The 72,089-nt window shown below is 36.1% G+C and overlaps 2 protein-coding genes across 5 annotated transcripts; one reads left to right on the top strand and one right to left on the bottom strand.

Annotated features, from left to right (window-relative positions):
- Positions 1-6,247: 6,247 nt before the first annotated feature.
- LOC131079462 (small ribosomal subunit protein eS8) lies at positions 6,248-20,665 on the bottom strand. 4 transcript variants are annotated; one of them, XR_009113979.2, is made up of 7 exons: positions 20,437-20,608; positions 18,455-18,508; positions 18,243-18,315; positions 7,374-7,707; positions 7,060-7,229; positions 6,776-6,945; positions 6,248-6,623 (listed from the first exon to the last, which is right to left on the bottom strand). XR_009113979.2 is itself a non-coding variant. In XM_058017424.1 (6 exons), the coding sequence occupies exons 2-6, from the start codon at positions 18,456-18,458 to the stop codon at positions 6,861-6,863; spliced, it is 666 nt and encodes a 221-aa protein (XP_057873407.1). In that variant the 5' UTR covers positions 18,459-18,508; positions 20,437-20,665; the 3' UTR covers positions 6,627-6,860. The 4 variants fall into 4 exon arrangements, 3 of the variants coding, with proteins under 3 accessions (XP_057873407.1, XP_057873409.1, XP_057873408.1); XM_058017424.1 differs by lacking the exon at positions 6,248-6,623 and having other exon boundaries at positions 6,627-6,945; positions 20,437-20,665; XM_058017426.2 differs by lacking the exon at positions 6,248-6,623 and having other exon boundaries at positions 6,627-6,945; positions 18,455-18,521; positions 20,437-20,607.
- A 7,644-nt stretch (positions 20,666-28,309) lies between these two features.
- On the top strand, positions 28,310-56,904 carry LOC131079463 (uncharacterized). Its single transcript, XM_058017427.2, has 4 exons — positions 28,310-29,423; positions 44,467-44,613; positions 44,869-44,949; positions 56,089-56,904. The coding sequence occupies exons 1-4, from the start codon at positions 28,464-28,466 to the stop codon at positions 56,545-56,547; spliced, it is 1,647 nt and encodes a 548-aa protein (XP_057873410.2). The 5' UTR covers positions 28,310-28,463; the 3' UTR covers positions 56,548-56,904.
- Positions 56,905-72,089: the final 15,185 nt, after the last annotated feature.

A 72,089-nucleotide genomic window follows, 5' to 3' on the forward strand; every position in this document is an offset into this window, starting at 1 on the left:
TTAAAAGGATTAAGCATCCATATCCTTATAAGATATCATTGTTACAAAAAGAACATCAATTGTTAGTAAATGAGCAGGCCTATGTTGATTTTCATATTGGAAGTTATAAGGATAATGTATTATGTGATATAATACCCATGGGTGTTTCCCATGTATTACTTGGAAGACCATGACAATTTGATAGGAAAGTGGTGCATAATGGAAGGGAGAAGACCTATACAATTGAGAAAGATGGAGTGAAACATACTTTGAAGCTTATGAAGGAACAAGAAGTGGACAGCAGCAGCAGTAGCAATAGTAAGGTAATAATGGTAAGTGGTAAGGAATTTTTACATGATTTAAAAGGTGAGGAAGTAGGATTTGCATTGGTACTTAAACCTAGAGGTGTAATGACTTCTTTAAAACTTGATGATTTGCCTATTGAGGTGCAAGATATATTAAATGAGCATTTGGATATTAGAGCATCTGATTTGCCAAGTGAATTGCCTCCTATGAGAAGCATTAGCCACCATATGGATTTAATTCCTAGGGATAGCCTTCCCAACAAGGCAGCCTATAGGTTGACACCTATGGAAAACGAAGAAATAAGGAAGCAAGTGGAGGACCTTTTGAAGAAGGGTTTAATAAGGGAAAGCCTAAGTCCTTGTGTTGTTCCCACAGTACTTGTGCCAAAAAAAGGAGGAGAGTGGTGTATGTGTACTAATTCAAGGGCTATTAATAAGATTACCATAAGATATAGGTTTCCTATTCCTAGAATAGAAGATCTAATGGATTGTTTGAGTGGTTCTATGTATTTCCAAGGTAGATTTGAAGAATGTCTTCCACCAAATAAGAATCAGACCAGGTGATGAATAGTAGACAACCTTTAAAACTAGTGATGGTTTGTATGAATAGTTGGATATGCCTTTTGGATTGTCTAATGCCCCCAACACTTTTATGAGACTAATGAATGAGGTTTTGAAACCATTCCTTGGGAAATTTGTGATTGTATATTTGGATAACATTTTGGTGTTTAACAAGTCCAAAGAGGAGCATATAGACAATTTGAGACAAGTTTTGAGGAGGCTACATGAAGAGAAATTGCAAATTAATTTGAAAAAGTGTGTTTATGCAAACCGAGCTGATCTACCTGGGTTTTGTGGTGTCCAAAGATGGGCTAAAGATGGATAAGGAGAAGGTTCGGGCCATCCTTGATTGGCCAACACCAAAAAGTGTAATGGAGGTAGGAAGCTTTCATTGTATTTCTAGTTTTTATAGAAAATTTATAAGAAATTGCATTCATGTAGTGGCACCTATTCTTGAGACTATTAAGGGAAATAAAAGACCATTTGTTTGGACTAAAGAGGTTGAAGATAATTTCAAATTTCTTAAGAAAAAGGTAAGTGAGCAGTCCATCCTTGCTTTGCCTAATTTTGACAAAGTGTTTCAAGTGGAGTGTGATGCTAGTGGGTTGGCTATTGGGCAGTCGTAAGTCGAGAGGGTAAACCAATAGCATACTTTAGTGAGAAAATGAACGATACAAAAAGGAAGTATTCTTCATATGATTTGGAAATCTATGCCTTGGTTCAATCTCTTAAAATATGGAGACATTGTTTGTTGCCTAAAGAGTTCATTGCATGTAGAGATAATCATGCCTTACAGTTCATAAACATCCAACACAAGCTAAACCAAAGAAATGCAAAGTGGGTGGAGTATCTTCAAAGTTTTAATTTTGTTTTGAAACATAAAAGTGGCCAAATGAATAGAGTTGTCGATGATTTGAGTAGGAAGAATTTGTTGTTATAAGAAATACAAACTAATAGTGTGGGCTTTGATAGTTTGAAAGAATTATATGTAGAAGATGCAGATTTCAAGGAAGCATTTGAAGCCTATAACAATCAGATTTGCAAGAATAAAGATCCATGCGCAGATTTTATGATTCAAGAAGGATTGTTATCAAAGGGAACAAATTGTGCATTCCTAAGGGGTCGATGAGGGACAATTTGCTAAAGGAAAAACATAGTGGTAGTCTTGTTGGTCACTTTGGTCACAATAAGACTTATCTGTAACTGACTACTTGTTATTTTTGGCCCAAGATGCAAGCGGATGTGAAGAGGTATGTGGAAAGATGCAGCATATAATGCTAAAGGTAGAAGCCAAAATGCAAGCCTATATCAGCCACTTACTGTACCAACTAGACCTTGGGATTTAGTGGGTATGGACTTCGTATTGGGTTTGCCTTGTACCCAAAGGGGCAATGATTCAATTTTTGTTGTTGTAGATAGATTTTCAAAGATGGTGTTTTTTATACCTTGCAAGAAAACTAGTGATACCACTCACATTGCAAATTTATTTTTCAAAGAAGTTGTGAGGTTGCACGAGATTCCTAAGAGTATAATCTTTGACTGGGATACTAAATTTGTGGGCCATTTTTGGAGGACCCTATGAAAGAAGTTGGGCACTAATTTGAATTTTGATTATGCTCATCACCCCCAAATGGATGGGCAAACCGAAGTTGTTAACCGAAGCCTTGGAAACATGTTAAGATGCATTGCTAGAAAGACACCTGGTAATTGAGATTTGGCATTGGCTCAAGCAGAGTTTGCACTCAATGATTCTCCAAATCAGAGTACTGGATTTAGTCTTTTTTATGTGGTTTATGGAATGCATCCAAGGGGGGTGTATGAGTTAAGAGATCTTGGTGCTATGGAGAGACGAAGTATAGCAAGTGAAGATTTTGCTCAGCTTATCCATGATCTCCATGACGAGGTCAAAACAAGTATTGAAGGACACAATCATCAGTATAAACAATATGGTGATCGAAAGAGGAGAGAGATGCATTTTCAGATTGGGGACCTTGTATTGGCTCACCTTCGAAAGGAAAGATTTCCTAAGGGGAAGTCAAACAAGATGAAAATGAAAAAGGTTGAACCTTATTAAATTCTTAGGAAATTTTCAGACAATGCCTATGAAATATATCTCTTCCATCAAACCTTAGTATTTCTCCTATTTTCAATGTAGCAGACCTATTTTCCATATAAGGGAGATGTTGAGGATTGTACGATAGTGGAAGAGTCTACAACTGCTAAGAATAAAAAGGGTACTTCATTCTCTCTTCAACAGAAATAGAATGCATTCTGGATACTCAATTGTGGAAGAAGACCCAAAGACATGAATACTTCCAGTATTTCGTGAAGTGGACTAGTCATCCTCTCGAAGATGCTTCATGGCTCACTGAATCTGAGATCAACAATCTAGGTTATTCCATTGCAGATATCATGAGCACAAACTCGTGATTTCTTTCAGCCTAGAGAATCTGATGCAAGGGCATCTCCCTTCTTCAATTTTGGTTTTTTGTCTTGTTTGGTTTTTTTGCTTCTATTTTTTGTGTTGTTTTGGTTTGTGGTGTTTGGGTTGGGTATGTGTAGCAACTTCTTGTCATTGTTGTTCATTTAGTGTTTCAGAACAAACTACCTGTCGATGCTCTTTTTTTAATTCCCGTCGCCATGTAAAGCAACAATAAAGTGAGAACTTCCTGTCACCCGTGGGACAAAAACCCAAAGAAATGAAGGGTGGGAAGGCCAACTGTCTTCTTCTTAGCAGTTACTTTCCCAAGCCGACAGTACATGTATCGGCCTTGGCTACTCGTATGTACGTTCAATTGTTGGGGAGTTTTGTTGTTAGTTGAGACCATTGATAAATACCTAAAGGATGTCGACGACATCGAAAGGGGGGACGGTTGGATAGTTTAAGGAAGGCAATTGGAAGTGAGGAGGCGGTTCTAGTTCGGTAGAAAAGGAAGCGACTCGAGGAGAGAAGCGTTGGCTAGGAGGACGGTGAGAAGAAGCTAGTCGACAGGGGAGGCTAAAGCGAACCTGGTCTAGTTTATAAGACAACACAGAAAGTGTTTTGATGTATGTAAGAAGAGGTCGATGGTGTGGGTTGAATGTTTAATGCATTGAAAGACTATGATGCATATATAACATTATCAAAGTGGATATCCAATTAATTGTTTACCTATTTAGAACCATTGTTGTTCAAGTTTGCATTTATACTTCCTATCTTTAATTGTGTGTGTGTGTCAAAAGGCTGCTACGGATTTAACTTGTGTTTTTGTTGTACCTGATGGAATTCTTTTGATTCTGATTTACTATGAAGTTGTTTGTATTTGTAACCAATAAGGCTTGCCATCACAACTGCAGAAATAAATGAGTGTTCAATTGTACAAACAAATAAGCAAATGAATAAGACCAAAATGAAAGTAGATAAGCAATGCAAAGTAATGAAAGTCAAAAGGATGAAAAAGTTCTTTGGATCAAAGGCAAAGATAGTTTTTGAGCCCCAAGATTCTCCAAGTGTTTAAAGCATTTAACTTATAGAACATCTCTTTCTACCTAGTGAGTCTCATGCAGGAGCATCACCAATAATGGATTGCATTGTTGGAATTGACGACTTGTGGGATGTCAAATGGGTATTACATGTGGCAATGCCTATTTTTAAAACTTTATTTTTAGCACTGTTGACTAGTGTAAGGATAGGGACATTTAATTTGTTTTCAAAGGTGTTTCAACCTAATTTGGTAAAAAAGTAGAGGGATGCAAATATTAAAAAGAGGATGCTATGAAATTTTCTGAAAATAGATTTTAGAATCATAGTTTTGGTGACTGAAAAGGAGTTTGGCATTGCAAGAAGATATAATTTGTATTAAGGTTTGATTGTCAATTCATCGAAAAATATTAGAATTGTTAGTAAATCTTTCTAGCAAATTTTTGTCTTGTTTTGAGTAAGTGAAAAGTCATTTGTCTAATCATATGAGGAGATATAGTTGATGCATGTCTTATTAGTTCAATAAAACATCATGAAAATTTTAAGGTGCAAATGTGTTTTTGTTTAAATTGTGTGTTTGGCTGCAAGGATTTTTTGCCTTTCATTGGGTACCTAGTTGTTGACTAGGTCAAAAGGAGTCCTTGTTGGAATTGATGATGTACCACCCAACTCTAAAAAATCACCTACAAACAAAATACTTAAATACTTATATACTTATCACTAAAACATATCAAAGCAAGATAGATTTGCTCAACAACTTCAGAATTATATAGATAAAATAAACTGAATTAATGATTATAATCAATGATGATCCTTATGAAAAAAAAAACATAGCTCAAAAACTAGGTGATGATATTAAATTGTGACAAGTCTTCAATATGAAACATGACCTGAAACTAAATCAATCTAACAATAGTGTAATGGTGGTGAAGTTAAGGTTTCACCAATTAAGATAATAAAAAGGCTGAGATATCAACTAAATTTACTTGTAAGTTGTCTCCCCTTTTAGCGTTGAAATTGAATTTGTATTGTAAAGTTAAAGGTAAAACAATGAATCAATGAAGCAAAACAGCAATAACAGAGTGCTACAGTTGTCTGATATTCCTATCAAAAGTATTGCCTGGACAGTCGTTTGTCGGACACGAAGGGGTAATTCTTCCACCTGCCACCCCACCCCCCCCCCCCCCAAAAAAAAAAACTCTTCCTTGAGTTGTGGGTGAAATTTCTTCTCTCTTGAGTTGGGTTCCTAACTGTTCTGCTAGTGTGTTGTTAAAAATCTGTTTGGCCTTTGTTTTGCTTACAGTGGTCTTGTGACCTACTATTAATGGCCTGTTCTTTTTTAAAGATACCTGCAAGATGTTTGCATACAAAGTCAGCACCCTTGTTTTGCTGTTTTAATTATCAAAAACAATTGCCTTACGTCTGAATAATAGCAGCCTACAGGCTGTTTGTATACAGAGTCAACACCCTTGTTTTGCTGCTTTAATTATCAAAATCAATTGCCTTACGTTAAAATTATTGTTTAGATAGATTGAAGTAAATGATTCCTTGCACTAATGGCTTATGATTGACTATTTGCTCCTCTTCTAAAGAAGTGTTGCTTTCGGTTCAAAGAATTGTTTAGTTTAGACTAATATATGTTGTTATGGAAACATTTAAATGGAATTTGGGCCCAGCTTGAATTTGCTTATTTCTATGCCTCAAAAATATAAATTTTACAATATTAAGAAAGAAGATGGGGGAAAGGAGTCAATAGCCACCATAGCTAACTTCCGACATCTTAAGCTCCTAAACCGTTCATCCGATTTCAACGATTTTTTTTTTTTTTTCTCTGTGTATGCGACTTAACTGCTTAAAGGTATTGTTTTGGCTTGTGGGTAGTAACGATGCACGTTGTGGAATTCATTATGTGCACAAAGGTCAAAAAGTACACATTTCAAAGTGTGGTCCAATACATGTTCACCTTTGCGCCAATAGTAGATAACTCAAAATAGCCAATAGTAGTGGACAAATGCCCTAGTAGTAGTAGTGCACAAATGTCCCAGTAATGAGCTAATTTTGGTCAAAAAGCTAAAAAATACAACACTATTATTACATGTGATATTTATTAATGAACCTTCCATTACCATTTTTTTTTGCTTCTACTATGTCTACAAATGAAGTGAGGGTGACAAAAACTTATCATGTGGGCCCAGATTTGACTTGCTTATTACTATGCCTAGAGAAATGAAGTTTCCAGGAGTCAGAAAAATGATACGGGCACAACATTCTAGCCACGAAAATTCGCATCTCCAGAGACAGATTTGAAGTACGGACATCTGTGCAAATAAATAATAAGGCCAAATCTGTTAAACCCTACTGAGAGAGCACATAAAATAGCATGGTCTTTGACAGTGACATTTTATTTCTAATCCAAGAAATAAAAGGAATTAATAGTAAAAACAAAAGCAAATTCCTCCGTGGCCATTACCAGAGTTTTTTACCCTAAGTATGACTCAAAATTGTTCACCAGAAAAAATAATGTTAACAAGTGCCTCAAGAATCTAAAACGATTCTTAAGCAGCACCAGCAGCACCCTTTCCTTTCTTCTTCTGCAACTTTTTCATGTAAAATTCAAGCTCTTTGCCTTCAAGAATGTATCTGGAGAAAATCAAATAGCTCAATCATATTATTAGAAGAAAAACAAACATCTAGCTGAAGTTCAGAATCAGCACAAGTCTTAAGTTTTAACAGAATCGAAAAATGTGTCCATACCCATCAGCACGCCCACACTGTCCAGGGCGAGAGGAAATACATGCCATGAGCTTGCCACCAGCAAACTGCTCTTCCATGTGTTGGTCAAGTTTGTGACCCTCACAACGTTTCTCTACCTTTCTTATTACATGTTTGCTTCTACTCTTCTCTTCTGAGGCAGCTTCTCCCTCCTATGTATGCACAAGAAAGGTACAAACAAATTAACGGCAGCTCAAAAAGAATAAATGTAATTCTTGAAGTAAGCTGACAGTCGAGGAGTATTTCTTTTTTCTATCAAACAAATTTAGTCAAATAACAGATTGTTGCCTACATACCTCAGTTTCCTTCTTTGAAACAGCAGGCGCCTTCTTCTTCCTGCCAATATCCTGGCCATAGTGCTGCTGATACCAAATACGGAAAGGGGCAGCATCAACCTGAACAATAGCACTCTTAACCAAAGTCTGTGTCCTCACAAGCTCATTATTGGATGCATTGTACACCACATCCAATAAACGTGTTTTCCTAGTCACAGCCTCAGAACCCCAGGAATAATTACCAGAATCCAACCTTAGAGCTCTCCATTTCAAATTTGCTCCCCTCACACGTACCCTTCTAACTGTCTTGTTGCTTGAGAGCTTTGTCATTGCAGGCTGTCTTCCCAGCTCGTACCTAGATCGCCCAAACAAACAAAAGGTTTAAAACTAACTAAAAAATACAAATATATTGAGACATCTGACATTTCCACATGTAAACACTTGGGTAAATACAGCTCTGCAAATGCCTGTGTTTGAAATTAACTGAGTGATACATTAGAGTTGTTTCAAGATAAGACAACCCAAATCCAACTATATTCGCCTGTTGAAATCAATGATTAACTTTTTTAGTTCTAGTTCCTCCATTGTAATTTCAACCACTAAATTCACACCCATGCCATTGTGGATACAAACCCTAAACCTTTCAGCAAACGATAAATTGATTAGATTTAAACTTCCAAACATTTGAAGCATACTAACGCCCAGGCCCCAAACCAACACCGAACACTCAAGATGTAAATTTACAGATCTTAAACCCCATTAAAAGTAAAACTTTTGAAAACGCTCTAAATCAAGAAATTGTGACTCTCATCAATGACCCCCAAGTTTCCAGGATGGGGATGGCAAGGGATAGAGGTACACGTCTTTTTTAAAGTCATTTCTTAGGGGACGGCAGGGACGGGCTGTTTTTTGGATATTAAAAAACAGGGAAAATTTTAAAATACAAAGAAATTTCATATATTCACTATACATATGACAACATTGATAATACATTCATCATCAACATCATAAAATCTTTGTGAGGATGGGTAATTGGAGAGCATATTCAGGTGAGGAATTTATTATTGAAGTTTTTCTGAAGCCTTCAAGACTGCATGATCTGTTGTCAAACTCGTTAACAACAAGGAACATAAGTAAAAAAAAATAACTGGTTACGTTCCAGTCTGACGTCAGCCGGGATACTAATAGATGGGATTGTTCTATGATTTGTCTGTTCAGTGTATAATGACAGTCGCATGCCATCTTTGTCTATGGCAGTGCTTGTATGAAACAAGATCAGCTATAACTGTGACTTCAATTGTGAAGATGCGAAGACCTACAACAGGGGACATGTATTTTGAACATTTTGCGATCATGATTAATAATTGTTGTTTGGTGAGGGTTCAGAATTATAGTTTGGCGAGGGTTTGGGAGCAACACTACCAACAAGGTTAGGGGTAGCACCCCTCGTGGGGATATGAGGGTAGCACCCCTTGCAAGGGTCTGGGGGTGTAGCTCCCAGCAGGATCAAGGGACCAGGCCCTAATAAAGACCTTCAAAATCACAGAGACCTACAAGGTGCACGGTATTTCAATATCTTTTTATAATTCTTGGATGGGCATTGTCATAAACCAAATAAGGATTGAAAGGTTGTAAGCTTTTTAAAAAAAGCTAAAACTAACTGATGTGCCTCAGTCTGTGGGAGGACAGCTAACCGCCCCTGTGACAGATGGGGGACGTCTGGATGTCCCCCAATGTACCCAGCAATTATTTTTTACATCCCAGAGACATTTCCAAAATTTAACTGATGTGCCTCGGACTATGGGAGGACAGCTAGCCGCCCCTGTGACAGATGGAGGACGTCTGGATGTCCCCCAATGTACCCAGCAAATTTTTTTTCGACCCAGAGACATTTCCAAAATTTAGGAAAAAAAAAAAAGGACGAGGTGGGGATGTTTCCAGCCCATCTCCGCAGGAGATAAGGTCATTTTGGGCAGGGGCCATGTCACCGGGGATCATAGAGGTAAGTCTTGTAATGAATGAAAGCCCTTTTGACAATATACATCACAGCTTTTATCTTATCAACATATTTTAAAATTCGCTGATACCTAAATGATATCATATACGCACAATTTAAACTTTCAAAGGAAGAAGCAAAAACCTATGTTACCCCGAGTTTTCGGGACAGGGACAGGCAGGGGACGGTGGGATGAGTTTCTGGGATAGTAAATTTTTTTGTCAATTTTAGGGACGGTGGGGGATAGCAAAGGGGACGGCCATATAAAATATAGGGAAAATTTAAAATATATAGAGAAATTTAAATTTTCATACGAAAAAATAGATAAAGCATGTATATATACATTATATGAAAACATGGATAAAGCAGCTATATTGTCATGTCCCCACTCTAGCTCAGTCTAGCAGAGACATGTGAGTCAGCTTATTATGGGGTCTTGTAGGCTGACAGGGTTGGACAGAGACCCGGTATGGTTATTCAGTGTTGGAGACTTGGTGTTCTAGCAGTTATTGATCAGTTGGGAGACATTCCTTGTTTTTAGGAGGCAGTTCCTACTTTTTAGGGGGTTTGATCATGCCCAAGGTTGGGTCTCCATGAGATGCCTCTTTGGGTTCAGTTTCAGAGAGATTGGGCTTGTTTCTTAAATTTTAGGAGCATCCCTAGATTTTAGGGATGAGACTACCAGTGAATCCTTGATTTCCGACTTCAGTCACAGACAGGTGACAGGATGATTTTAGGGTTTGTAATGTCAGTTGGGCATTTTGTGGCTATTTGGATTATATTTTTAATATTTCCTAAGTTAGCGTTTAATAATTAAATAAGGCAAGTTGTTAGCCATTTTGGAGTAATAAGGGGATTTTTGGCCTCATCTGGATGCGCATCCTATTGTGTGATAGCTCGTTGGAAAGATCTTGAAATTCTTTAAATCTTTGAACTTTCTCTTTGGTCTCAGGGCAATTCAGTGAGCGGATTTCTGTCTATGAGGAAAAAGGTCATTTTCTAGTAACATGACCACTTTAAAATAAGAAATTATAACATTTCCACTAGACCACGCCACTTGGAGACAATTAGGGTTCGATTTGCAATTGAGAGGGGTTATAAGGGGATAGGAGCTTCATTCTATCATCATCTTTTGCATATTTGACAACTTGTATGAATTTGCTCTGGAGAGCGATTTCTAGACTGGGACGCAAACCCCAGGATTAGGATTGGCTGGGACGTAGCCCTCAGCAATCTTTGGCACCGGACTTATAAGGCATTGTGCGTGGTGATTAAGGACAGAGGCATCAATTCTCAATAGGGTTTCAGCGTAGCCTACCATCTTTCCAGTGGAGACGTGGTTCATTGCAGCTGGAGGAATGCCATTTGCAGCAAATACACCACGTGGTGTATAGGGTATTGCTTGTATTCACTTCCAGTGTATGTGGGGTTGGAGAACATTCTTCATCTTCCAGTTTGACTTCGAATTTGTATGAGAGCTTGGGAAATACATTGGATTCATTGTTTGGCTTTGTAATTCAGACAAATCTGCCTGGTACGATTTGCAATAATTCTGACTTTTGCTGTATACCTCATTTATTTCAGTATTGCTTCATATTTGCTGTTATCTATTCCTTCCTATGCTATAAAACAATCAAAAACACAAAAACAAACAACCCTTTCTGCACTTCTGTCTAGTTCTGTAAGAAAAACTTAAATAAACAGGAAAACAAAATTAAAAATAAAAAAATTACAGCAGGTTAACAGCAAAGATCTATCAGGGATCTTTCAGTGGTATCAGAGCCATGTATTCTGCCAGCCTGTGGGGTTAATCAAACTTTATTTCTATGCATTCGGGTAGAGCGGATATAAATAGGTATTACACACGCAGAAGAGCTCAGTACGAGCGTGAGTTTGGGATAGAACAGAATCCAGTCATGGCTGAGGAACAGGTGGACGGCAGAAGAAATCAGGATGAGGAAGAGAGAGAGATGATGAGGACTCTTATCACTACTCAGCCCAGGATCGCCCAGGCATTAGATAGGTTACAAGATACCTTGGATCGTTTGGATATGGATGGACACAGAGGTAGGCATGGTAGGTCACCTTCAGTGGCTGGTAGTCACCGCAGCCATCAGTCCCAATCTTCAGTTGGGAGTTCCCATCATTCCAGCAGGAGGCACCGCCATCGTACACCTACTACGAATAGGCCATTGCTTCCTCAGTTCATACCAGGTGAACAACCAGCACAAGTGGAACCACCGGAGGTTGAGTTCCAGGAGTCAATTTTAGCAGCCACAGCTGAGTGGAGAGCTCTACCCCCTGAGGTTAGGGACATTTTCCCTCTTCCCCAGTATTGTGCACAGCGTAGAGATACAACCAGGTTCAGGGGAGATCGTGGTAATAGACCACACCAGCAGCAGCAGAATTATGATTTGAATAGAGCTACTGGGAAGATTACATTGGCCCCATATAATGGCACAGGAGACACTAGCGCACGAGCGTGGATCCACAAGCTGGACATATATCTTTCATTGAGGCCCATGCCTGAGCGTGAGGCTATTCAGATTGCTGTATTGCATTTAGAGGGGATTGCCTATGATTGGTGGCACCATGGATTGGTCACCCAAGATCACACCTTAGTTCACTCCTATACTGAGTTCACTGAGCGTCTCATTGCACGGTTTGACCGTAAGGATACAGAACTTTATTATAGGGAGTTGGCTCACCTTAGACAAACCGGTCATGCAGAAGCCTATATTAATGAGTTCCAACGTATTGCAGTGATGGTACCAGATATGCCCCAGAGACGTAGTGTGATGTTGTTCATTGAGGGCTTGCAGGATAGGCTAAAGGGACTAGTGCGTGCTTTCCAACCAGCAACTCTTAAGGAGGCTATTGAGGTGACATTGAGATTAGATACTGTTCCCACTTCTTATCAGGCAGATAAGAAACCATTTAGAGATTCACGGCCTGCACAAAAGGCCAATACATCCCAGAACAAAGAAGGGACTTCAGCGAAAACCCCTTGGATGAATCAGGAAACGAGGAATGAATTGAGGAGGAAAAAGTTATGTTTTTCCTGCAAGGAACCTTGGGAACCAGGACACCGTTGCATGGGTAAAGGAAAGGTTCATTTGATTGAGGTGACTTCTGAGTTAGGAGATGAGGAGGTTCTTGATACTGATATTGAGGATGATACAAAGGATGTTGAGCAGGTTCAGACACAATTGGAGCTAGACATCCCTGAGCCGTTGGGGTCAGCCAAAGTAGCTATGGCTACTCTCTCCAGTTATCCTAAGTTTCATGCCTTCCGGTTGAAAGGTACACTTAAGGGTAAGCGGGTCACCAGCTTGGTTGACACAGGTGCTACGCATTACTTTATTGATCAGAAATTAGTTGAGAGGCGTGGCTTGCAGTATGAGGAGTTTGGTGGTTTTGGAGTGAAGGTGGCAGATGGTGCAGTTTTGGGTTGCACCAAACGGATTCCACAGCTTAGTATTCAGATGGGGAATTATACTTTGACTGATGATTTTTATGTGCTTCCTATAGAGGATTATGATGTGGTTTTGGGCATGCAGTGGTTACAGGGTATTGGGCGTTACATTATTGATCACCACCGTATGCAGTTGGAGTTTCTGTCGGGAGGGAAGAAAGTGATTTTGAGGGCAGCTTCAGATGGTGGACCTAGGGAAGTGACTTCTCGCAGGATGGAGACTATCCTCAGGCATAATGATGTACTCTGGGCTACGCATTGTTTGGTTAAGTCCAAAACACCCACACCCCAAGATGGCCGTGTGTTTCATGTGGACATTCAGTCAGTGATGGATCATCATGGTAGAGTATTTGGTGATATACCTCCTGGAGTGCCACCAGATAGAGGTTTTGAGCATGGTATAGAGTTGGAGGAGGGAGCAAAGCCAGTGATTACTACCCCATATCGTCATCCTAGAGCGTATAAGGATGAAATTGAGAAGACAATTCATGAACTATTAGATATGGGTTTCATTCGGCCGAGTTCTAGCCCGTTTGCTTCTTCCGTAGTGTTGGTTAAGAAGAAGGATGGGACTCTACGGATGTGTATTGATTACAGAGCCTTGAACAAGAAGACAATAAAAACCAGATATCCTATTCCGCGCATAGATGAGTTGTTGGATGAGTTACATGGGGCTATCTATTTCTCTAAGATTGATCTTCGTTCAGGCTACCATCAGATTCGTGTACGCGCTGAGGATGTACACAAGACTGCTTTCCGCTGTCACTATGGGCATTATGAGTTCCTGGTAATGCCTTTTGGCCTTACCAATGCACCAGCTACTTTCCAGTCCTGTATGAACCATATCTTCAACAAGCAGTTGAGGAAGTCGGTTCTAGTGTTCTTTGATGATATATTGATTTACAGTTGTACTTGGGAGGATCATCTCAGACATCTTGAGGAGGTACTTGGCATAATGGAGGATCAGTCTCTATTTGCTAAGCTTTCCAAATGTGAGTTTGGATTGAGGGAGGTGTTATATTTGGGCCATGTGATCAGTGCTGATGGAGTGAAGGTGCATGAGGAGAAGATTCAGGCAGTTCAAAATTGGCCCGTCCCTCAGAACATTACGGAGTTACGAGGATTCCTTGGATTGTGTGCTTATTATAGGAGATTTGTGAAGGGGTTCTCTCAGTTGGCAGCACCTTTGACAGATCTTACAAAAAAGGGGGCCTTCAGATGGACAGAACAAGCACAGGGGGTCTTTGATAGACTCAAGGAGGTGATGAGCACTTGTCCTGTCTTGGCACTACCTGATTTCTCGCAGCCCTTTGTTCTAGAGTGTGATGCCTCAGGATTTGGTATAGGAGCCGTGTTGATGCAGAACAAACATCCCATTGCCTATGAGAGCAGAAAGTTGCAAAATAATGAGAGGTTGTACTCTACCTACGACAAGGAAATGTTGGCTATCATGCATGCGTTAGCCAAATTCAGACAGTATCTTGTTGGCAGCAAATTTGTCGTAAGAACTGATCACAACAGTCTGAAATACTTCCTAAATCAAACAGAGCTTAATGATAGACAACAAAAATGGATTAGCAAAATTCAGGCTTATGACTTCGATATCGAATTCATAAAGGGGAAGAATAATACTGTGGCTGATGCACTCTCTAGGAAACCTTCATTGGCTGCCCTTTGCTCATTGAGCGAGATTTCAACAGATTGGAAGGCTCAACTCTTAGTTGAGTATTCCAAGGATCAGCATGCTTGTGAGATCATGGATGGTTTGATAGTGGATGACAGATATAGTGTGGTAGATGATATTATCTACTACAAGGGTAGGGTTTATCTTGTTCCGAGTTCTCAGTTGAAGGAACAAATTTTGCATGCTCTCCATGATACTCCTACAGCAGGACATCCAGGATATGGTAAGACTTACAAGGCGGTTCGTGAGAGATTCTCTTGGAAGGGTCTCAAAGATGATGTTTTACGCCATGTCCGTGAGTGTATGACTTGTCAGCAGAACAAGTCGGAGCATACCTACCCAGCAGGGTTGTTGCAACCCCTACCTATACCGGAACAGAAGTGGACAGGGATCTCAATGGATTTCATTACAGGTCTTCCTCGGGTTCAGGGGAAAGATTGTATTTATGTTGTTGTGGATAGGCTAACAAAGTATGCCCACTTCTTTCCCATTGCACTGGATTTCACAGCATCACAGGTGGCTGAGTTATTTTTTAGGGAGGTATTTAGACTCCATGGTCTTCCCAAGACCATTGTGAGTGACAGGGACAGCAGGTTCATGAGTTCCTTTTGGCAGGAACTTTTCAAGCTTATAGGCACTGAGTTGACACCTAGTACTAGTTACCACCCTCAAACTGATGGACAGACCGAGATAGTCAACAAGTGGGTTGAGGGATATTTGCGTAACTATGTGTCAGGGCAACAAAAAGCATGGGTACGTTGGTTGTATTTGGGCGAGTATTGTTATAATACCACTCACCATATGTCCATTGGCATGACGCCTTTCAGAGCTCTCTATGGATATGAGGCATTATCTTTCACTGATTTGGCAGTTAGTGATAGTAGAGTTCCTTTGGCTCAGGATTGGTTACAGGAGAACCAGGATGTCATGAGATCTCTCAGGGAGAATTTACAGCAGGCCCAGAATCAGCAAAAGATGTACGCAGACAGGCACAGGATTGAGAGAGCATTTGAGGTGGATGATATGGTCTTTCTGCGCTTACAACCATATCGGCAGAGCACCCTAAAAAGGGGGGGAGCTGAGAAGCTCAAACCACATTTTTATGGTCCATACAGGGTACTCAGGCGAGTGGGAGAGGTTGCATATGAGGTTGAGTTACCACCTGGCAGCAGGATTCATAATGTATTTCATGTATCTTGCCTGAAAAAGGCACTTGGACAGCATATTACAGTTTCACCCGAGTTACCTCCTATGGATGAGGAGGGTAAATTGATTTTGGTTCCTGATGAGATTCTTGAGGTGAGGGAACGACGGCTGAGAAGCCGGGTGATTCGAGAGTATTTGGTTCGATGGAGAGATCTTCCCATAGAGGATGCCACCTGGGAAGGTGAGAGCATTTTACAGCATCCAGCATTACAGTTGCTTGTGGGCAAGCATCTCCGAGAGGGGAGGACTGTCATGTCCCCACTCTAGCTCAGTCTAGCAGAGACATGTGAGTCAGCTTATTATGGGGTCTTGTAGGCTGACAGGGTTGGACAGAGACCCGGTATGGTTATTCAGTGTTGGAGACTTGGTGTTCTAGCAGTTATTGATCAGTTGGGAGACATTCCTTGTTTTTAGGAGGCAGTTCCTACTTTTTAGGGGGTTTGATCATGCCCAAGGTTGGGTCTCCATGAGATGCCTCTTTGGGTTCAGTTTCAGAGAGATTGGGCTTGTTTCCTAAATTTTAGGAGCATCCCTAGATTTTAGGGATGAGACTACCAGTGAATCCTTGATTTCCGACTTCAGTCACAGACAGGTGACAGGATGATTTTAGGGTTTGTAATGTCAGTTGGGCATTTTGTGGCTATTTGGGTTATATTTTTAATATTTCCTAAGTTAGCGTTTAATAATTAAATAAGGCAAGTTGTTAGCCATTTTGGAGTAATAAGGGGATTTTTGGCCTCATCTGGATGCGCATCCTATTGTGTGATAGCTCGTTGGAAAGATCTTGAAATTCTTTAAATCTTTCTCTTTGGTCTCAGGGCAATTCAGTGAGCGGATTTCTGTCTATGAGGAAAAAGGTCATTTTCTAGTAACATGACCACTTTAAAATAAGAAATTATAACATTTCCACTAGACCATGCCACTTGGAGACAATTAGGGTTCGATTTGCAATTGAGAGGGGTTATAAGGGGATAGGAGCTTCATTCTATCATCATCTTTTGCATATTTGACAACTTGTATGAATTTGCTCTGGAGAGCGATTTCTAGACTGGGACGCAAACCCCAGGATTAGGATTGGCTGGGACGTAGCCCTCAGCAATCTTTGGCACCGGACTTATAAGGCATTGTACGTGGTGATTAAGGACAGAGGCATCAATTCTCAGTAGGGTTTCAGCGTAGCCTACCATCTTTCCAGTGGAGACGTGGTTCATTGTAGCTGGAGGAATGCCATTTGCAGCAAATACACCACGTGGTGTATAGGGTATTGCTTGTATTCACTTCCAGTGTATGTGGGGTTGGAGAACATTCTTCATCTTCCAGTTTGACTTCGAATTTGTATGAGAGCTTGGGAAATACATTGGATTCATTGTTTGGCTTTGTAATTCAGACAAATCTGCCTGGTACGATTTGCAATAATTCTGACTTTTGTTGTATACCTCATTTATTTCAGTATTGCTTCATATTTGCTGTTATCTATTCCTTCCTATGCTATAAAACAATCAAAAACACAAAAACAAACAACCCTTTCTGCACTTCTGTCTAGTTCTGTAAGAAAAACTTAAATAAACAGGAAAACAAAATTAAAAATAAAAAAATTACAGCAGGTTAACAGCAAAGATCTATCAGGGATCTTTCATATATGTACATTATAGAACCTTAAAATACCACATTTGTATTCAGAATTCATTATCAATATTCAATATACATTCATAATTCAGAATTCATTGTCAAAACTCAATATGCATTCATAATTGAAAATACATTGTCAATATGCCAGCACTTGTTTGATTTGCTGAAAAATTGAGTGCTCTACTTAAACAACTATCCGGAAATAATTATTTTTATCGCTAGTAGCACATATCCTTCCCTTTTAAATATATGAATATCATATGGGAAGAGATGAAATATATATGTAGTTCTCTTTTAAAGTTTTAAATATATCATATAGTCAAACATGAAATATGACAACGATATTATGAATTATCACATAGTCAAGACTTATATTAATAATTTAATGTCGTTGCCTTTTAAATTTTTAATAATGTTGTTATTGGAACCTAATCAGACTTGGAGGTTAAATTTTCCCCACTTTAATCTGCACAATTTCCCCCAGATTATTCAACTGGGTTTGGGGGCAGCGCCCCTGACAGCCGGGTTGAGAGGCAGTGCCCCCGCATGTGTTTTCCGGGCAGCGCCCCCGCATGGGTTTTCACGCCCCCGAAAAGCTCAAATGACTTTAATTATTTTATTTGCATTTAATTGATATTTTTTGCATTTAAAAATATGACATTTTTTTAATGTTTTTAAATATCCCCTGGTCATCCCCCAAGTCCTCGGGACCGGGACCGGGGTTTTAGGCTGGGGACGCGTCCCCAGGTTACGTAGGCAAAAACCCAGTCAAATGTTATTAAAACCACCTAAAATCAATGCATTGTGAAATAGTTCTAGAATCTCCAATACAATAAGAAAATGGCAAACGAAGAACATATATCATTCACATAAAATTTAAAAGGTAAATAAAGACCTTACTTCCGTTTTTTCCTCCATTGCTTCTTCTTTCCTCCCGTTGCACGTCTTTTGTGCATTGAATCTCGTGAGATACCTGCATCAATGCAGTATAATGTCTCAGATATACGTCCAATAACAAATAAAGCTAATTCGAAGAAAAAAAATTTACCAATGAAAGAATCAACTTGGAGAAAAAAATGAAAATATAAAAAGCAACAATTAAGGAGTGTTACCCATGATTGTCGGGTGGAGTGTTGAGCCTGCAAATCACTCGCTTCTCCACTAAACTGAATCCCCTCCCTCAAAATCTCAATCAGTCAGAAGAAAGAAAAAAAAATTATTGCTAACTAGATAAAACCCTAAGTGAAACCCTGGGTTTTTTCCAGATTACTAATAATTTCAAGTTCAACTATAAAATAAAATTTGTTATGTAAAAACATTTATATATACAATGAGAATAATGAGTGACTTGAAATACCAACTGCCTAACAAGTTTAATTCGGATTTATGGTAAAGAAATGAAATAAAACAAGAGACCCATTGTGCCTGATTTTTGTTGTTGCTTTGGTGATTGAAATTGTAGTTGGAGGTGAGGAAAGGGTTAATGGGTTGTATAAATAGCAGATGGCTATATTAAAGACTAGCACCTGCACCATCAAGAGCTGCAAATGATTCACCAAAACAAAATTTGGATGGTGTCTGCTTAATTGTACTATGTCAAAATTTGGATGGTGTCTGCTTAATTGTACTATGTTTTTCAATAAAGAAAATCATTTTAACCACTGGATTTTAAAACCCACATGATTTTATAAACCTTTCATTTAATTCAAAAGAATGCAATAAAATCATTCCTTTTTTAAAAATTTCTCATAACATTTAAAGGTCAGATACATGAAAACAAAAGGTGTTCACTGCGGTGGCTAAAATTTCTAAATGCCATAGAGCTTTGGACTAAAATATATGCAGGCCTAAGTGTGATTGAGAAGTATTCTAAAATCTACAACAAATCTCAAATTTTTTATTTCTAATATTAAGATTTCTACACAATATTTAGACATTAATGGTATGATGAAAAAAAAATATGTTTCAAATTTTCAAGATGTACCAAGCACCAAGAGAAGGTAATGGAGAAGGTAGATACTTGGATGGCTTGTAATAGCACAATATTACTCAACTCCATGGATAAAAGTGCAGTATTCTTTAAAAAATGTCTACAAGCCATTTAATATAATTTGAATCATATATATTACACAAGCAGAAAAAATATATATATTTTAAATATTTAAGGGCATTAGCATATAGATGATAGGATTAACCCATCCAACTTGGTATCTAAGCCAAAGATCGTCCATTAGGAAATTTATTGAGTTAAATTTTTCGAACAAAAGCATTGAACTTGGATTTCATGTCGGGAAGTTTATTATACCTACAAATAGAGAACTGAAATCAGAATATTGTAATAGAGATAACAAAAGTATTTGAGAATCGATGCCTAATATAGTCTGATCCATAACATCAGTTATCAAAAAGAATTATCAGAAGAAATCCAATTTTATAAACTACAAACTGTGCAAGCTTCAGAGCTTAAAAAATAATTTATCAGCTATATGAAAAGACTTGGGCAAGCATTTCCCTGTTGAAACATTTTTACAATTATCTCCCTGCTAAAACTGAAGAGTAATATTTAGAATCGAGGGAAGAGTTGTGGATACATAGATGAAAGAAATCTCTCAGGCAGAAAAAACCTTCTCCAATGAAATCAACAAAGCTGAATAGGGAATGAACTGAAAACTAGCACATAAGAAGTGAAGAAGGGTGATTACTTAGACCCCAACAATGGCAATGAGCACAGCAGGAACATGTCCACCAATCTAATGAGAATAGAACGAATAGAAAGTAACACTAATAATAAAAACCTGTCCGCGTGACCGGATCCGATTCAGAAATCCTATACCTCCCAATCAATTCATAAGGAGAGGAGCCAAAAACAGAGTAATACTTACATGCCTGCTTTGTTTTGAATTCAAGGAAACGGTAAAAAGTAACCCAGTGCCTACGAACTAAAATAATACACATTTAAAGCCACCTCACTAAAACAGATGCCTTAAAATTTACTTCTCTTGATATTTCTGAGAAGATCACGACTTTATTGCCCGCAAAAATAACCAAAAATAAAAACAACATATCGAGTTGAAAAACGGGAGAGCAAACTTACCAATTCAATCTCTGGAAGATGAAACGCTTATCAGTGCCCGTGTATTGGTTTTAAAAACAGTCAATATTGTATTCCATCTTCTTGTGCTCCCCATGCACAAGTTTAAGCAGAGAAGAAATTGCGGATTAGGGTTTGCGGTGGCAAAGAGTAAAAAAAGTCAAATATCCTCGTATTTATGCACAAATTATGGAGAATTTAAAATGAATAAGCTTGAATTTCATGTCTTAATGTGATATTCCACTTCATACAATAATCACAATATTATAGTGTGAAGGTATGTGAGAGAAAGTCAAAGTGGTGTTGTGGATAGCATCTCGGATGAAGGTATATGAGAGAAAGTCAAAGTGGTGTTGTGGATAGCATCTCGCATGAAGGTATATGAGAGAAAGTCAAAGTGGTGTTGTGGATAGCATTTCGGATGGAAAAGGGAATATTGTGTTGAACATTTTAATTTCATATGTGACCATCAATTAAAAAAAATTATTTAGAAGCATATATAAAATGGAAGGTTAAAATGCGTGTTAGCAAGAAAAGTAGGGATTTGGATTTGTTGTGCCAATTTTGTGCATCTCTTATGAGACCTATTATATGTGATAATCAGAGACTAACAACTTCTCTTAGTTGTTTGAATTGGTTTCTTACCTACTCCCTTTGATCTTATATCTATTGAAATTGTGCATGGAGTGTTTCCATATGTGCTTTAACCTTAGTATCCATATCCTTCATAGTGTCATATGAGGTGGCTACCTAAAGAAAGTGTTGTTCAATCTAGTGCATTTGTGCCTTGATGGTTCTTATGTTGTTAGGTCATTGGAGGCAAAATTGATAAAGTGTATTAAGATTTCTTTTTGTATTCTTCAAGGTGTTGATATGGGTTTCTAAAATTAAATGAGTGGTTGCACATTTCTTTCTTCATCCATCTTGGCCTTTTGAATCTCTACAATGATGGTGTTGGTTCCCAAATCAACAAATCACTAAAACCTAAAAGTATGTCAGGCCTTATGCTCATGCTAGATTTGGCCAACGAATAGGATTTTGCCAAGGAGGTTAATATACCCTACACTTTAGGCTTTGCAAAACCTTGGCGGGTAAACCATATTTATCACCAATTGAATGTTTACAATATTGAACAAAGATGTTATAGTGGATAAAACTCCATACACAATTTCTAGGGTTTGTTTATCTAAATCCTCAACTTAACATCCCTTGTTTTTTTATTTTGCACTAGCGTGAAGTCAAAAAAAAAAAATGAAAATAAACCCTAAACAAAAATAAAATAACTTCAAAAAGTAAATTGATTTTATTATTGTTTTGGGGCATTTGACAGATTAGTGTTGTAATCCTAGGGCAAGAGATCGAACTTGGTAATTAATACATGTTCATTCAATGGCTCAAATTCAAATTGTTTGGCACTTTGAAAGTGTGTGCCTTACATAAACGTGCAATTGAGTTAACCATGAAACTCTTCTTATTGATTTTGATTGTCTTCTCAAAATCACAACAATCTATTTGACATAATTTAATTCCTCGTTAAGAAAACCCATCAAACACATTACACAAAAGCATAAAATTACAACAACAAATCAAATATTTTTGATATATTTATTCATATGAAAGTAAGAAATACAATCTGGAGACAATTTCAATTATATCTTTCTATTATATTCTTCAAACAATTGGAACCATATTCAAAACATGAGTTCACTGCTAGTTGTACATTGAAATATCAAAATTTGAACAAAAATTGCCCTACCCCAAAACCCGTTTCTTCTAAATCCCTGCATATGGTCTTGATTTCCCTTTTATAGAAAAAACAAGGGAGCAACAAGCTTTGGACCGTTTACAATTTTCAGTTATAAAAACAAGAAACTATCTAACTATCCACTTAATTACAAATAGATACAAAAATGACTCTTCATTTTCTATAACTTTTATTACTGATTTGAAAAATTTCAAATTGACAACTTTACCAACTGTTGAAATTTAAATTCATTAAAAACTAAAATTCAAATTTGATGAGGATGCACGGTCAAATACACTCTTACACATTGAATCCCAAACAAACACTTGTGACCTCTAGGTCTAGACAGGTTCTATTTCTACTGAGTGAAATCTTAACTGCACATCCCTTCTTCTCTTGCTTCCAAATTCACAACTGGCTCTGGACAAAACTTGGAAAGAAACAATTTTGAAGAAATTTCAATCCTCAAAGGGATTAAGATACTTTTGTTCCCACTAGTAAATGGCGTAATCACTAGGTCATTTGTACTCTTGAAATTATGGCGCATTTACCAAATGTTCATTCCATCTCTTGTCTAGAATCCCTCTAGCCTCCATGACAAACTTTGTATATCCAATTTTCAATGCCACCACCTTGTCTAAGATATTATTGGAGCTTTGAATATCCACCTCCTTTTCCCTTTGTAGATGAGCAATTATCTTGGGGATCATTTGATTGAATTCTTATATCCATTCTTCTAAGCTTTTGACCTTTGTATCATCTTTCAATATTTCATAGATAGGCCAATGCTTAAAGGTATGGAAGAATTCAATTTTTGACTTTATTTTTCATTCTCCCCCAGGCACATACTGGAACTCATCTATAACTGTTCTCACCATTTTCTCTATGGGCTTCAAGGCTGGTGGAGCATCTGGGGTTCACTGAAGAACATTACACAATGTTAACAAAGTATTGTGGGTGGGTTGCCACTTCTCAAATAGGTTTCGAGACTGGGAGATGTCCTTTCAATTGTTTCAGTGCCTGTAACAGAGTACTACAACATTTATACACATCATCAACTTTTGTTAACAAAATGCTTTACCCTATAAATGAGAATCATCTTCAATGGTAAGACGATCTGATCCCTGACCCTTGCTCTTGTAGCCTTAACAAGTTCCTCTAAGTCTCCAATATTTCCTTCCCAAATTTGCTTCATTACATTTAATTGTCCCATGGTAATCATATATGTGGATAACTTTGCAGTAGTAAAAGGTCGGTACAACAAGATATTAGTACTTGACAGCATTAGGGCTTCTCGTAGTGATAGTTTTTGTTTCAATGTACAATCTATTTACTTCCTCGTTTAACATGAACTAAGTTTTTTCATACTCTGTCGACTTTTGCTCCATTCTCTTCACAATAGATTGGGTGAACATGGTTGAATGTATTGGCATAGTGGTTGCTTCCATGGCTAATGTGTCCTCCAAAGTTTTAACCATTGTTGCTCCCCTAATTTTGTGGACAACCTCTAGAAACCTAAGCTTTTCAGTGTTCTTATGCTTCAATTTTGGGATTATATCAAATTCAACAATCAACATTAAGTCTTCTTGGTTCCTAATTTGATCAAGTAGAAACACTTTTTGTAAGTCCATCCCAAGAATTAATAGCATACCACTTTGTTGTACCATTCTCCTAGCCTCGTTGAGGCTAACATTAATCCTACCAATATTAAGTTCCTTTAATGTTTTAGTGGCTATCTCATCGTGTTGGGATTAAATTAGCTTGTGTGAAACTAGTGAACTTGGTAGCCATGTCTCCATTTAAATCTCCACCCTCGATCACAGAGTAATGGACATTTTGGATGCACCTAACGCTAGGTTGATGAACAATAACACGATGGGGTTTTTTTTTTCTTTCACTATGTTGGCCTTAACCTTTTTTGCAACCCTGCAAGCTACCTTAACTATTATTCCTACCCAAAATGGGACCATGGGACACCAAACACCAAGCTTAGATTACACCACGCCATCCCACAAATTCACCTTGACTTAAGTCTTGAGCCTCGTGAGGTCGCAGGTTAGATACCACCCTTCTTTCTTATTCGCTATTATCCCACATACCACTTGATAACAACTGTTTAGGCTTGTGCAAGACCACAAGGCCTTATTAGCACTTCCTCATGTCACTCACCCGTAATAAAAGCTTTGACCTATCTATCTGTCATGTGGGGTTGTGGGGAACTGCTAGTGTCCACTTATATTGCCTCCCACAGTCTTAGAGCTTGAGTTGTAGCTTCCCTATTTTCCATGCGAAGCTACAAGAACTGTTAACCTTTACTAGATTATTTCTCATGATCCTACAACCACTTAAGATTGTGAACTACTACCACCCATGGGGATGTGGGAACAACTTAAGTAACTTAAAAAGCATGCAATCAAAAATATCAAAGGTAAGTTTCGATAAAATAAACCAATCAAGGGGTAAAACCTAATAAAAGGGACCGATCAAATGTGCATGGTATAACAAGACTTAAGATGGTGACTTAAGTAATGACAACTTAATATTGTCGATCAATGATAAATTAGAAGAAAATCAAGGTAGGAAAGATGGAGGGCCCATATACCATACTTTAGGTAAATTTTGTTTGCCCTAATGGCTTTCGAAAGTCTTGTAGACAATGCACTTGGTAAAAAATGATTAATGAAATTTGGCAATCCTAACAAATGGTCTGATGGAGGAAGTCTATTGCTATGTATCTTAGTTCAACTCATCAACAGTTTTATTTATGAAACCAAAGATTGGGAAGAGTCGCCTTGTACTTGTGGAAACTTATTTTGAATGTTATTTATTGTTTCCTCTAGTTGTTCTATGTTATCCACATAATGTTTGAGTATGGTGAAAAATGTCCCTTAAAGCAAATAATGGAAAACCTACAAGTCCCACCTTACTTTTCAACTAGATCTAACATTTTGCTATAAGGTGACAATTATGTCATAATTCTTCAATTTAATACAAATTGTTTCTTCATTTTTATTGTGAATTAAGACAATTGTTATGGGCAACTTAAATATTTATTTGGAAATCAAATTAAGACGAAAATGTATAAACTTGAAACCAAATTTTGTTGCAAATCTTTATCCTTTCGACTTTCAAATTTGTAGCAAAATTCTCGTCTCTTCAGTATACATAAGTGTCAAAAACCTACATAACAACTTACATTTTGGTCCAAATGACTACCAAATCAAAAGAAAATAAGGTTTACAATGAATACTAAACTTCTAACTATTCAATTTTCAAAATACCTATATTGTAGCAAAACAAACTACATCCTAATATTATACCTCGATGGCTCAAATGAGTTAAAACATAACAATACATATTTTTTATTGACTCTTGCCTTTCATAATGCTCAATCTTTTCCAAGACACGTCACACGCCACTGCATGATTATCAAACCTACTCTTTATCACCACATAACATTATAAATTTCTAATGCCAAACGTCACTCATTTTAGTCTCATTACAAATTTCCCAGCCTTTTCTTCTTTTATGACATAATATTTTGTCCAATACCAATAAAAATAAAGCATCTTTTTTTTATTATCTATAAAAAAATGATTTATTTGTATCCTTAAAATTTTAAAGAAATTTTCTTGATTTTTATTTCCTGTAATAAACAAATTTAATCACTTGTTAAAAATTATAGTCTCTCTATAATTCTAGGATAGAAACTAAAAATCATCTTAAAAACTAACTAGAATGATGACACAAACTAAAAATGATCCAAAAGCTAATCAGAATGATCAACAAGAGATCCAATGCATCAAGTTCCTACCAATAGTTATAGAGGAAAGTAGAGATATGAAGATGGAGATGGAGATAGAGAATGGGAGGGAGATGTGGAGAGAGAGAGGGGATGAAGGGATAGAAAGAGACGTAAGAGATTAAGTTAGGGTCAATACATGACAACAATATTCAAAAATTAAATAGTAGGATAAATAGACCTAGTTTTGGGCATAGTGATGAAGAGATACCTTTGGGAATAGAATATATGCTTTCCGTTTACACAATGACACAAGCTTTATGCAATCTCAAAATTTGTTGTGGTTAATATTTGAGTCTCTTGGATTTGAACTCAAGCATTGTAAAGAAATCACCATGCATTATTTTCATTTTGTTTTTTGAATTTTTACTTTGAAAAATACAATAAACATTATATATTCATATTATATTTTAATAATTTCATTTTGCAGGTATTAATATATTTTAAAATTTTGATGTTAGCAGTATTAGAATGAGCGATCATCAAAGAAGTTTCAATGCTTTATCCTTCTAAGAATCACCTAAATGTAGAGAATCCTAAATTTTGATCATTCACGCTCATAAGAAATTTACAAACCAAATAGATATTTTAGACCCATCCATCTAAAAATAGTGAGAAATATAAGTTTCTAACTTTAAGTTTTAATTAAAAATTATTTTATTTTATCTACACTATTTAATTTTTTTTGTACTTATGTATGATTTTTAATTTTATTTTTGAAAAAATCACCATTCATTATTTTCATATTTTTTTAATAAAATTTTTCTTTAAAAAAATAATAAACATCATATATTTATGTGTTTTGTGTGGTTTGACACATTTTGTGATTTCTACATTTTCTAGTCTATATTTAACTTCATTAGACTTACAAAACTTAATTATTTGATACTAAATCTCTTCATTTCTTTGAACTTGCTAAATATAAAATAAAAATTACCACAATTAAAAAAACATTAGAATAAGGTCTTGCCTTCCTTTATCCACCACTTACCATTCAAATGTTCATATAAGATAGGCTTAATTTTAGTGCAATCATGAGGTATGTCAATACACAATCATGAGGTATGTGAGGCCGTACACAAACAATTCAATGAAAATAACATGCCTTCATTTATATAACGAGCAAAAAATGTATCATGGACGTTAAAATTGGTTTCTTTCTTTTGTGCTTGAATAAGTAGGACTACAAAAAAATATCCCATAAAAAAGAGGAAGGCTATTTATCGGTTGTTATTATGGTTGAAGTTTTCTTTTGTTGATTAGATAATTTTTTCGTAATCAAAGTAACAACAATGTTCTTCGAATATCAATTTTATGCCACGATGTCCATAATTGGTACAACAAATTTATACCATTGTACGTATGAAAAGCAGAGAATACAAGTTGAAAATTAATATAATAATCAAAATGTATAAATAAATAATAGGAAACAATTGTGTTTCTCGCCAGCCATTTCTCTTTTATGAACAGAGAGGAGCTTATGGACTCATGAGAGTTTCCATAGGTAGCTAAGAAATTATTGAATGTGACCTTGTTGTTGGGTAATTACGTACTCACGAGGGTTGTAATACTTGCAAATGTCTCACATAGTTGTGCTCTTGGGTGTATTTTAATCGACCTCAGTAAGAACATCATTCACCATAGCACCATTAAAAAAAAAACATTGTCTTTCCTGGAGAGCTCAAATACTTGCAAAAGATTCGATTGGGAACAAGCCTAAGAGATGACGATACCTTTTCAAGCTATAGCTAATTAATGACAGATGGGAATAATACTACTATTTCTATTTTATTATTATCGAATTTAGTCATTGTCACCAATGTTTTCGGAAGTGCACTATATGTATGGTCGAAAAAGGATTTTTATAGTCAATACAAAGATTAATAGTTGAATTTTTTCAATTATCTTGCATGAATTTGATATATCATTAATGTGAAAGTGACATAATAGTAATCAACTGTATCTTTTTGTAAAATATTTAATTTTTCACTCACACAAACTAATATAAATATAGAAAAATAATATTTTTATAATGATATAACATAAAAATTAAATTTAAACTACAAATTTTTGATAAAATATTTTTAATTCTTTTCTTTCATTGATTAAATTAATTAGATTTTTTTTTAATATTTGACAGGAACTATTAATCATTTAAAGACGGAATAATTAGGTATCTGATCAAAATATGATATGAACCAAATTTATAACAAATCTAAATTTTTTCAATGAAAAAAAAAAATTATAGGCACCCTACCGAAAACGGACCCAAAACTCAAGGGATGTATGGAATTTTCACCAACACAACATGAAATCTAAATTCTAGAAGAATCGTGCCTCTTGGGAAGAGAAGGTAAGATATGCATTACCCGTATAGGATGCTTCGTGAAGAGCAGGACTAGTGACAACAGCCGCTTGTATCCCGTCGATGATACTAGTATTGGCAGGGTTTTAAGTGAAAAACCCCAACCTTCCTTGAAAGAAATGGAGGGTTTAGGAAACAAATTAGTGGTAGGAGCTCCAACCCATATCCCCCTGCAACACCAACAATGGAGAAGAAGACACTGTACACAGGCACATACTTCATGCTCACCTGTCACACTTCTTACAATCAGGTCATCTCTGCACCCTATCCACAAGGCAGTCCCAGGCCATGGCCAAGGCCAACAACCCATAAGACCCATAGCATCAATTCGCACAAATGCATTTTCGGCAAATATTCCACAAAAAAATATTGCATTAATTTCAACAAATTCATTTGCTGAATCTAACCCACGAAAGCCTACTGCTTCAATTGAAACAAATTCGTCTGTTGAATCAAACCCACAAAAGCCTATTGCTTCAATTGAAACAAATTCGTCTGATGACTCAAACCCACAAAAATCTCCTGTTCCAACTCAATTTTTTTTTTGCTCTGCATCAAATCAACAGGCAGGCAATCATAATACCGTGAACTCAAATCTAAACCCAATTGAGAAGCTCAGAAAGGTAGCTAGAGCTGGTCTTTTGGTCGCAACAATATCTTTTCTTAGCCTTAATGCCCAGGGTATGTTATTCTGCAGGCCTGCTAGGGCAGCCTGGTATTGGCCTTTTGGTAAAACTACCGAAGAGAGTACAACTTACAAAACATTTAAAACCACAGAGGAATTCTGGAAAAATGAAAAAGTGCCTTGGGATTTCAAAGAGAGAGTTTTGGAAATGATTGTGAATGCGAGGCCTAAAGATGGTGAAGCACTAAAGGGTCTTCTGGCTTTGAGGATGAGGGATGGGGAATTTGACAGCGCCATTGAAATTGTAGACACCCTGATGTACAAGCAGCCCTATGAAATGGAGTGGAGGTTGGTCAAGGCTCAGATCCAGGACTCTGCTGGCAGGCTTGATGAAGCTAAAGAGGGGTTTCAGTTCTATCTCACAGTGGACGAATTCAATCCCAGAGCTCTTCAGGCATGCATTTTCCGTCTTTTTTTCATTTTTGTCGCAACTCTTTTTTTCCGTTCTCTGTTCTTTGGGGCAAGATTTGTGCTACCTTTTAACACTCTGTGGGATAAGCTTAAACTGCCTTCTTAAATTTTTAAATGTTTATCACGTTGAAATGTATTGTATAATTGTTAAATGACTATTTCACTCCATGTTGCCGGACTTATGAGCCAACTTTGTTGCCATGTTGTAATTTCTTTTTCTTGTTTCTTGTTGCCTGCCGTGTTCTTTCTCTGCTTGGTAAATGTTGGGTGAGTATGCGAACCAGCTTTAACGAGGTGCCGAATAGGATTGTACCTTGTTTGGTTAAAAAACAAAACGTTGACTAAGCTTGAGTTTACCATATAAAAAACGATTTAAAGTTGGATTGCCTTATGATTTCTCACTCTTAACAAAAATACATTAAATCCTTTAATCTTTTATAGCCTATTATTTATAGTAAAGGTTTTTTGTGGTGAGCTTATGGGCTGCCTTTAATGCTGTGTTGGTAATGTTGAGCCACATCCTTAAGATTTGTAAAGATGGATCATGAGTGAAAGAACCATTACAACACATTTGTCACATCATCTTCTGGTGGTGCTGGGGTTTTGAACCTCTATTACAAGTTTTTCCCATTACCGATACACCACAACCCCGTGGATTTCCATTGCCTAATGTATTTGGTAAAGGTCAGTTATTCATATATTTAGTTGTTAGGTTGTGGGATGCCTTTAATGTTGTGAAGAGTAGTCATAACACTCAATCTTAGGATCTGCAAATGTAGATTATACCTGAGTGTATCCCATATTTCGTACATGACAACCTTAGATCACTGAACAGGTCTGCTGGATTTAAGGGTCACTGCATTGTGGCATGTGGAATTTGAACTTGGTGACTCTCATTATGATTACACCACAACACCTTATACCTGAAAACTCAATTCTAGTTTGCTAGCAATATCATTTATTGTTCAATTCTCCCTTTACCATTACACCACAATTCCCTGGATGTAACAGAGTTCTAGTTTGAGAGCAATATTATCTTCCGTACATTGTTGCCATTATCATTACAATTTACACCACAATACCTTGGACATAAAAGTCCAGTTCTCAACTTCCAATCTTGGACGTAAAGACTCAGTTAAAACATTGGACACAAAGATCTGGTTGTTATTTTAGGGCAGTGTTATTTATGTAGAATTTCACTCCTGAGAATCTAATTCGGGACGTGGGTTTAATATGAATAATTAACACAAATTGTTGCAAGGTTTGTGGACAAAAGATATGAAGCTATAGACAAAGCACAAGAGCTACTAATGCATAATCTTTTGATCAATATCTGTCATGACTGCACAGTTGTAGGACATTACGGAGTGACCCACAACCCCATAACCATTAAAATACATTCTGACTACTAAATGTACAATTTTAACAGTGTTTTACTTGTTTGCTTCATATTCAGGGTTTTGGGTACAAACCTGTAAAGGTGGGGTTTCTTTGATCCTGAAGCTGTGGAGCCTGTGCAGTTTTGTTGGAGGTGGTCTTTTAACACATGATCCATTGATCTTATCTTATATGATCCATGCAAGTGTGATTCTTGCTAATTGGAAGTCAAAAAAATGCCGACACTGACTTTCCAAAGTCAATTTTCTATATTTGTTTGGGATGTCGACCTTTTCCAGCGTCTCCAAAATTCGTTCTACATGCTTGAGGTTTTATTCCAATTTCTTATGTAAAATCATGTGTAAGCATAGGAGATAGTGTTATATATGTGGAAATTTAACTCAAAATGTCAATCCCAAGTGTGATTTAATAAGGCACACAAATTATTGCAAGTTTGTTAAACAGAACATATGAAATAATATACAAATTTGTAAGAGCTGCAAATACAGAACCTTTTAAAATTTACTCGGAACCAGTCTTGGGAACAGCCATATAACATCATCAGTGATGCACAACATCATAACCATCAAAATACTTTCCGACCACCTAAATTTGATTTTCAACACGGGCCTATCAGTTTATGCATAATCTAATTTTGAGTGTTTTGGTACAAACCTGCAGAGATTCTCTACATTCTCCTGAAACTGTGGAGCTTATGTTGTTTTGTGGGAGGTGACCATTTAACACACAATCTTATCTTATGTATATCTGCTCAAATGCAATTTTTTGTTATTTGGAAGTTGAAAATATGCCAACACTGACTTTCTAAAGTCAATTTTTTTCTACCTTATTTTGGAGGACCACTTTGTTTGGCTTAACAATATTAGCTCTGCATGCTTGAGTGATATTCCCATGTCTTATAAACATGTCGAGATATGGCCACAAGACTTTAGTTGTCAACCTTGAAAATATAGCAAGGTGATTATCTCAAAGGGTATAACCATCAATTCAAAGGAGCCCTTCTTGTTCTAAATGCTGTTTACCAATTATTTTCTCTCCACCGAGCACTTGGGATATGTGGAGGAACTTCTGATCTATTGAATAAGAGGGCATCCTGTAATTGGATTGGTAGATATCTGATGGTGCATCAGAGAATAACTTTTCTTGATAATGATCTTTTTAAGGCATTGAAAAGATATACTCAATCTCCATGTTTGTGCATGGTCCTTGTTCTTGATAATGATCTTGTTAGGGTAATGAAAATGTATACCCAACCTCGATGTTTCTTCCTTCTTTGGTATAGCTAATTTGTAGCCTGACAGCTCTTAGTTCTGATACCTATTCTTCTCATTGTCCAATGTCAAAGAAGAAATTTTCAAGTCCATTACAAGGAAGTATCTTACAATATGGAGCTAGGTTTCAATTATATAGTTTGCCAAATAAGGCTTTGGCAATGGAATATACTTTAGCGTGTCTTTACATCACCTGATTGAGCTACCACTTAAGTATATCTTCCATGTCCATTGTAGTGGCTAAAAGATTTGTCTTAGATGGATTATCAACTGCCCGATGTTTACAAACACAAATATTTGAGATGCATCAACAAGGTACATTCGACTAGAAAACTTTGCACCATATTCCCATCAGCAGGTCTATGCTTGGGCACTAATCTTAGGGATCAATACCACCTTGTGAATGGACTCATCATGCTTGTTAATCTTTAATTACTTTCTATGGTGCCATTTTCTGTAGAACTATTTGTCTAGGTTCCAGAGGTATGTGCGTCTGAAGATAACAACACATGCCTCCAATAAGACCACGAGAGTCCATTTCTGTTTTGTACAGCTTTAGGGTTCGGTTTGCCATGACAGATTTTTCCCCAGGTTTGTTATGGCTGGATATGGTCAGATATACATACATACACATATGTATGCATCATTTAAATATATATATTAAAAATATATACACACATATATTATGTCTACAGAATAATTGAGGTGTCTAATGTAATATTTATTTTTCTTGCTTGTTAGTGAACTATGTTGTCGTTTCTGTTTTGTGCAGTGAGATTTTTGTCTCAGTATCCTGCTAGGAAACCTTCCTTCAAAGTCTGAATGCTAAGCATCTTTGGCTTTTTTGAGATTGGAATGTTAAAGACCCAGGTGTATTTCAGCACCAAATCTACTTCATAATCCATAATTTTAAGTTTGTAATGAATTGATTGATATCTTCCATGTAAGCTCAAACAGATTGGTCTTGCTTTTTTTAAATATGCTGCCATGGTACAAGGTTGAGGTTTAGTTTGCCACATGGTGGATTTTTTCCCTGGGTTTGCTATGGCTGGGTATGACTACACAGTACACACACATACGACACATATGCATTTCTGTATGTGCACGTATACACGTGTACATACTACATAGACATATGTATGTATGTATGTATGTATGCATATATATTAATGTTTGTGTACAAGTTCAGGGTTCAGTTTTCCACACAGCAAATTTTTTTCCAGGTTTGTTATGACTATGGCCCTACAGACATACATACATTAATATATACACAATATATATAGATACATCAATATATGCATGTATGTATTTAATTGGATACATACACATGAGTATATATTAATGTATGTGTGTATATATTTAAAATATATATAAACGATAATTTACGGGAAAATATATTACTCATAATTCATTAATTCATTGTCAAATGTCAAATCAGTACAAAGAAAGCAAAGGATTAAAGATAAGAAAAAAATGAAGCAAAGGATTACAATTTGTAATGTCTAATTACCCGAATTATAGAAAGGAAACTAATTGTTCATTACATCGCACAAATGTTTTTGATTAGGGGAAAACAGGTTTTGAAGGGTCCCTGAAACCCTTTACATCAGATATTCAAAAGACAGTCATCAGCGTCCACCAGAATAACAAAAGACAGCAACCACAGAAAGGACAGCTGGCCGAAAATAAAAAGCCAGCAGTAGAAAAGACACAACACAAAGAAACTAAACACCAGACAGCAGAAAAAGCAGAGAAAAACAACCAAGCCTAGGTGAAGTTCTTTAGCAATTCGGTAGCTTCCAGCTCCAATTGCTCCATTGTCACAACAGTCCTCTTGAGATCTTCAATGTACTTGCTTTGGTTTTGCTTCTTCCTGGCACTTGCTCTAGTTCTTTTTCCGGGACCAGCTTCCTTATCTTCAAGGGTTCCATCCTTCTCCTCAATAGTGTCCCCGAGGGCCTTATCCCCCTGGACTTGTTCGAGTTTGCTAATAAGGACCTTGATACTATTAGAAGCGGCCTTTAAAATCTTGTAACTCTACTCCCCAATCTTTTTGAGGGTCTTCTCAATCCCTTCCATCTTCTTTTCAGTTGCCCCTGCTCTATCTTCCAGGGTTTTAAAGCTATTGTGTTGGGCATTTATAATTTCCTCCGCATTGTTGATAGCTTTAGTCAGTTTACATCCCACAAATGTTAAGCCCCATTGTGCGTGGTGTTTCCTGACATGGAGTATCTCATTTGTGATGCTGATATAAACCATATGGCCATGAATCTGCTTCAACACCGTTTGACATTGGATGGCTCATCATGCAGTGAATTTATGATCTGTTGGTGCAGAGTGACATGAACCTGTGGCCTTTCAAGGTTGTTGCAGGCCCCCATGAGAAATGCATGATAAAAGTGCAGTTGAAAAGTGAGAAGCAGTTTGTAGGAGTAGATTTATCCAAGTTGCTCATCAAGATGAAGAAATTTGCTGTGGGTCTGGGAGGGATCCACAGGGAACTTGGGGTGCCTAGGCCGGACCCTGGGTGAACCCAAGGCTATCCTGGCCCTATACCCCAACCCAAAGTAGACCTAGGCAATTTAGGCTTCATTTTAGTCAAACCTTGCATCTTGTAATGTCCCTGTTGTCACGAAGGATTGCACCCATGATGCTAAACTGAAAGGTCAGCAATCCTGTGAAACATGGGAATACTTTTAGGCCTGTGGGTTTGCCTATAGTGAAAGTAGACTTCAAAGATCAGGCTAGCTTCCTGTCTGATGAAAATCCTGCAAACTTTCTTGAGAAAAGGGAAATAAGGATTACTGAAATTAAATCTATCCTATGAGGTGATGCACCAAATGTTGTTTCTGAGACCTGCAACCTGTTTTTTCTTACAAAACCTTCAACGAATAGCCATGAAACTCTTACAATTCAACAAAACATGTGGATGCATAAATATTTCCTAGAAAGGGCTGACTTTAATGCTTGCTTGAAGGAAACCAACAGGTTTTCACAACTTCAAGCTATCAAAACCAATTAACACAATCTAAAACCTGCAACTACCATGTATCTCCCTACACAGATGCTGACTGAATGAGACAAATTAAAGGATCTTGAAGACAAATCACATAAATTGATCAAAATCATCCATTTAACAACACGATATAAGAAGTATTGAAAAGGAAAACCTGCTTTTTTATTGAAAATAAAGGAGTTCTTTTTCTTTCCTCAGCATGATTGTGGATTTTTTTCTTTCTTTTTGCTTACACATATAGCAAAAAACATTGTATCTCAGCACTTCAGTTTTCAATTATTGTAATAGAGTTATATTTTCTTTCTGTTTTGCGATATAGAATTTTTTCCTTGTCAGTATTTCTTGCTTTTCATTGTCAGGTGAGCGTTTTGACAGAGTTATTGTGATTTTTACAATCCTTTGCTCTATCACGCTTTTGCTTTGCAGCAGTAAGATAATTTCACAGTGATTCAGGTTGTGGGTTGTGTTCACTTGGTTTTTCAGCTCCTTGCATGTTGTGAAAATTCACTTTTCCTGCATGCAAAAGTTGGATAGCTTCGAACCTTTTCACAAATTGTTTATGAATTGGGTGGTCTAATTGATTTGTGAAGTGTTTTTCAGTATTGCAGCTGTTATAGTTTTAGTGCAGTAGTTTAAAACTCCATAATTTTGGTGTATCACCTCCATTAGGATAGGTTTTTCGTCACATGCAAGCCTTTTACCCTTTTCTCACAAAAAGTTAGTTGTAGGAGATCCATCAAGACAGGAAGCCGACCTGGTCTCCGGAGATTCACCTTCAAATTGAGCAACCCACAGGCCCGAAGGTGTTTCCATGTTTCACAGGATTGTTTGGTTTCACATTTAGCATCACGGGTGCAATCCTTCGTGACATCAGTCCCCTTTTTGAAATGGGATTTTGTAATGTCCTCAACTCGGATATGGTCTAATTTAACCATAATCAACTTATTTTCAAAGTACGAATGACTAAAACTAACTTGTTTAAGAGTCAAGTCTATCTTATACGAGTCAAGTCTGTGATATTCGATCTTTCTTTAGTCTATCAAGTACTTGCTAACTTACCATATTAAACAATCAATCTTATTCTGATTCATTTATAAATCATTTATGTATTTATTAATTATTATTTAATATTATTGAGTAATTTCTAAAAGTATTATGTTAACCATAATTATTATATTAATATCTATTATAATCAATATCTATATTTACAATCATTATGTTACTCCTTATTCTGATTGAGTGTGTATATATATATATATAAACAAATGAATTAAATAATATTACTAATTATTTATGGATTTGCTAGTATCCTTTTATATAATCTACTAATACTACTACCATTTAAAACAATCCTAATTGGTAATATGTTCTAGGGGCTGGTATTGGAAGACAGATCTGAGGCATGTCAGATCTGGTCTGCCACTGTCATGATACTTATATCCTTATTAAATATATTGCACTCTATGTTAATAATTTCCTTAATATTAAATTCTGCATGGAAACATTATCGGACTTCATAAAGTAGAAATACATATTAAGCACATCCCATGAATGCCACCAAGAACAAGATGTTACTGCCTGTAACTTAATAACAGTTCTGATCTGAACTGATTGATCCTGCTGGATATTAATATCTCATATGTCATCCGTCTCTCCCTTGAATCATTTATATTCATCCTTTTAAATGCCTTATGGACGGAATAGTTGTCTCTCTTCTTGGGAATCATTTATATTCATACCTTAATCGTGTCTCTTGATGAACAATTGTTGTTATCCTAATCGCTGCCTTAACATAAGCCTCTTATCTTTTTATTATTAATCCCCCTCCTTAAATAGACATTGCACCTTTAATAGGTCACGATAAGAGGCATGGTGAAGACATTCCCTTTCTCATAACTCTTGCTAATAATTAATCATGATTAGTATTTACTTGTGACACCACCAATCATTACTAATGCAGTTTGTGTCCTCTCTTAGGATAGCGATTATGTTAGGATATGAGTAGCTTGTTCTATATGATTTCATTGATGAATGATGGCCACAATTATAGTTACAATCCCATCTTTCTTATATATTGTAATCCATAATCAATTTGCTCCTCCCTCTTAATTGTTCTCTTATGATAGTCTTGGCTCTATCAATCTGCAATACATTTGACGAACACCTTCCTTATCTGTCCTTCATATGCTGTGACACTATCGAGTGCTTATTTGTTAATGTGTATGTTAGACACAATGTGCCACTGAGAGGGGGGTGAATTAGTGGTTTCCAAACTTTTTCCCTTTAACTATCCTATGTGTGTATACTGGTTATCAGATCTAAAAGAAAGCTAACTTACCGGTTTGAGGGGAGACTAACACAAATGCAATCACATATGAAAAGGACATCACATAACACCAGCATATACGAGGAAAACCCAAGATGGGAAAAACCTCGGTGAGAAATGTTGTTGGAGTCTACTGCTCCAATCCAACCTCACAATGAAACTCTGATTACAATGTTTAGGGCACCAACCCAAGGAGCACCAACCCCTGCACCGAGCTCCAACTCAGTGATCTTGAATAAACATAATCACTTACAAAAGTAATAGCCTTGTTACAAATGAACTAACTCTTCTACAAATCTTTTCACCGGATCTTCTATCTAGTTCATTGCCGGTTCTCTGCTTACCCTCTCATTGCTGCAACCTTATCTCCTGCTGCAACCTTACCGGTTCAGCCTCTTCTTCTTCTTTGCCGTTTCTGCTCTCTACCAGTTTTGCTCTCTGTCGGTTCTCTCTTTTCTCTGCTACACTGTTGCTTTCCACCGGTACTACACTCTTCTTTGTCGGTTCTATCACTACCGGTTTACTCCTCTGTCAGACTCAATGGCTAACTGCCGGTTGCCTCACTGTTGCTGGTTGAACTCTTCAACCCGATTCTCTCACACTCAGTCTCTTCTCAGATTGTCTTTTTCGCACTTGACTGATTTCTCCTCTTACATGCAGCAACACTCTCTCATTCGACGACAACCCTCATCGATTTTGGCTTGCATATTTATAAATTGATTTTCCCACCAAAATACAATTTAAATTTTGGACGGTTAGGGTTTCTTCTTCGACCCCGAGGCAAACCAAATCCAATCAGATTTCATCAGATTTGATCGCCTTGATTGATGAATTGCAACATATCAATGAACCCCGCCATTGTCGTGCCTTCCAGAACACGCCATCCATATTTAGCAATTTGCTGTTTAATATGTTAGCGAACTTCTTGGTCGATCACCAAGAAGGGTTTTGTGTTTCCCTTCACCTACCTCGATATGCTCAAACAGTCTGTTCTAGATCTCTGTTGTCCATTTGACCTCAAGCCACAAACTTCTGCTACGCATCCCGTGAATCACGCAATCGACATAAATGTTGACCTGTCACCTTCTACTTCGCCGCCTGACACTTTACCAACTCAACATGCCGACCTGTGCATGCATGCCACTTCAACTCCACGTGGCCCCTTTGTCGGCATCCACCTTTGCTAGGTTGGTTATGTTGGTTTGGATGGGATCACCGACCAACTCCATTACCGGGTTCATCTACTGGCTCACTAACCCTGCCGATTATACCCTAACCGGTCTGCCATCACCTTGCACTTGGCATCTCTTCCGGTGGAGCACCTTTGCCAGTTGCCAAATATATCAATCCACCACATGCTCATCTTCATCAAAAAGGAGCACATCACTTAGCCTTTTTGCTCTCTTACCGGTTCTCATACTTACCGGTTGACACCTTGATGACACCATGTCATCAACCTTCAACTGTTTCCATCTGAGGCATCTGCATACCGGTTGCATTCTCTATTTGCAGCCGCTGTAGCCTTGTCTTCTTCATCATCAGCCCGTAACATATCTCAACCGGTTTGTCAAGGTGACAAACCCATCACACTTCAACTATTTCGGTACCTCATTATGCACTTGAGGCATCTTCGTCATTCATTGGTAGATCCGGTGTGAGCCTTCAAACACCTGCCTTTAACTCTTCTGTCTTATCTCACAGAACTATGATGCACACTTTGCATAATAGGAGATAAGCTCCACTAACCGGTGGGAGTGGATCCTTGTCATTTGCATCCTGCCATGCACCAGTGTGGCTTCCCTGTTTGAGCAGCATATCTTCAAACAGGCACATGTGATCTGGTTGGGGCATATTCACTGTCAGTCATCACTTCAAATGGTGACTGCATCTTTATCCGGTGGGAGTCCTGCTGATTTACATCCACACATCATACCGGTGGCCTACACATACTTCTCCTCCAGTGTTGATGTGATTTAGGTAACATTCCCCCTCTTCATCACAATCAACCGACTAGCATCTTGCACTCTTACAGATGTCATCATTTACCGGTTGTTATATCATACCGGTCTCATGTCCATATCTTCAACACAAGTCAACCACTAACTTGTGTACCGGTGACTCCAATGGTCATTGTACTGAATGACATTCTCTCCCTTACCCGTGATTTGCAATACTAGGTGACATCAAAGACATGTACCGGTGACTCCAATGGTCATTGTACTGAATGACATTCTCTCCCTTACCGGTGATCTGCAATACTAGGTGACATCAAAGACATGACATCCGGTATGCATCAATGACAGTGCTGCACATACATCTCTTATACCGGTAGCCATCCTATACCGGTTGACATCAATGACAACACAATGCCAACAGTGTATACGATTACGAGGTTATGGATGCCACACCAGAACTTCCTCCCGATCGCTGTCTTACTATATTTAACATCTTAATCTCTTGTCATTTACACAGCGTTGCTTTCAACTGTGATCGATTGTCTATTCATAATATTATTAATTTAATATTACTAATAAATAAATATTAAATCATGTTTCATGTAAATAGTAAATAATAATAAGAATACACTAATAAATTAATAATAATATTAGTAATAAACATAATAATATGTATATTATGTTTATAATATTATTAATTTAATTATTCGTTGGTAATTATTATATTAATTAATAATAGTTACTTTATTAGGATATATATAAAGATCAAGGAGGGGACATGATAGATTTAATAATAAATAATAATAAATCAAATAAAAAATAATAAAAAATAAAATATAGTATAATTAAAATTTATTTAAGTTTAATGAATGGTCATAAGGCATGAAACGAAGAGTTGAGACTCCCTCAAACATGAGATATAAAAGGGAGATCATTTTATTTGAGAAGGAAATCCATCCATCAATTAATAATCAATAAAAGAAGGAAGCAATCGATCAATTTGGAAATAAATAATTATGTTCAGAAGACATCAATTAAGGATGAATAGTTGTGTGTCTTGCAAAGGGCAGACATGATGAAGAGGTGTGACTTCTCCCTCACGTTGGAAGATATAAAGAGAAGGTTTCATTTGAGGACATGCAAGAGAGAACAATTTGGAAAATAATTTATTATTCTCAAAAGGCAGCAATGGAGGGTGGTGGCTCAATTCTTATGAAAGCTGGCGACCCTTTCACCAATAAAGTATTAAGGAGAAACCATTCCAAGCATTCGAGGTATTTGAGGATCACTTATTACTTATCACTAATGAATCTCTCAAAAGCAATCATCAATTATCAAATTGAGCAAACAATCAATCTTCATATTATCATCATAAATTATCAATTCATTCAATCAATCATGATATACAAACATCCATGATTCCAGCTTCAACTATTCGAGCATCAAATAATTCAAATATCAATCATCCAAGACATCAATCAGAAACTGATGTAGAAATATTACTAGAGTAATATATTGAGCAGCAGACCCACAATTTAGAGCAGCAAATCAGGAATACATAAAGCAGTGAATTTAATTAATCTAAATAGAAATCTATTAATGAGTTTTCAAGTCTTACTTGCATGTTAAATTACCAATTCATCAAGAAATATCAATCAGCATTAATCAAGCAAATTTATCAAACAATCAGTTTGAATTGGAGAAAGTGTCTTGGAAGAGTTGGAAGGATGCAATCCTTACACGCTCGGGGCTAGGAGTTGGAAGGACGGGAACCCTTTTATGCTTTGGGGCTAGGAGTTGGAAGGACGGGAACCCTTTTATGCTTTGGGGCTAGGAGTTGGAAGGTATGGGGACCCTTTCATGCTCCAGGCAAGTCAATTCCCAACGATTTGATTGATTTTGAGGATTGTGCTTTGATTTATTGATCTGATTATTATCTTGAATTTCTGATGTTTGATAATTTCATTATTATTTTGAAGTAAGAATTAATGTTTTAGGGCAAAAATCAGGAATATCCCAATAAGAGACATTACATCTTAGCAATTTATTGATGCTACATTTGCCTTGTCAAGTAGAAATTTCTTCTTCATGGATGTCTTCTAAGATTCAGCTTCTCTGCATTTATTTGCCCTTTATACATGCTATGAAGGGTTTGACAGTATGGATTCACCAATGTTTGATTTTGCAATTGTTTTAGTTGTGATTGGTTTGCAAGAGTACTATAACTAGTAAGGATATTGTTGGCAGCAGAGTCATTAGTACTACTGCTGCAGTCAAGATATGATAAGGCACTTCTGTTTATAGAATTAAAAAATTTTGGCTCATGCAGTCATCAAATCCCCTTTTAAATTGACTCATTGGCTGTTACAGTGTGGTCATTGTGTCAATGTGACTGCTCTCTATCTCTTTGGTATCTACTCTCTACCTCTTTGGTATAGCTTACAACTTCTTGTTCCATATAATGTTCTGTACTAGTTATATGTTGGTTGTGTCAATTGTGTAGTGTCCCTTTTCTAGATTACCTTGTAATTTGCCCTAAATTCACAATAACAAGGAACATAATATGGTTAGTGATATAAACTTTACTTATGAATAAGATTGGATAACTCTGCCTTGTGAACCTGCAACTAAGTTAGATAATGATGTATATGTAATTCATAGGATACTTCCATTTCTAGGGTAAAGGGATATACATATATTTAGCACATAACAAATCTAAATGACTATATGAGGGTTCAACCATAACGAGGGTAGAGCTGGGTTACATGATAAGGTGCCCCATATATCTTCTACTCTAGATCCAAGGGCGGACCTTATCGCCCTCGGCCTCATGCTGTCCTTAACATAGTCATGAGGTGGTGTACCTAGTAGAGTTTGTATGCCATTTCCCCCTATTGTGACATCCTTCTCTCCTCTTATGATTGAGGGTCCCTTCTAGCTCATGTCAACAATTGATCAATATGGGTTCGTAGGGAAGACATGCAATAGGGTGGTCCTAAATTGACCCTCGACCCTAGGCCCAAGGATGGACCTTCCTCCTTGGTTGCATGCGGTCCTTAACTGTTCTCATGAGGTGGCGTGCCTAGTGTTAATTAGATACATAAATATTAAATATTAATGTTAGATTTAAACATTCATATCTGCATACAATAAGCATACACAATCTGGTATAAATATATATATATACACACATTAGACATAAGTGCATATGCATAAATAATACAATTAAGTCTTCATACCACAATATATGAAGAAGTTATTCTACAACTCAGTTTGCTGCACATGTTATTATTCCCACTGCTGATCAATTGACAGATTGTTGTTGAATGATTGATATTCAAATGAATGATTGATTCAGTGAATTTGATTTTATAGAGTGATGCTTGAATGATGAATTGATTGATTCCTTAAAACACTTTTGATGATTGATTTCTGATTTCTAGATGTGAATTGATGATTGATGATGTTTGGATTGCTTGTTTATTCACTTTGTAGAATTGATCTTTGCTAATTGATAGATTGTTTGATTTGACCTTTGTTGATTTATAAATTGCTTGATTTTTTGATGCATTGATGAGTGATGATGTATTGAGCTTTGCTTGGAGTGATCTCCCCTTTATACTTTGTAGGTGAAAGGGTCATAATGTTTCATAAGATTTGAGTCACCCTTTTTCATAGTTGCCTTTGAGAATAATTTATTATTCTCCAAATTGCTTTATTTTGGATGTCCTCCTCAAATGAAACCTTCTCCTTTATATATCTCTGAATGTGAGGAAGAGTCACACCTCTTCACCATGTCTGCCCTTTGCAATAGCCACAAGCTTTCAAAATTACCGCCCTTTGCAAGATTTACAACGCTTCATCATGTCAGATCTGCACTTCTTATTCAAATCAGGTCTGCACTTCTGATTATTGATTAAAAATGCCCCTTCAAATGGAGTTCTATTCTCCCTTTTATACCTCAGGTTTGAGGGAGTCACAACTTTTTATTTCATGCCTTTTGATCATTCATTAAACTTAACTAAACTTTAATTATTTTAATCTTATTCTTTATATTTTAATTTTAATTTTATTTTTATTATTTAATATTTTAATTTTATCATTAGTATTTATTATTAATTCCTATTTCAAAATGAGGACATTACAAATTGGCAATAAAATGCTTTAAGAGATTAATATCTTCATATATTTGTGACCTTGCCATCTTAATCTGACAACAAGGAGTCCCCTCTTTCTGCTAGTTATTGAATTTTCAGATTTTTTATTTTTCTTTGAGAAGTGCTCTAATACATAGTTGATTTTGAAGTAAACTGGAACATAGTCATTTTTGAGGATTTGATTACCATTTTCCTATTTACAAGCTTCTGTTAGAACTAGAAGTGTTTGCTGAAATGGGCCAAATAGATAGATGGTGAAGATCCTATTCCAAAACTAATGGTATTACAGAACAGATACACAACTCATATATTGACAGTTACAAACATTTTACACAGGCTCTTCAATTATGGTTGATTTGATTGCAAGACATTTGTTCTAGTCCAGTGAGCACATGTGGTTGGTCCTTTATTGCATATCCACAAATTTTAGATGGCATCTGTAGAGTTCACTCTTGTACCTGCTGGATCTGCTTTGCTTAATGCCAAATCTGTGCCTCCATTCAAACCAATTTAGTGCAAAACCAGTAAATCACCAATTAGGAAAGGTGGTGGCTTTAAAATTCTCATCTTTAAAATTGGTTTGGTTATGGAAACATATGTGATAATCAGTTTTCTTTCATAATATATTGTTGATATTACAGGTATAACCAAACAATAGACATAAGTACATAGTCTTGAAGGCTTTAAATTTGAGGTTAATAAGTTAAAAACTTAGCATGTCTGTTAGAGGGTGCAAGCACGCCAGGACTGATTTAACTAAATGTTGATATAATCTTTGAAAGAATACGAGCAGGGTTATTATTTGCAAGGAATAGTGTGTTATATGCTCTACTCGCTCAGAATATTGGGTTTTTGTTTTTTAATTTGCTTCTATTTTGTGGTAATAGTTACTGTTCTCTGTAGGGGCTAGCAATGGTAATGCACAAACAAGGTGAAGATGCTGCCATGGGAGAAATGCTGGAGGAACGTTTACAGAGAGCACTAAATAAGCAGCTAGATAAGGAAGCATATAACGTTAAGTTACTGTTAGCACATGCTTACATTTTGCAGGTATACATCTAAGGGTCATCTTTTACCTACTGGCTACTTGACTGAGTTGTTTGAGTAGATATGTACATTTGTGCTTGCAAAGTGGCGTTGGGTGTGTTTGCATTTATAAACACACCTTTGCAAATACATTGTCATTTTTAAGTAGAAAGTGTCACTAATAAAACAAACCTCCTTTTTCTTTGGTTTTGATGAGCTGTCATGATCATCATATCATTTTGAAAAGAAAGCAGGGAGCTGATCTTTTTTGATATGCAGGACAATCTGGAAGAGGCTCTGAAGCAGTATCAGCACTTGGTTGATGAAAAACCTAGAGATTTTCGACCTTACCTTTGTCAGGTTTGTATCCTAAATGTTACTTAAATTCTTAACATTGGAAGTAGGACTTTCATAAATCTAATAAATCTTCCAAGTTTTATTGTAAAGGTAGCCTTATTTACAATTAAATAAGAAATTAGCTTTGACATTTTATGATAACACTTATAGGTATGGAATCTGGCAACATAACATATACGATAGGATTTTGCAGGCAGGACCCAGAGTTGATAATATTCTATTATTGTGTATACATTAGAAAATTAGCAGCAGGTCTAATTGTATATATTGGATAGTTTTGAACTTACGTCTTAAATTTTAATTCTAATTTTTAAGAAGTTTTGCACATGGAAAAGGCTCCAATTCAAATTTCAAAAACTCATTCATGCTCACAGTGCTTCAGTTGCATATCTAGCTTGATATAACCAGAGTTAAAAGTTAAAAACAATTTAGATGGTGCAAAAATCCATTTTAGATTTTTACTTACATGGCAATGGCATGGCAAACTGAAAGTTTAAATGAAATTCAATGTCACGGGTTTAAAATGAGAAATACATAAAAAAACCATGGCAAATTAAAAGATATTAAAATATTCGTAAAAACATGTGGAAAAAGCTGCAAATGTTTATTTCATGCTAAATGGTGTTTAGAAAGTGAAACAAAAGTCCAAACTTCAATTACAAGACATAAATAAAATTTAGTGCTGCCAATTATTCAGGAATTCTTTTTAAGTATAATTTTTCTATCCTAGGGTATATTGTCATAGACTTAATCACTCATACAAAACACAATTGGAGAATACAAGATATAAATAACCTACGAGGCCGTCATGACTAGATATGTGAAGTAGAAGTTAATGCCCTTGTGTATACAACCTTTTGCTCCAAAGGAGCGCAATCATGACCCTTCATATAATCTCATTCAAGATATCTAAATAGTTTTCCCTAACTGAAGGCTTCTCATCAGTCGCAAACTATTCTGAATTAGGAACAATCTCATCTAGATCAATTGGCTGATCATCTTTGATAGTATTAATGCTAGATGCAAAAGTTCTCAACCTTCTAGTAGCTTAAGGACAAGAAGATTATTGAAAGTCATAATTGGGAAGCTGATCATTGGCAATGTTTACCCACCATCGCGTTGATGTTAGATGTGAAACATACCACAAAAATTACCACAATCTTTTTTCTTGTTAAATCTTGTAGATAGAACTTGTTAATGTTTCATTCATCTGCTTCCTTAGTTATATATCCATATGAGACAGACATTCGTCCATACAGGACAAACATCATACCATACGGTTCAGTCATCTGTCCACATGGTACAAGGTTTCATCTCTCTATTCAAGATGGACATATGTTCTGACTAGAATCTTAGATTCATAAAGAGACAATCTAGGTTTTGAGTCACTCACAATAAACTCAGCTGGGAAACATGTAGAGCAAAAAGGATTCGGGGGGATGGAAAAGCTTATACTCACTGCAAAATAGATGTAGAAGAGCTGAACTACGAGAATGGAAAACTAAGAAAACTCTTGTCATGACCCCGATTTTGTTTTAATAAATTAGACTAATAAAACAAAACCATACACATCCTGAGGTGATAATGTATATGCCAACTTGACAAAGTATTATTTAATATTTCTTTTAAATCAACTGTTTGAAAGGTAAATTCGATTAATTGTGTCATAAACAGGTATTAGTAGTGGCAGACCAGATCTGATGCATGTCAGACCTGTCTGCCTTTGCAACAATTAAATAGATTACTAATATATGCAGCGATTACCATTAAGATTGAACAAATAATTTACAAGGAAGAAGTAGGAAGAGCAGCAAAAGGGTCTGGCTCTCAGGCTTCAGTAAAGTTGGTTTATAGACTGTAAACGGAATACAGCCAGAAACAGAAGTACGAGAGCATAACAAAAAGGATAACATAGTAAACTACATTTATGAGTAAATTCAATTTAAATAGAGGAATCAGAATATCATCAAGCAATCACTCAGACCAAAGGATTGAAAGAGGGAGTAAGAGAAGATTTGATATTGATAATAAATTATTGAGGCATACAGCAGTTCGACCATATACTGTAATTTTGGGTTCCAAACTAAGCTGTAGTTGACAATAGTGTCCCTCTATTGTATTTACTATGCACCAAAATTGTGATTCCAGGCCAGAGTATAAGAGGGTCCCGTTTGGGGACATTACACATACAAAAGCTAATATAATAACTGAAGATTGGGCAAGCTTGGGCATTTAATAAAAAGGGACCTTACAACTCTTTTTAGGCTTCTTGTGGTTCTAGTGGTATTATACGGATGTGAGGTATGGGGCAGCAGCACTTCAACAAGGAAATGGAGACAGAGAGATTACAATAACATTTAATTACAAATAGCCTCAAGATTAAATCATCTATCCCATACGAGATTGTACTAGTGAAAGCGAGGGCCTTTCCTATTGAGGCATCAGCTATGTTTCGGTTGCTAAATTGTTTAAGAAGATTAGAAAACATGGAGATACATTGCTGGCCAAAAATGGCAGCAGGAGAGAAACTAGATAGAAGGAAGAGCACTTGGATGAAACAAAACATTAAATGGATGATCAAGTGGGATGTTAACATGAAAGGTTGCCCAAATAACAATGGGGAAATAATAAAGTATGTGCAAGAAAAATTCAAAGAAAATATGTGGACAGGTCAAATAGGGAGGAAAAAAGAATACTATATCCAACATTTCAATCTTACACATGATGACCATACACAAAAAGAACTACATAGGAATGGAAATAAAATGGAAAGCAAAAATGTTAATTGCTCAAATAAGAACCAACTCACATCAACTTAGATGCGAAACAGAAAGATGGATGATAGAAAATGTAGATATTGCACTCAAAGGGTGGAGGAGATTTCGTAATCAAGTTGCAAGTGTAATGTCCCCACTTTGAAATACAATTTAATGATATATATATATATATATATATATATATATATATATATATATATATATATATATATATATTCATTAAGACAACATGGAAACGATATACCTGTAAATAAATAATCGTAAATATTGATCATAACATGGAAACGATATACCTGTTGTGACCTAATCACACATCACCCCATCCCAGATAGGGACCCCCTACCTTTTAGGCTCTTTTGGTTGTTTGTTTTTTGTTTTTTGGGTTCTTTTGGTGGCAGTCTCGTTAGTCTCTCGGTTTTGTGAGTGTTTAGGGGTCAATTTGATCAAGTCTGCTTTTCGTTTGAGTAAATTTGATGAAGTCTAGGGCGTGTTTTGTCAATTTTAGGGTTTCTTCCTTTAGTCCTAGATTTTAGGGGTTTTTGTTAGGGTTTTGGAAAAACTAAACATACAACTGGAATCAGGACCCTTCAAGGAACCTCCCAGTAAAATTTGAGCAAATTCTGAGCACTTACTATTTTTAGTAAGTTTCACTGCCTCTTGGATTGGTCTAATTTTGCCAAAAAATCAAACTTACTATTTTTATTAAGTGCTTTCTTGACCCATCTTGTCCAAACCCTAACATTTTGAAACACTTACTATTTGGGAAAATCTATTTTGGCAGGTTCATCCCTGAAGACGCTGAAGATTGAATGTTTCTGAAGATCATTTCTAATTCCGGAAGAGTCAAAGAGCAGACAAGTTGGATAAAAAATGGTTGTCTGGCATCCATTCCAGAAGTGGAAGGCGAGAAAATGTTCTGAGTCTAGAAAAACATCAACTCTCCTAAGATGGCATTTCATTCCGGATAGGATCAAATTGGTCAAGTGGGAAAATGAGCGAAAATTGAAAATTGCTTGGTTAGATGGAATCCACGCCCAAATTTGGAGAAGGGCGTCAATTCATGATGCTCATGGAAGAGTGAGAAGATGTAAAAATCCATCACCAAGGCAAAATTCCGCCCATGTTGTGCTAAGGGTGTCAAATCAAGAGGAGCAAGGACAATGTTCAAAACGAAGAAATCCTCGACACATGCAAAAATCCGCCCAAGTTAGCTCCAGGGCGCCAAACCTAGCATATTGTGGAAAAGTTCCAAAGCGTGAAAATCCTCCACCAAGGCAATCTAGCACCTAGTTAGGAGGTTGGGCAGCAAAATTGAAGTGTCATGGAGGAAGGATAAAAATGTTGAATTCCTCCTCCATGGTGAAAATGCCGCCCTACCCCCCATGAAGGTGCCAAAGTCAGCAAGTCATGGAGAATTCAAAATGCAATGAAATTCCCTCTCCAATGCAAAATTCCGCCCTAGGAAGTCAAAGGGCGCCAAAACTACTCTGTCATGGAATTCATAAAAAGGTCAAAATTCCTTCCTCCTAGCAAAATGCCGCCCTACTCCCCATGAAGGCGCCAAAGTCAAGAGGTCATGGAGGAATGCAAAATCATTGAATTCCTTGGCCAATGCAAAAATCCACCCCAAGCCAAGGGAGGGCGCTAAAGTTGATACGCCTTGGAGAATGCTTAAACTCATGAATTCCTCCTCCATGGAGAATTTGCGCCCAAGGGTTCATTAAGGCGCCAAAACACACAAGGCGTGGAAGATGGAGAAAATTCAAGATTCTAGGGAATGGAGGGATCAAGGCCTTGGTTAATGAAAGGGATATCAGAATGATTAAGGCATGGAAATGATGAATTCCACCATTCAAAATGAATTCCATGCTCAAGCCGAAAAACTGAGGAAATTGTCGAAGGCATGAAAATTCAAGGGGTCAAGGAGGAATGGAAAAGCGGAAATCCCTTCAAGAAAAATTTTGAAATTTCCATTTTAAGATACCAAATCTTATCAGAATCCGATTTTTTTTACAAATTTGGAATCATGGGAGAATTCTCTCCCTCTTGGACTTGAAACCCTAATTTGTGGAAAATTTCTAAAAAATAGGAGATGGTGAAAATTGATGGAAAATCTCCTCTAGAGCAAGGAAAGTTCGAGAAACTTCAAGAAAATTCTTCATGGATCAAATTCTTCTCTTGAAGTTTTCTCGCCAGTGGCAGCCGAGTCAACGCACGCTGAATTAATGAAGCATCTCTTTGCATGTAGCCGTCACATTTATGGCATATGGTAGATTCCTTCTGCATGCAGCCGTCACGTTCAGGAGATGATGGTGCATTTATGGAATCATGGGTGATTTTTGCATGAGGTACATTATTGCACATGGGCACTTTTTGAATGTAATGGTTAATTAATGCTTTATGGGTGCCATTTTTGGCAGGATTGTAACCAATTGTATATGGGCTTTATGGGGTATTTATTGCTGATTCCCACCTTGTTGCATCATGTGTGGGGAATCTTCTAGGGTAAACCCTAATTAGGGTTTGCATGTTATCATGGCTTGAGGCCTATATAAAAGGGTGACCCCCCTCATTTGTAAGGGAGGAGAGATTATTATCTGAGATTGTTGCATCAGGATTGTTGAAGTAGCCAACTTAATACATTGTTCGATTTTGATGGTGTATTCTTGTTTTATTTTAGCAATCTGCATGGTCTTGCTCTCTTCATAGATTAGATTTGCTTTCATGTTGTTAGAAGAACTGTATTTGATAGGATTACTTGTTGTAGAGTTCGAGCTCATACTTTTGGTGTGCAACTGATTGTTGCATACTGTGCAAAGTTAGCCTGAGCCCTTTGTTATGTGTGTATGCTTAACTTCGATTATCAGTGGAGATTGTTCAATTTGATGGTCTACATTGGTGATCTGAAAAACCTCTACACACCCTTTGAAGATTGCACCGCCTTCGCGTAGTTGTGCTCTGTTGGCGAAGCAAAGCGTGGTTTGATTTTGCATGAGTGATCCCGTCTCTTGTTCTTAGGATCAGATTAGACTCAGCATAGTTCTCTCTACCCTATTCTCATTTACTTTCAGCATATTTCGAAAATCCAAAAATCCAAAAAATAGGGCTTTCATTGCAAATCATTCACATAGAAATCCTTGAACTTGCATGAGTTTGTTATCCTCTTCAATTGAATATGTAAGGCCCCTTGGGTTAACAAAAAACCCATCAATCAACTGAGTCACGTCCACGCACTGAAGGAACCTCGAAGTTAGCCGTTTGAACTTTTTGTGCAATCTTAGCATACGGACTAATTTTGATCAAGAGAGAGTAAGGTGATCATTGGTAACTTTATTCTGTGTTTGACGCTGTCATAAAAAACACGTCAACAATACCCAGCGATGGTCAACCATGTAATAATGCCGTAGTTTATAATGATATCGGCTAAGGCAAGGGTACATGTTGATTAATACAATGCCAACTAATGATCAACATTCCTTAACAGTATTGTCAATTATAAAAGACTAATCGATTTTATACAGCGATTCTAATACGGACTTAATCGGTGATTATGTGAAAGTTACCACTAATCGATTGAAGGCTAAGGATCAGATATCGATTATAAGGATAGCGATTAGGGAAGTCTAAACTGATAATAATATTTGTCATAATATGATGCGGAGGCAATGATAAATAGACGTGTCCTTTGGAATACAACTCTTCAAATAATGACTGCTTGAAGAGATATTGATAGAGGATTGTAAGTCTCTTCAAGGGTAAGATTATTATTGGGACTGTATATTCACAGCACTCAGGGAGCCCTTTGGTCAGCCAAGTAAGAGGGAGGGATATCATCTGCCCCACAACAAGGTGAAGTACGCACTATAACAGGGTATAAAGGTCAATTGGTCATAGCTATTTGAATAAGAGCTAGTCCTCATATGTTCATTGCATGATCATATAGAAACATCAATTATTTCATTCCTATTAAAGATAATCATTAAATCGGATTCCATTGACAGTAATTCAGATCAGACTGTTGCACTGTTACTAATTTCATTACTTCTATAAAAACATACATATGTAACCAAGCATCAAAACCGTTACTAAGGTAGAATTGCTTGCTTAAGCAAATTGAAGTTGACTTCATAGTGTTGGTTGAAAGCTATAGTTACTCTTTTGAAGAAAAATTCTTAGTATCACCAAAAGGGGACATTACACACAGTAGAAGATCCAAAATGCAGAAGGAAAAGGAGGTTTAGTGGTCACAGGGTTTTGCTTGGGCTTTGCGCTTCCTTTGCTAGCTCTCTTTGGGTCCCATAAGCTATTTGGCCTTGTGGATGTTATTAAAAACATACATGCACATTCTCAATAGACTACACTTTCTTATTGCAAGTCCATTGATGTCGCTGTCTAATTGGAGAATGTAAATTTATATCAATAAATAGCTCGAGTCTTGCCTCTGAATTCAGCTTAAAGCCTCGAGGAGTCAAATTCCATCCAGAAAGTCTTTTGAATACACGATAAATATTATTTATCGTAAATTCTTCTTAGATGTTTACTTTAAAGTTTAATTGAGTATATAAGGTGCCCTTTTTGAAATGGGATTTAATAATAAAATATAACTAAAATTTACTTAAGTTCAATGAATTGTCAAAAGGCATTAAATGAAGAGTTGTGACTCCCTCAAACACGAGATATAAAAGGGAGGTCATTTCATTGGAGAAGGACCTTCATCAATCAATTAATAATCAATCAAAGAAGGAAGCAATCATGCATTTATAAATAAATAATTATTTTCAAAAGATAGCAACTAAGAATGAATAGTTGTGACTCTTCCAAGGTTAAAAATCACAAAAGCTTGTGATTCCTCCAATTTTAAGATATAAAAAGGAGATAAAATCATTTGGAAAGGCACCAATTCAGATCATAACAATTCAGAGTAGAAATTCAGAATGACATTTAGCAATAAAGTAATATAAGAGATTTGGAAAATAATTTATTATTCTCAAAAGGCAGGAATGGAGGGTGGTGACTCTTTCCAATAAAATATAAAGGATAGATCATTCCAAGGATTCAATCATCACTCTATCATTGCAGAATTCATTCAGTCATCACTCACCAATACATCAAATAAGCAGTCATTAAATCATCATCACTCATGAATCTATCAAAGGAAATCATTCAATTATTCATCATTTAACAATTGGGAATAAATGAATCAAGGCAGAAATTCATTGAGTAATAATTAGAAAACAGATCATCAAATTATCAATGAAGAATTGAAAGAATTCAGCAATCAATTGAAGAATAAATTCAGAATATACGATCAGAGCAGCAGTTAATATATTTTTGAAATCAAGTTATTGCAGCTATTCTTTTCTCAATGTATTTTTGAAATTAAGTTATTGCGCCCATTTAAGAATTCCTTGAGAAAGAGTGGCTTGAATTTGTGAAGTGTCTTGCAAATAGGAAGGACAACTAGCCTTCCGCATTGAAGAGAGATGAAAGGACATCCTGCCTTCATGCTCTTATCAGGTTGGACAGAGAGGTGGGATAGACAGCCAATCTCCCATGCTTTTGAAACAGGAGTTAGAAGGATGGCCAGCCTTCCATTTTCTTGGACTTGATCGAGGAGGACAGTCAGCCTCCAAGGTGAATTGAGGGATGGAATGTTGACCAACCTTCCATGCTCTCCGTAAGTCAAAGATGGCCAGCCCTGGGAATTGCCAGGTTGCAAGCATTTCCAAGAAATTCATGATATGGTTTGCTATGAGGACTATGCTATGATGTGTTGATTCAAATATTAATGATGCTATGACTTATTGATCTAAATATTATGATGTATTTATGTATGGATTTGAATATTATCATAATTTATTGCTACCTTATATAATTTATATATGTTCTTAGTGAAGAAATTTGTTTTGTAGGTCTAAAATTAGGATATATCTCAAGAAAGGGACATTACAAAGTAAATCATCTTTGTGTTATGTTGAGAGAAAAGAATCTTCAAAGTAAGCTGAAAATACAAATTTTATAACATCCCTACACACCTGAAATCTTGGTACTAGGAACCTCTTTCATTCACCAGATTGCCTACGTACCTAATTCAAACTGGGTCAAGGAGTATTGTATATGTAATTCTGGTTTATAATCTATGTTTCATGTAACTATACCAGGAGACACAAATCTTTATAGGGTCCAGATTTCTCATACAGTTTTTCGTTAGATGTCACCAGGTGAAATAGAGATGAAAACCTAACTAAAAAGATCTACCTTTCAAACACACTTTGTGTAATGTCCCCATTTTTGGTCACTTCAGCATCAAAACTAGCTCTAGAGAACTTTATGCCACTTTCTGAAATGAATCTCCGGCTTTTGACAGGTTCTCCAAGATTCTTGGAGAGTGTCCATTTATACTAACTCACTTGGTTGGGTTTGATTTTCATTAGTCATCATCATTATCATTCTTGTGCAGTTAGATTTTGATTCTGATGCTTTTCGACAGTTTCTGCAATTTGGGTGTAATATTGGCTGACTTGATTATTTAACTGAGTTTGCTTTAATCATAATAGCTGTAGCTTAATAGACTAGGGTAGTATGAATCCATTTCCTGCTAGTATTGTTATGACTCGAACAGGAATGAATCACATTTTCAACCAAACTGACACAAACATTATTAGTGTCATTCTTGCTACATGTTGGCATCACATAACCTCAAGTACATTTAATGGACAAAATATTGAAAGATTTCTTCACCGAGCTAGCCATTAATAATGTCCCAATACATTCACCAATAGCACATGTTTAAGCTTTCTACGCTGGTAACATAGCAAACCATGCTTTCAGTGTATGAGGCAGTCAAATTGTACAACTTCAGATTTGTGTACACTTGGCACCCTCCTTTATCATTCATACGCTGTCCTAAGTTAATTGGTGATGGTCATGGATCAGACCACGCCCCATAGCTGCTTCTCCTTTTACTCCCTATATTATGACAATTGTGTATTGTTCCCTGGCATACTGTCACTCCATGCCATGATGCTTTGATTGATGCCTCTAATTGTGGCATAGATGTTGACAGGGCGCAGATCTTGTTGATGTGAACCTCTTATTTATAATTCTTTTGAATCCCAAACCTAGTTCTCTGCATGCTCTCTGGGCTCGAGTAGGTGAAGGGTTGCTGCTGCTCTGGTATTTGACCATGCTCTATTCTATTTTCATTCTCCTCTTTCTTGCTTTCCTTTACATGGTTTAACTACTCTTGGTGAAGATTCCTCCCTTGTATAGTTGATCTTTCTTTTTCTGGACCATGATCCTGTTAAGTTCTTTTGCAAATTAAAAAAAATGTCCGAAAGTTTCCAGCCTAGATGAATGAAGAATGATGTTCAACAAACCACTCATAGACATGTTGCAGAAATTAGAATGCAAAATATACTTGTTCCTAGTGCGTTTCAAACCTTTGCATCAGTGGTGATGAAGTTACATGGGCAACTTATTTGCATATAGAGACAATCTTTAGTCTCCACATTAATGCTTATTTGAATCTGCAGTACTGGAGGTTTTTTCTAGATGGTAATCCTGAAATTTTGCTTCTTTCTCATAAATACGATAATAATAGAAGAATAGAAGAAATAAATATTACTGCTCTTTTAACAATAGAATTTCATCACTCATTTATCCTTATGGATAAATTTCTTAAGGTTTATCTTGACAAATGTATTATACTTCTGGACACAACATGCTAGAACTTTGATTTGACATGGGACTTTTATAAATAGCATTAGCTTAACAAGATTACGGTGATATAAACCTGTAGCTTCTAGCATTAACATGTTTCGAAGCTTACGTTGATATAAACCTATAGCTTATTAGTATTAACATGTTTCGAAGCTTACGTTGATATAAACCTATAGCTTATTAGTATTAACATGTTTCCAATCGTAATCGATCATACACAATTGAATTTCATAAATCTAAACTTACTTAGGTTATGCTTGCACATGGTGGCTACTGTAACTTAAATTACACAATGAAGATATGTATCAATAGATTATTATCAAGCTATAACTAATATTGTGGCAGTGCATTGTACCATTCTAAGGCTAGGCATTTTTTAACACATTTTAATTTTGGGTGGACCATATTAAGTAGGTAATTTGCAATTTTGTTGTCAATTACATTCGGACTTTTTCTTCAAACTTCTTTTTAATAAGCTCTAAGTCACAAGGTGGTAGATAGTATGTTTTGCTAATTAGAGTGTAAGAACTTTGAAAATATTTGCATGGTAATCTGATTTATCTAATTTATAAAACCTTCGATTCTTGTGATTATAATAGTTGCATCGTTGGCTCTATTAAAAATAACTGTGTGAGATTGGCAGGGTATTCTGTACAGTGTCTTAGGTAAGAATGATGAAGCTGAGGAACGGTTTGAAAAATATCGCAAGCTTGTTCCAAAACGTTTTCCAACTTATGACTTTCTAGATAGGGTCATGATAACAGCGAAGACTGAAGGACGTAAGCGTTATGAAGAGAGAAAAAAGGAGGAAGAACTTTTAGCACAAGGGAAAATGCCTATGAGGCCTATGAAAGAACCTAATATAGTTGAGGCTATCCAAGACATGTCAGAAAATGAAAGTAACATAGGTGAAGAAATTCAAAACGTACCAAAATCTGCAAGTAATCAAGTTGAAGACTCTGAAGATTTACCAGTATCTGAGTTTAATAGAGATGGAGACTCTGAAAGTAATATGGATGGAGATTCTGAAGTTTTACCAGAATCTGAAAGGAGCGAGGTTAAAGATATTCAAGATCTAACAGAAGCTGAAAGAAAGGGTTGAGGAATTGTTCATACAGCTGGTGAATTTTAATCACATGCTTGTTGTGAGGCAGTACCTAAATGAAGCAAGGGATTTGTGAAAGATTTGCAACCAATTCAATGGTTGCGTGGTCTTCTTCTATCTGGCATAGAAAGTTTTATGAAGATCATCAATCAAATAATGTATTTCTAAATGTGAAGTCTGTTAAGAAGAGGTCTTCAATGAGAATCAGCAAGAGTTAATTTTTTCGAGGAAACTCATTATATGAAATTCTCTTGGAGATGAACAAGCAGGGAGTTGTAACCATAGTCCTTCATTTGTCTCTGTTCAAAATTTTTGGTTTTAATAAAATATCATTGCTATGCAATCCTTGGATAACTCTTCCCATTTTATTTTGCTTTTACAAATATCTTTCATTTACAGTCATGGTACCAAGGCTTTTTGCTTTACAAGGTGGCTAATTATTGCATAGAAGACACCGCTATGGGCCACTACTACTTTTTTGGAGGTTCTCCACACAATATTGCGTTTGTCCATGCATCCATGCCTATTGGTTGATTGGACCGAGTAATTTTTAATTCAAGTGTTCTACTCCACTGTGGTCTGATTGTCATATTGCGATATTTCATTTCAACTTACACTGGGTTACAGAACCGGCACTTTATCCATAACCAATGCCTTTTTTATAGTTTCTGCTGTCCAGTCAGGAGTTGAATATGAAAGGAGAGGTTCTTTTTAAAATTGACATGCTACTTGGCCATGTAGGAATAAACATGGTTTATACCAAATATAGATATGCATGTAAAATCAAACAAGGGATAAAAACTCCATGCATTTTCTGTACTTTCGTACAGCAACTGGTTACAAGCTTCAAAAGTTGTGACCATGACTTCAATATACGTTAAAATTGCTAGGTTATGAATTTGTCCAGTTTTTATCAACTTTCCGTCTATTAGAATTTGGCCTTCTTTTTAACGTGCTTTGTAAATTTCGTGCTTGTGACACTGACTGCAAATCTGCTATTTAATTTTTATGGCTTGTGCAAGGGAGGTTGCAAATATTCTCTTGGCATTTGACTGTTTAGAGTGTTATTTAAAATTATAGTAATTCTGAATTGATTTGTGTGCCCAATTGATAGCAACTGATCGTTGCAGAAGTTAATCAATTAAAATTAGTGTCGAACATGAAGTCTTTGAAGGCTAATCTAATAAATCAATTGCTTCTAACATTGTTTTTCATAATCATTGAATTGGAGCTTTCTGATATGTTTAATGCAATTCTTTCTTTATTGTCTGTTTTTATTGCTTGCAAGTTGTCAAATCTTGTGAATGAGGGTTTTATCTCTAATAAGAACACATTTATTGTTATTTTTGGGTAAACATTTGCAACTGCCATTGGTCAAATAATAAGTTCTGGATGCTAGAGTTATTATCAAAGGTGCCATATTTATCAACAAATTAATGAGCAAGGGATCCGTCTTTTTTGATGAACATTAATGACAAGTAAATTAAAGAAGTCTTAAAGTTCTTTAAACATTTTATCACACATTATATTGTAGAAATACTTATTGGACCAGTCAAGCTATATTTAACTCCTAATGTTTTTAGTGGCGTCTCTAGTTTGGAATGCCTCTCCTAGATTAATGCATTAAATGTTAGGATTTTGGAATTTACCTTCTTATTTTGTGCTTACAAAAAACACAAAAAACATTGAAACGCTCTTCCATTTAAGGTTCCATTGGGGGTTGTTACAAATATGTGAAGAATTCTAATAAAAGAAAAAGTGGGATGTTTATTGATGAACTTATTTTAGTATAGGAGCACTACGATTGGAGTGTGGATTCAAACATACAAACACGGAAAAATTAGAAAAAAAAAGGAATTCATAGGGGTTGTTTTTAATGTACTATTTTCTAAATCAATTTAAAAATATAACTAATCAATACATAATATTCATTAAATAAATGATACAAAAGTAGATTTAGGTTTAAGAAAACATGATTCTAATTAAATTAAAAATTATAATAAAAAATAGAAAATTCACAACAAAGGCATAAATTGTGGATAATAGAGGCTTCTATCACTTGACATAGCATCACTAGCTTTAAGACGGGTTCTATGTTTTCATTTCAAATGCTTCTTCATTGTTGTTTCAAGCATGATACATGAAAAGAAAACATGATTTTTAATTAAATAAAAAATTATAAGAAAAAATAGAAACTCACAACAAAAGCATAAACTATGGATAATAGAGGCTTCTATCACTTGATATAGCATCACTAAGTTTAAGTTGGGTTCTATGTTTTCATTTCAAATGATTCTTCATTGTAACATGATTTTTATTTAAATAAAAAAAAATACAAGAGAAAAAAGAAAACTCCCAATAAAAGCATAAATTGTGGATGATAGAGGCTTCTATCACTTGACATAGCATCACTAGCTTTAAGGCGTTTCTATGTTTTCATTTCAAATGATTCTTCATTGTCATTTCAAGCATGATACATGAAAAGGAAACATGATTTTTAATTAAATAAAAAATCATAAGAATATAAAACTCTCAACAAAGGCAAAAATTATGGATAATAGAGGCTTATATCACTTGACATAGCATCACTAGCTTTAAGGTGGGTTCTATGTATTCTTTTCAAATGATTCTTCATTGTTGTTTCAAGAATGATACATGAATGTGATAGCACTATATTAAGGGACTGCTTGTGATAGCACTAGCTTAACTTGATCAACTAGTGCATGGTTGATCTTGATAACCACAACGTATTTAGCCCTAACAATTGAATTTGATAAGAGATGAAATATGAGATTGTGATTTGCTAGTTGAAGAGGTGAGGGTTGCAATGAACATAGACAATCATTAACTTTTGCATGATCAATCTATTATATTATTTAGAATGCATGTGCATGAAAACAATACGCGTGTAACACAAACCCTATATAAAAATTTAAGCCAACAAACAACAAAGAAAAAAAGCATATGCTAAAAAACACTTGTACACAAATTGTATTTTTGTGTGATGCAATGTTATAGAGCCCTAAGATCCTCTTGTATAATACACTTTTAAGTAAAAGAATAATGAGCTACATGTTCAAAATATAGGTTGCGTGAAATATCAATTCAATTTCACAAGATGACTTATTTCTACTTAAAAAATTCACTACTCTTCTTTTCATCTCTCACCTTTTCAATGAATGAGATATTCTTTGCACTCAATTTGTTGAGTCTTCTCAACATTTGTGTCCAAAATTTGTGCAGTCTTTTCTCATTGCTTTTCTAGAATATGTTTTGAGATTGTGCAGTTGATAAGAATATACCCAAAACATTAAATCATGATAAAATGTCAATACCTTAGAGCAACTTGATTTCATATAAATTTTATAAGAATTTGTGTAAAACGTTGCAAGACCATTTTTCGGGTTGTAATTTGTTTTTTGTTTCACATGAGACCACCCTTTTCTAATATGCGATGTGGCCATCTCAACCTTTTAAATCTTTTCCCTCTAATGCTTATCTTCATGTAATTTTTATCTTTTCTTAATCTTTTCTAGTTGCTTCTTAACTTGCACATGAATGAACTTCATGCGTTGTGCAAAATCTTCAACCTCTACACTAATGTGCTTATCATCCTCAACCTTCTAGAAGTCATGACACCCTTCAAAGCGTTCATACACCATTTGAAATGATGCTCTCCCACTTGATTGACTTATTGAATTATTGTACACAAACTCTACCTACGCTAACATAAAGTCCCATTGCATAGGCGTTTCTCCCACTAAGCATATTAGAAGATTGCCACGACTCCTATTGACAACATCAATTTGATCATTTGTCTCTAGATGGTATGCATAACTATATTTTAGTTGCTTATCCAACTTCCATAATGTGCATAAAAAATCACTAGGAAAATTTATATCTTGTTTGAGGTGAAACTCTATGGAAACCCTTGTAATTTGACTAATCCTTGAAAAATAAATCAAATATCTTGGGTACATCATTCAACTTCTAGCAAAGAATGTTAGGCACCATTTTAGAAATATATCATCAACTAGTAGATATCATTATTAACTCTTTGAGTGCATAGTAATCTTAGGAAAAAATCCATAAGTAGTTCTTGTAGGTCCTCTCTCATGTCCATAATGACTCGTACAACCTTGTATTCTAGGACACTCCTTTTGTGACTTGACATGTTTTGTGTTAGTCTACAAATATTTTCACCTCTTTGTGCAAACTTAACCAGTAGTGTCTCTTTTCTAGCATGACTTGTATCTTGTTTGTTGCAAAATGACCACCAAGTCCATCATTATGTAACTCATGAACGAGATTCTCTCATCGAGCTATGTCAAATACATAATTGATATATCTTGAAAAAGTATCTCCCATGAAAACAATTTTACATATGTTGCTTTGACTCTAGCCTAAAGCTTTATGTGTGCACATAATAGACCTATGAAATCTTGTTCTACTTGTAGATAGGAATTTGGAAATCATCAAAGCAATGTTAATATTAGTCTAGCTCAATCACGAAAACTGAATTGCAATGATAACAATCCTAATTACACTCAATGAAAACATGAAAACAAGACATCAATTCAAACGCAAACCATTGCAAACTTGAATGTCTCCTTCATGTGGCTCCATTGTCCTTCTTTCTCCTTCAAATAGCTTTGTTTGTGGATCTCACCTACTAGTGCATAAGCATGATGTGAAAGCAAGTAGACAAGATGATAGCGCAAGAATACTAGAAGCGTGATTGATTCGACCAGGGATCAGGGATCAGGGATCAGGGATCAGGGCTCAGGGGATCAGGGATTTTGATTGAAGAAATTCATCCAATTTATAGACAAATTGGAGAAAAGATCAGATTAGCATGAAAGTGATTCGAATAGAAATTCAAATCAAGAATAGCAAAATTATGACATGTGTATGACAAATTGCTATGCAAGGATTTATGACAATTTATGACAAATTGCTATGCAAGGATTTATGACAAGATTTTGAAATAGAAATAGACATTTAGGAATTTAGGAGAAATTAGAAAATTAGGTTAGAAATGATGACTTGGAAATTAGGAAATTGATGCAAACTAGGTAAATTAATTAATAATTTCTCATTCATTAATTAATTTACAAAAATAGGAGGAATTAATTAGCCAATTAAATAAACATTTAATTGTGACAAGAAGACTTAGGATAAATAAAAAAATCATGAAACCCTAGAAGATAAATTAGAAATGCAAGGACGACAATTAGGTCTTGATGTAAGATTGATTTGATGTTGATTCGATCATGATTTTGAATTGATAAATGATTTGATTGATAAATGCGCCAATTAACGAGGAATGATGACAAATTGATCCAAATTGACATGATTGAGAAGGACAATGATCGATGACAAATCGATCGCAAAATGACAAGATATTGATGACAATTTGATTAGAGGACCAGGATCGATGACGAATCGATCGCAAGATGACAAGATTGAAAAGAGGACAAAACCCTAATTAGGATTGACGATGTCCAAAATGATGACAAATGAGCTTGCACATTGATACGACAGGATAAGATCGATCAAAATCATGACTGAAAATTGTTATCAACAAGACCTAATTCGAAAGCGAGAAAAATGAGGAATGCAGAAGAAGGACTCGATGCTCGCAAACGATAAAGACCAAGTACGCAACATAGAAGAAATGTTAATGCGACGCAAAAAACCTAAAATAAGGCAATGCACAAATGTTAAAGTACGACTCCGCAAGCATTGACTATTTTTAGACGTCTACACTACTCTATACAAGTCCATCTTTTTCCGTGCCAAGTCATTCAACTATCATCATGGACAATAACGATTGATTCCTACTCAAGGTGTTTACATATTTGCTTCTTGCATCAACTATATTCTTTATCACAAAAGAGTAACCCTACATGTATTCTACTATCTCATGTGTCTCTAATTGAACTTTGTTTAAATATTGATAAAGTTTAGAATTTTTTGGTCTATGTATAACACAAACACATTTGACATCAAGTAATGCATATTTTGTAAAGCTTGAACATTGACATAAAACTCCTAGTCACAAATGGTACTTCTACCTAGCACCATTTTTTCACAAAAGTATGTGAATGATATACCCTCTTGGATCACAATTCCAAGAATTCCTTTTCCACTAACATCACAATATGTTTGGATTAATTGTTGTACCACCTTGAAAAGTCCAAAAAATAATCATAGTTAATTAATATATTTATGTTATAATGATGAGTCCTTAAATGGGGGTCTTGGGATTTCATGTATGACATATTTTAGCATTTTTCTAAGTGGTTATAGAGGATGCAAGTTAAAATGTAAAAAAGGGGTTATGAAGTAGACAAAATAATATCATAGACTATCTATATTTTGGGCAATGTGAAAGAGCATGCTAGAAAATGAGTTATATTTTCAAGTTGGAATACTAGGTTTTCTTGTTTTTACTAGTCAAATGAGAGGTTACACTTATCTTTGATTGAGTCCATAGGAATATTTAACTTAGATGATTCATAGGTTGATTCTTACACATTGTGAGTTACATTCCATTTGAAGACTATTAACAACTTATAAGAGGCATTGAAATTTGCACATGATTTTCTTGGAAGCACAAATGATTTGTAATATGGAAAAACATCTATATATACAAGCCTTGACATAGTACTTTGCATTGGCTCAATTGTATTACAAGATCTTACAAGTTTTAAATTTGAGGCCAAGTATTAGTACATGAAAGAAGTGTTGATATGGGACTACATCAATAGTGAAGGGTCTTATTGGATTGTAAACTCTACTTTGAAGTAAAATGTTGTTGTCTATTTTTGGTGATGATTTTTTTCACTTCCCATGCATATGTTTTTGATTAAGGAAAAACAAGTTTTTAAGGGACCAGAAACCCTTTACAAGACAGGTTTTAGAAAGACCTGCAACCCGAACCGAAAGATAAACTTGAAAGTCCACTCAAAGAAACAGAACACAAAAGAGACTTGACACAACCAATCAAAAGAAGGGGAACAACAAATACCCCCACCAAAAACCAACATACTTCCCATGCATATGTTGTGCTATGTTCTTTTATTTATATAATTTTTCCTCTTATGTATATTGCTATTAAGTTTCATTAAGGCATTATTTGGTTTTAGATAATAAAGTTTAATTACTTTTTATTTCTCTTAGTTGAGGTATAGATTAAAAAAAACATTTGGTATTAGAGCTTTGTTCCACTTGGTCTTTTAAAGGAAGGGATGTATCTCTTTTTTTATTTTATTGCTTGGATTGGGGCACTCATGTGATTTTGAAATCAGATTTCAAGATTAGAAACCATATTTAATAGCTTGAGGATGGAGATCAAGAAATTTAATAAAAAAAGATTTAAGTTGTAGAACAAAAAATGAAGGTTTTCTTGGTTGAAAGAGAAAAGCGGATCATGATAACCACTATACATGGTACTTTATTGACTAGAGTGGACTTATACACATGGGAAAATCCTGATAGAAAGAAAAAAAGGATAATCATGTTATGCCTTTCTAATTCAATTTTGATGAATGTCTCAAGTGAAAATACTACTATTGCATCCTCAGTTAATCCTCTCACCCTTTGACAAATGAGGAATAGATTTTATAGGACCCATAGATCCACCATCAAACAACAAAGAGTACATCTTGGTTTGCATTGACTACCTAACAAAGTGGGTTGAGATCTAAGCAATGAAACATGGAAGGGATAACAAGGTAGTAGAATTTCTCTATGAAGAAATATTCACTAGGTATGGTGTCCCTAGGGAGATTGTACCAGATGAGGGGCCCTAGTTTATCTGAATTCTTATTCAAGCCCTCATGAATGAATACGAACTAAGGCACAAAAATTCTTCTCCATACCATCCTCAAGCAAATGAGCAAGTGAGGGTAACCAATAGGGAAATAGAAGCCATTTTAACGAAGATAGTAGAATTGCACTAGAAGGATTGGGCATCCAGTTACTAGAAGTTGTTTGGGCCTACAAAAACCACTTTGAAGACAACTATATGGTTTGCACCTTTTGAGCTAGTGTACGAACAAAATGTTGTATTACTCATTGAGTTTAAACATAAGACACTCAAAAATGGCTTCGAACTTGGTATAGATATTTATGAAGCACAAAAGCAGAGAATACTACAACTGAATGCATTAGATGAACTAAGGAAGGGAGCACTTTATCACATTGAAATAATACAATCACAACAAATGAAGTGGCATGACAGGTATATCAAGACAAAATAATTCATAGTTGGTGATTGGGCAATTCTATATGATTTTAAATATTGAGACCACCAAGGGAAATTCGAGACACATTAGCTTGGGCCATATGAAATAGTAGAAGTCTTCTCAAATGGTCCAGTATGATTGCAGATAATTGATCCAATACGATTCTTGTTACTTGTCAATGGTCACCACATGCGGTTGTATAAAAAAACATTAGTTTGAGAAGACTTCCTTAAGAAGGGTTAGCAAGATGGATTGTCAGACCTTCCTACAATCACATTGCCAGATGCAATCAATGTAGGTCTTTCTACATAATAATACTATATCCATATATTATAATAAGTTTCCTTGCTATGGAAACATTTACTATTATAAATAAAACTCCATCCTAGAGGTAGATTCCATATTTCATAGCTAGAGGGACCTATTTTTGCAGCAATTATGAGACCTGTTACTTTAAAGACTCATGGAAACAGTTTCAAATTGTCAACTCCATTCAACTCTTGGTGATGATGCAATGCATGCTAATGAAATGTGGCACTCGGTAGACCCCACACAATCTAGTGGGCCTCCAATACTCACATTGTAGGAGTTTTCATCAGCCAACTATTACTTCTCGCCACCTTTCGAGTACCATGTCATCTCATCATGCGCAACAAATTTGAAATACAATATGCCACCTTGTTCGCACATGACCGCCGTCATTTCCACTTCTCTCAAATTTGGTGTGATCCATTCACAAGGTTCACAAATTGCCACACAAATGACATCTCCAATTCGATTTAAATTTCTTCCTCATAATGACCCATAATTATTTTCAGATCGTATTTTACACCGCATTAAGCATCAAAATTAATAAAAAATTAAATGCTATACTTTCTGCATCTAAGTGAGGATACTTGTCAGTTTCATTTGTGGGGAGGGAATTGTTTTTGAATGATTTATGCGAACTTAAGCATAAGTCTTTTCGCAATAACTTTGATTTTAGTTGGTTATGTTATTAATTCCTCTTTTAGCTTTCCATAGTTATCTTCGACTCTTGTTAATTTTTGTACCTAGGTTTTTGCATGAGTTCTAAATACCCGTTAAAAAGAAATCTTGTCAAAATTGAGCTAGAATTGAGGGCATTTTCAAATTCTGCAATTCAGCAGTGGCTTGAGGAGGAATTTCAATCATGGGAGGAAACCTAGTTCGTAGAGAGTCGATTGTTCATAATCTCATAGACAATGATGGTGAATGCAAGGAAGAATTTGTGAATGCTGACTGGGTTGAATGTTATTATAAGTTAATAGAGTTTGATTCAGACATAGCTCTACAATTTGCTCTTACTGTTGAGGATGACGTAGCCACAATAAAGGGGTTGTGAGTTGATGTAACGATGGCTATAGCAGACATTTCAAGGTTTTCAACTGATGGTGAGGATTATATGGAGTCTCATGATGCTGTATCTACAAGGCCGAAATTCACCAGGCTAGGAGATAGACCCTTAGAAACTAACAAGCAAGGGACAAAAAAGAGTAACATTACTTGATAAGTGGGTGGCAACAACAACTCACATCATCAGGTATTTTATTTGTGAGGGTAGATTGTCAACCCTACACTCTCACCGCTTTAAATTTTTGAGTCACCTCAAGCATTGGAGGCTAATTGATGGGTCCAGTTATTTAGCTCATTTCCTCTTGTAGATGGCAACTGAAGTGCAGAAAGGTAAGAACACCTCGTGAACCCACCACTATCTTATAAAATTGTTGGTGAAAAGAATAGTAGGAGTTTATTTTCCTCATATGAGTTGGAAAGAGTTTTTGGAAATAAAGTAGGTTAAGCATATGAATTTAAGTCCTGGGGAAGGAAATCGAGACTTGAGAGGAAACTAGTAAAAAGAGAATTAGCTCAGAGGAGGATGAATCTAGCCCCTTAGAAGAAGAAAAATCATTGGGCTATAACTCTGAGACAAATCCCTTGAGGATGGATATGAAGAACCTAAAATCACACCTCTTGCGACCAAAACTACAAGCCAAAAAATAGCTCAAAAGTCACCCTTTGTTAAAAGCGTTAAGCAATATTCCAATGTAAGACAAGCGAAAGGTAAGGACAAATTAGAAGAATAGGGGAAATCAAAGATAGTAGTAAAAGAAACCCTTAATTTGAGCTCTGCAAAAAAAAATTATGCGAAAGAATTTGCTACTCCCCCATTAAAGGAAAAGAAAAAGAAGGATTTCCCCAAGGAGTAGCAAGAGGGCCCATTCCCTTCTCCTTCTAAAAAAAGATGAAGATGATATCGCCTTAAATAAAAAAGAAAGACACCTAAAAAGTTAGAATCATGACCTAAGCCAACAGAGGAATCCTCTCTTGTTGTAGGAAAGAAAAGAAAAGCTAAAGATTCATTAACCCCTCCATCACCAAAACAACTAACTCTTTTTGCTCGAACTGAGAAACTGCCTCAAAAATAATAGATTAAACCCTCTGTTTCTAGTCTCACATATATTTTCTAAGCAAAGGGTTTCAACTTCTATTGATTTGGAGAAATAATTAAAATTGAAAAAGGTTGTTAAACAAACAACCAAAAGCTCTCAAAGGTTGAAAACTATTGTAGGAAAGGAGAAGAAAAAGAAAAATCATCTTGTGATAGACATCCCTTTAGGTATGTTTGTCGTTGCGCCAAAAGCTCGAGCTATCAACGCCCGCTACAAATGCCAAGCTTACCCAGATCCACGGGAGGCGATTAAGCCATGTCGCGAACCTCGAAGGGGGTGCTGACCACCAAGTCAACAATCTCCCCCTCATCACCGACTGAGGGTTTTGCATTGACAGAATCAAGGAGACCTCCCAGAATTTGAACCCATGACCCAAGGCTCTGATACCAATTGTAAGTATGTTTGTCGTTGCACCAAAAGATCAAGCTATCAATGCCCGCTACAAACGCCAAACTTACCCAGATCCACAGGAGGCGGTTAAGCCATGTCGCGAACCTTGAAGGAGGTGCTGATCACCAAGTCAACAATCCCTTCCAAGCCCGGTAGTGAGAATAATTACACTAAGATATAAGGAAAAATACTAGAATTAGTGTCAAGAGAGGTGTTAATGTTTGTAGCTTTAGTCGAATGATCATTTAGAATACACATAATATATATTGATTAATAATAATATATTATTATGTTATATTATTATATTATTATTAATCATATAAAATTTAATATTCAATATTAATCTATTATATTATTCTGAATTAATAATTGATTGATGAAACATTATAATATTGATTAAATTATTATAATTAAAGGAGAGACATGTCCGTTCAAGGACATGCCTCTCCAAAGGAATATATATAGTATAATGTTATTCAATTTGAGAACACATAGAATTCCAAGAATGCAAGTATCAGATTGAATAGGATATATACATTAAAATACATCCAATAAAACTTGAGAAAATCAACATGGTATCAGAGCCAAGTCCAGGCTAGGAGCCCCAAGCACACGAGAGGTGTGGCTTAAGGAGGGGTGTCAGTGTTGGAAATAAGCCACACCCGAACCGACGATGGACTGGTCCAAGAGGGGCTAGTAGCTCAATGGTAGAGCACTCCAGCAACGTATGGAAGGTGCTAGGTTCGTGTCCTAGCTGGTCCATGTCTCAACATGGTATCAGAGCTCAGGCCTGTGAAGTTTAATTTGGAGGTTGGAGAGGGTTGGAGAATTTAGTTTTTTTTCAATTTTCAGTCTGAAATATGCCATTGTATGGCACTTGGTTGGCCTCAAAATGAGGACTATAATATATGGATGGAAATATCTGTGTTTCTAGTTTTCAAATATGTTTATCTCATCAAATGTGATTCAGTTTTGTGCAAGATATGACGACTTTGGTGCAGGTCACTTGAAACCCTACCTAGGGTTAGCAGTTTGGGGAAAAATGTCATAACGTTTGTTTTAACTGTTAGATCTGGCTATAACTTGGAGGAAATGTTTGTAATTAGATTTTCTAACATCTCATCGAAGAGATTGGATAAATTTGGTAAATTGCAAAAGTTATTAACGACTATGTGTGGCAGATCATAATGAAAGTGTTGACCAAAATTATGAAAATGTTCTACATCATTCAAAGGGAATTATGATGAGAGATGATTCATGCGTGATATTTCTTATATGGGCTCACCTTATGAAAGGAAATGTTTTAAAATTAAGGACGAAAACACAATAAAATTGAATCAAAGGGAGAAATAAATTGATGCTTATAAACGAATTGATGATTGAGACTAGATGCAGAGGGAGTCTGACATTTCAAAAGAGGACAAGAGGTTGATACAAGAACTTGAGCTTCAAAGGGAGTAGATGTTTCAGTCAACTTGTGACAATTTCGATCATAGTGATTGAGAGGGATTTTCACTATTGAAGGTGAAACACTTATGAGGTAAAACTTGATTCAATTGATTATTATACTAATGAAATCATTTAATGCCTTATGGGCCCTGTGTAAATCATAAGGAAGTGACAACTTCCAAATGATTTCCACTTGTATTTTTGAGGTTATTGGAAGGTGACGACCTTACAATAACTTGAGCTTGTGGATAGAATCGCTGACAGAGGCAATCCACATGAGAGCTCGTAGATAGAATCGCCGACTAAGGCAATCCACGTAAGAGCTTGTGGATAGAATCGCCGACCAAGGCAATCCACGTGAGAGCTCATGGATAGAATCACCGACTGAGGCAATCCACATAAGAGCTTGTGGATAGAATCACCGACTGAGGCAATCCACGTGAGAGCTCACGGATAGAATCGCCGATTGAGGCAATCCGCTTAAGAGCTTGTGGATAGAATCGTCGACTGAGGCAATCCATGTGAGAGCTCATGGATAGAATCACCGACCGAGGCAATCCACGTAAGAGCTTGTGGATAGAATCGCCGACTGAGGCAATCCAGGTGAGAGCTCATGGATAGAATCACCGACTGAGGCAATCCACATAAGAGCTTGTGGATAGAATCGCCGACTGAGGCAATTCACGTGAGAGCTCATGGATAGAATCGTCGACTGAGGCAATCCACATAAGAGCTTGTGGATAGAATCGCCAACTGAGGCAATCCACGTGAGAGCTCATGGATAGAATCACCGACTGAGGCAATCCACACAAGAGATTATGGATAGAATCGCCGATAGAGGCAATCCATGCAAGAGCTTGTGAATAGAATCGTCGACGGAGGAAAATTCACACCTTGAGACTATGGTCCCTTGTGATGAGCATCATATGGTTGATGCAAATGCTCCCAATATCATGAGATGATATTTTTGAGTTATGGTGAATACCACGTGCCTTGATATTCTTGTTTATACCATACTTCCTAATATCATAGTGAGATAATATTTTCTCTATTCCATAATTAATCTAGACTTAATGCATTTGCATTGATTTTATCTTCCCTAGCTAAGAGGGAGTGTTAATTATGTTTTGTGTATCTATGGTGAGGGCCATAAGTGTTGACATGGGAGATCACTACACATTTTGTTTGATCATCCTCCCTAGCTAAGAGGGAGTGTTAATGTTTGTAGCTTCAGTCGAATGATCATTTAGAATACACATAATATATGTTGATTAATAATAATATATTATTATGTTATATTATTATATTATTATTAATCGTATAAAATTTAATATTCAATATTAATCTATTATATTATTCTGAATTAATAATTGATTGATGAAACATTATAATATTGATTAAAAAATTATAATTAAAGGAGAGACATGTCCGTTCAAGGACATGCCTCTCCAAAGGAATATATATAGTATAATGTTATTCAATTTGAGAACACATAGAATTCCAAGAATGCAAGTATCAGATTTAATCAGATATATACATTAAAATACATCCAATAAAACCTGAGAAAATCTACAAGAGGCACATGGTGAAGAAGGGGCACACAATATGGAAGAGGTACAAGGTAAACAAGAGGTAGAGGAAAAAGAGGAAACTCGGGATGAAGATGAAGTTCAGAATGAAGAGGGTGCAATAGATGAAGAAGAGATTTAGGGTAAAGAAGAAGCAACCATTAGAGAGGATGCACTAGAAATAGTGGAAGGGCATAAGACAAAAACAATGTTAAAAGAAGAACATGTCTAGGAACTAGAGGCCAGAGCCATGAAAGTGGATGACACTTATTTGGACTGATTTGTAGAAATGGTTGCTTAGGATGTCGAAAGTACTGTAATTCAAATCACTAGTACAATTCCTGAACAAGGTATCCTACTTTGACATTTAAATTGTTGAAGCAACTTAAGCATTTACAACAGTAGGAAGCAAAATGGGTAAAAGAAAAGGAACAAATGCAACTAAGATTTGATAAAGAGTTCCAAGAGAATGAGACTAAAATAAAACATTGAAAGGAAAAGTAGACCATATGGCCATTATTGGTTCCTCATGTTATGAATTGTATACCACTTGCCAAAGTATACATTCTCTTTCTCAGAGAACAATTGTTTTGTTTCCAATTTCTCCATGTCACCTTAGCTACTCTGAGATAATATTTTAATATCTTTCAGAATTCCTCAAAGGAAGTGCATAATTCCTTGTGTGAATCTTACACAACCTTGTTGTACCTCATAGTGCAGAGTGGAATCCCCTCCTTTATGTTGGTGACCTCCAGGTGAGATCTTTTTTCTCTTACATGCAAAATGAGGAGAATACAAGGAAACAAATGATGAATTATTATGAAATGGATAGTTCATCAATTTTAGACTTGAGAGTAGAGCAAAAATATCCCAATTCAATATTAAATAAATGGATCCTATTGATGAACAAGCCAGAGGCGCAGTCTTAGGCATTGTATAATAGGATGAACAACTATTCCATGCTTGCTTAGTTTGCAAACTCCATTAGGATGAGTGAATTAACACAAGTTGCACAAATATGGCAAGAACTGAGTGATGATTTAAAAGGGAAAGAGCCACATTCCCTATTCAATTATCATGCAAAAATTCAGAGGATCAAAACTTATATGCAGTTGGCTGACAAGTAGGATCTTACATGATTCCCATTTGCTCTTTCATCCACCTTTATTGGTGTGACCAGTACTAGATTGGTGAGGTGTTGAATATGATGTTGATAAGGAAAACTCGAGATGGAGAAGGATTGGGGGTCAAATGGATTTTATTAGAATTCACTTACACCTAATCATGGGATTACTACATTTGTTGATTTTAGGGAACTTTCTTTATTTAGGAATAACTTGGTCACCCCTTCTATGGGACAAACATGAAATTCAGTAGGGGGGATGATGGGGTGGTTTAATAGTCCTTTG

Source organism: Cryptomeria japonica, chromosome 8 (assembly GCF_030272615.1).
Source record: "Cryptomeria japonica chromosome 8, Sugi_1.0, whole genome shotgun sequence".
Lineage (NCBI taxonomy): Eukaryota > Viridiplantae > Streptophyta > Pinopsida > Cupressales > Cupressaceae > Cryptomeria > Cryptomeria japonica.

Coding starts and splice junctions, on each gene's coding strand:
- LOC131079462 (XM_058017424.1), bottom strand. Junction 7,230..7,373: donor TTTCAAAGAAGGAAACTGAG/GTATGTAGGCAA, acceptor GTGCATACATAG/GAGGGAGAAGCTGCCTCAGA. Junction 6,946..7,059: donor CAGTGTGGGCGTGCTGATGG/GTATGGACACAT, acceptor GATTTTCTCCAG/ATACATTCTTGAAGGCAAAG.
- LOC131079463 (XM_058017427.2), top strand. CDS start 28,464: ATGGAGGGTTTAGGAAACAAATTAGTGGTAGGAGCTCCAACCCATATC. Junction 29,424..44,466: donor TCAATCCCAGAGCTCTTCAG/GCATGCATTTTC, acceptor TGTTCTCTGTAG/GGGCTAGCAATGGTAATGCA. Junction 44,950..56,088: donor TTCGACCTTACCTTTGTCAG/GTTTGTATCCTA, acceptor TGAGATTGGCAG/GGTATTCTGTACAGTGTCTT.